This window comes from Pinus tabuliformis, chromosome X (assembly GCF_031772625.1).
Source record: "Pinus tabuliformis cultivar Carrire ecotype Pingquan chromosome X, CPIR1, whole genome shotgun sequence".
Classification (NCBI taxonomy): domain Eukaryota; kingdom Viridiplantae; phylum Streptophyta; class Pinopsida; order Pinales; family Pinaceae; genus Pinus; species Pinus tabuliformis.
Window position 1 is genome coordinate 1,276,954,617 of NC_142308.1, and position 72,089 is coordinate 1,277,026,705.

A 72,089-nucleotide genomic window follows, 5' to 3' on the forward strand; every position below is an offset into this window, starting at 1 on the left:
TTGATAGTGCATTCTCATACACAGTGGCAGTTGGGGGAGTTGTTCTCAGAGGAGAACGCCTTACAACGTAAAAATGAAAATAGTGCAAAGTCCCATAGATGACTTAAATGTTTGTGTCTCACATAAATCTTATGTAGTCGCACATAAATCTTAGATATTTGTGTCTCCTGCTACTACTACTATTACAATTGGAACTACTAAGTACGTGGTGAGGACGATCATGTGCCTAGATATTTTTCAGCCTTAGGCCTGACTTTTACTGGAATTCCTTGTTTGGGAACAGGGATGGGGCCATATTGAATTCTACTCTCAGTGCCCACAACGTCCCACCTGCATGAAGTAAAAAAAAAAAGTCTTGATAGATCACCATTAACGATAAACAAACAAGAAATCCACCACCATGGCTCCGCCTGACAATATTTTCTTATATACTTCTCCTTACAGTCAAGTATTTTCATGAGTATATATTCATCTGTTGATAACCTTGTACTTCTAGGAAAATTTCCATTATATTTGTGAAAGGCCTCCCAAATCTAGGCAAATATTTACAAAATATAATGCCTAAAATATTGTCAACATATTCCTTTCTACTTTAGCCACCTTTATATCCATGACGTAGCGAGGTATGTGTATAGTGCACTGATGGGGATGGGTGTAATTTTTTTTTGGAAGTTTTATGCATGTTTGTTAGTCGAAGCTCATTTCTATTCCGCATCTTGAAAGCTTCAGGATTGAAATGATCTAGAAATCTGATTTCGTAGCTTTTATGTTTTTCAATAGATTTAGGGAATCAAATACTAGTAGAAATGGTACCTATACTTGGTTGTGGGATTGTGGATCAGGATAAGCATGTCCAAGTTTGCGAGTTCATTCTTGGGGCATGGATGGACTCCACTCCCAAGGGGAAGAAATGTGTTCATTTTTGGAGCTATCTACAGTAACAAAGACGTAACCTTAATCCGTTTGAAGTAAATAATATATCTGTAAATCTTGAAAAGCAGATGGTTAAAATCACAAATTTTCATTAATGTCCACTGCAAACCCTTGACAGTTATAATAAAAAAAAATCATTAATGCCCACTGTAAACCCTAGAATGAATATATATTTATATATATAATGCTCCTTAAATTCCAAACATTCTAAAATCATCACATTCACTAACCTCAAATTTGGAAGGATTGAATGTATGAGGATTTGGAAAGAATTATGGAACTTGATGAATGTTTTTGAAAAGTAGCATGAACTCCCAGCCCTTGGGAATGAGGTAGTCTGCACAATATATGTTATATTGGTATAAAGGCATTTTAAACTTGCAAGTGCAATGTTTTTTTTGGATAAGGATCGTTTTTATCTCGTTGTAGATTTTAAAACATTTTGGAAATTTCACGGACATGAGTGAAGTCAAACCATTGACTTCGCTTATGTCTATAGAATTTTCTAAATATTCCAAAATTTGCAATCTAATTACACTTAGGCTTTAGGGAATAAAACTAATTATAAGAAGTTCAACAAGTAATGTGCCAATTTTTTTTGGAAAGGGCCATCCTTATCTCAATTTTAGATTTCAAAATATTTTGGAAATTCCACCGACATGAGTGAAGACAAACCATTGACTTCCCTAATTCTATAGACTTTCCTATATATTCCAAAATTTGCAATCTAATTACACACAAGTTTTAGGTAACAAAACCAACTCTAAGAAGCTCAACAACTTTCCTCACATACAATAACTCTATACTCAACAAAATTTGATCCTACGTATAATAGCTCTATACTAGGTTAGACTCCAGAGCATGAGCATAGACAAAAGGTCCCTGTTGCTCCTAAACAAAGGTATACTGCATACAATTTAAAGTTGTATGAAAAGTTCAAGTAACCATATTAAACATTGAAACTCAACTATCTGGCATGGTATCACATTCACACAATTAGAGGCTAATATAAAAATTATAAGAAAAAGTTATGCAACTCTGGAATACTAGCCCAAAAGCATAACAATCAGAAAGTTTGTATCATATATATAATAGAATGCGGGGTTTTATAAATAGCTTAATTTGCAATATAATATTTCATGGTAAAGGATAAACTAGATGGTAACGTGCTTTATGAATTTTGCATGTTTTATATCACACATTTGATTCAACATTGATTGCTCCATAACAAAACATACGAGTGGGAGTTTAATATCCCATATAGGAGCAAGGTATTTTGTTCTCATTCATAAACAACACCAAGTGGTATTAGGTACAATGGAATCTTCTTTCATATTCTACTTTGTATAATTGTTTTTAACATTGTACAACTAATTACCTTCAAAGCCAAAACTATATGCATGCCACAACTGAGATTTTTTTTTACTGTAGATGGTATTTGTCAACCAGACCAGACTGCAATGGGGCCTCGTTTCACTAGTGAGGTCGAAATCCACCATGGTTAAGGCAATAATTGGTAGGCATTAAGGTGAAAATACAACACGAACATCTGAGACAGACTAAATCTAAGGGCTTTATAACCAAAATGATTTTCTTAGAATGGTTCACAAATTGGAGCACTCGATTCCCTACTTCATCTTGTTATACATGAAGTCAATGTTTTATGTTGGGAGTATTAAAAGGTCAATAAATGATAGGAGAATTATAAGAAACATGTATAAAGAGAATATTAAAAATGTAACATTAAAAAGGCATATTTTGAATGTACAAGATGCTACAACATGAAATGCTCGATAAATTACATACAAACATAACTACGTGAGATTATTGATTAACGACCTTAAAGGTGAATTATGAATGTACAAAATGCTACAACATGAAATTCTTGGTAAATTATGTGCATATAGTTGTCATGCTTTGTTTTGGCCTAACAAATATCTTTAAGTTCCCTATCCTTTACTGAAACAAATCCTATAAATAGTTCTTAATAACACATGAACACAACGGAGGATTTAACAATACATATTGGGAGCAATATACCCATAGGATCCAACCACATTTGTTGAAGATTTGGTGTAATTGTTAGAGGAATTGACGAGCTTGGCAAGGCTGAAATATGCAAGGTCATGCTTGAAATGACAACCCAACGATATATTGTTAGCTTTGATGTCACGATGAATGATTGTTGGTATGAAGTGGTGATGTAGATACTCAATCCTTTATGCTGCTATTCTATTTGTGTTCCCAGTTCAGTGATACTCTCATCTCATGCAATAAACCACCCAAGCTTCCGTTGGGCATGTAATTGCACATGAGAATATTGGTTGTGTTGTTGGAATAAAAACCAAGAAGTCTCACCTATAGAGCCTAATGTCTTCACTTCTGATAGAGCCTAATGTCTTCACTTCTGCACCAAATGAGTCTTTGATATATTGTCCTTCCTTCTTTGAAGCCTGAAGCTTATTGACTGCAAAGAAATATTTGTTAGTAATTTCATCCTTATAAACTACACTTGAACAACGTTTTCCTATGATATTGTTGTCAAACCAGATAATCAACAACATATTCTAAAGAGAAATTGAGTTTCTGGAACAGTGTCATTTGCCATGGCCACCCATTTCTGAATCTTCAAACTCTTGTTGATGCATTTTATTAGCTTTTATCAACACACATATCTCCAGAAACAACATCATTCCTATAGCACTAAACAAAAGGCCTATGATTATCTTAACATTAAAAACTCTAGAATTCCCTTCAGGGGACTTAGCCCCTAGTTATTCAAAACAATTATCAGTCCACGAAGTACAAAGACCTGCATTTCCATATAAACTGCTTGCGAAATTCTCTGATAGCCAGAGAAATTATTGTATGAAACATTCAGAGACACTTGATTTTGGTAGTTGGCCAAGAATACTCAAATTCCTAACTAGCATATTGTGAGATATATCCAAGGCTGCCCGTTTTGTGAGTCTATAAAACTTTAATGGAATGGGCCCCAAGAGATAATTCCAATTGAGATTCATTGCAATGTCCAATCCTTCTATGCTTCCAATCTCAGAAAAGAATGCCACCAGTCAATTTGTTGTTGCTCAAGTCTAGGTACTATAATTTAGTGCACAACAAAATCTCTCTTGGTATCACTCCAGACAAATCATTTCCATTCATTGCCAGCTTGTCCAGTGAAATGAGATTTCCCAATGTAGAGGGTATGGAACCCACAAACATATTCACTGATAAATCCAATACATGAATATTTTTCAGAAAACCAAGTGTGCTTGGCAGATTACCTGTAAGTATGTTTCCATGAAGATCCAACATCTGAAGTGCAGTGCATCTTCCTATTTCTGGAAAAAGGGTTCCTGTAAACTGATTATCTGCCATTTCAAGGATGTTTTCTAGTTTCCCAACCTCTTTTGGGATTTCCCCACTAAGCTTATTGTCACCCAGCCGAAGCCTAATCAAAGCTTTGCAACTTTCAATATTTGGAGAAATAGATCCAATGAGATCATTTGACAGAACAATCAACTTTGTGACGTTTTTCAATTGGAATATGCTTGAAGGAATGATTCCAGTTAGTCTATTGTCAATAATATATAAAGCCTAAAGTGCTTTGCAGTTACCTATACTAGTAGGAATTATTCCTTTCAACCTATTCTTCCAAGTAAACAACAACATCATATTCTTTAGTTATCCTATTGTATCAGGTATTTCTCCAGATATTTGGTTGCTATCAAGTTGGAGCTGAGAAAGACTATTAACAAAGGAAGAAGGTATTGAACCAGAAACATTGTTAACACTCAGTTGAAGCTCAACCAGATTCCTCAAGTAGCCTATTGTGTTAGGACTGCTTCTAGGCAAAGTGTTCAATGATAGGTCTATCACCTCCATGCTTTTGCAGTTGCCAAGATCTGATGGTATACTTCTAACCAAATTATTTTTCCATAGAAAAAGATTTTCCAACTTTTGCAGCCTACCAAGCTCCTTGGGTAGAGAACCCGACATAATATTTCCATAGAGATATAGATATACAAGTTCATAAAAATTGCTCAGCCCAACTGGGATTGATCTTGATAGCAGAGTTGTGTAAAGTGCAAGTGATTGCAATTTTCTTAATGATCCAAATGAAGGAAGAATTGTTCCTGAAATATTTATTTATGTAAGCCACAAAATAGTAAGATTCTTACAGTTGCCAAGTTCAGGAGGTAGTTCACCTTCAATGTTTGGATTCCCACCTCCATGGAGACCTTTCAAGTTCGATAGCTTGCCAAGCTTTGGTGTTATCTTGCCACTCGGTTATCAAATATAAGTAAATCGAGCAGACTAGAGAAATTGCCAATATTTGGAGGGCGGGTTCCTTCATGTTATTTGGGGTTGAGAATAAGGGTCTAGAGATTCTCGAGCTTACCAATCTCAGAGGGTATACTTCTTGTTACCTTGTTTCCATAGAGATATAACAACACTAAGTTGTTGTAATCTCCAATCTCTTGGAAGTGTACCAGTGAGATTGGTTGCAAACATGACAAGTGATTGAAGATATTTAAGAGTTGAAAACTATGGAGTAACTTTAACTAAGAGTTATACGGAATACATAAAGATACCAATAGCCAAATCTTGTGAAGAACATGAGATGCCACTCCATTTGCAAGAATTTTGGTCTCTAGGATTAAGGATTCCATGTACTTAGTGATGATCCTCTATTTCCATTCAATTTCTGCATCCATGAAAAGATTACTTGGCCTTCTAGATTCAGCCCCATTGTTGTCCATTCTGAAAGGAGAATTGCACAACTAGCCCAAAAAACATCCACTGTGAATCTTGAAATTACCACATTTGTAGAAGCATAATAGACAGACCTGCAACTCCCATCCTAATTCTATCTAGGTCTTAAGATGGAAGATCTAGAGTAGTGATGAGAGTGATAACCCAATATTCATTTGCCAAAGTCCTACAAAATCACTGATGAATGTAATAACACATAGTATCTACTTCCCAATGTGTACATGTTTGAAATTCAAATGACCGATGAAGAGTTCATCTGTCAACGTCTTTTCAACCGTGTCTCCTCAATGTAAAGCCTGCATTTATGGCCCATACAGATGTGAGCGTATAGCCTACCCAGTTCATTCTCGTATTCTACAAATTATTCCAAGTTGTGGGCTTTCTTATTTTCAAGAATTTTACTAAGAGAGTCAGGGCATGTATGCAAACCTGTCATAAACAATCATGCTTTGTAAAATTTCTGGGATCCAGTGGATCCCATGGAACTCTCATTCCTCAGATGAAAAACACTTCACTAAATGTTATATTTATCCCATGGAGATGGGCTACTCGCTTCATACCCAATCCCAAACACAAATATCTTTGGTTTAACTTGGAGAAATTTCCTTGGTTGTATCATTCAAGCATTAATAAATAATGTATAATACATACATGCACAAGGTAAAGCTAGTGGAGTTGAAGCTACTATAGAGGAAGGGGATGAGCTCATATCCAAAGATAGGGAACGACTGTATGCATTAGCAATAGGAATGTTTTTTGTCACAGTCGAATCATGTTCCTCTATAAAAATAAGATATTAATAAAGAACACCCACTTATATCAAAATAATTTAGGGCCTGAATTTCTTAAAATTTCATTCTAAATTACTTCTTTGAAGGTAATGGAACCTCAAGTCTGAAAGAGAGGGTAATGAGGGTAATGAAGTATCAAGGCTCTTCCAAATATTGATAACATGCACATTTTTCCAGAGGAGGGTAAGGAGCGGCTATATGGAAATAACATATATTTGATAATTAATTTCCAAGGGAAAACTATGAGGTTATGTAAGTCAATAGGTCAAGATATGTTGGGGAAGCAATTATGGAAGAACATTTTTCAACCTGTATTTCCAGCCTGTAGCAACCTATGTTTGTTTCTAGCCATATGATAGAATTCACATTCACTAGATCTCATGAATGCGACAATTCAAATTTTGATCACCATTGTGATAAATATGAGGATGACCTAAATGACAAATTATTGTGCACTGCTGCAAGAAAAATGTGTGCCTTTAAATTTGCAAGTGGCGAAACCCTTAGTCTGTCATTGGAACAAGAGAATCATAAATATTATTTTGTGAATTTTGAATACCCTCCAGTGTATGACACTAAAGGATAGGATGAAGATGGTGATGATAGTGTTGTTGACATTTGTTTCGAAGAGAAAAATGAAAGGATTGAGGATTACAAAGCAACAGAAGAGCAATCTAGAAATGAAGCACTCATTTTTAAGCCCAAGAATGATCAAATTACAAGTAAATGTTCTGAAGACACATATTAGGAGCTATTGGTAGCCCTACAGAAGTGAAATATTCTTGGTCTACTTGAAGGTAACAAAGGAGAAATAATAATAGAGAATCCTAAAATTTCAAGCACAATTTTTGTAAAGGAGAATGACGAACCTGCAAGCTAAGGATTCAAGGATAATTAATTAACAGGAATAGAATGTCAAATACAATGTATGCATGTAGGAGGCCTTGATGAGAAGTACAACCAAAATTTGTGTCAGACTAACACTGAAGCTGATCATCATATGAATGAAAATAGTTTTGCTTTTAGTGAAGCTGATGAAATTTCGGAGGTTAATGTTACACACTATGATCATTGTACTGGGACTGACAATAAGTGACAATAAATTATTGATAGAGGTAGAACTATCTTGATGCAATCTGAGAGTATTCTTAACAAAGAAGGAATCCATATTCTACCAATTATTTATGGACAAAAATTGGGCATGATGGAATTGTAGGTGTTCACGAGTTCCACTATAAATATGATAAAATTTTTAAAGAAGGTAATGTTTCTTGCCACACAAATTATAACACTCATGCTTCAACTCAGGAAGAGAAACACGAGGTTTCCTAGATTTATACTTCAGGTTCTAATAATGAATTTATTTATTTGAAGGAAAAAATATGCCCAAAATTTGGATTGAGCCATGTTGTTCTCTCCATCGTAACAAATCTATCCTCCCCCTTCCTATTGGAAACAAGAGTTCCAATAACATATCTCCATACTGGATAATGGGAAATAGAGGTGATGTGGAGAGAGAGGAGCAACCAACAAAAAGATAGACAAATGATGATTTCCCCAAGGGCCTCAAAATACCATTGAGGGAAAATTTTGTGAATTAAGAATTGAAGAACAATTGAATTTCAAAGACATTGATGAAGACCCTTGTTATACTATGGATGATGAGAGTCATGGTGATCACTTGTCCTGGATGACACATAAGATGCACAGGGCGCTGATTGTTTCATAAGTAAATAGTCCATTAACCTAGTGGTTATAAATATTGGTGACTTGAAATATTTTTTTCAGAATCAGAAACATATAGAGATAGTTGTTTGTTATTTGAAATTTGAGCATAAAAATACTACTGCAATGAAAATAGATAATGGCCTTGGTAATTTCAACAACATATATCAATAAGATAAAGTGGTTATTATGGTAGGAGAACACCCATAATGCACAAGCAACAAGGATGAGGAACAAGCACGCAATTCCGAAGATCTTGGTGATTATTTCAGGACCAAAAAAGGAAATGGTTATGCGGAAATCAATGATAGGTTTGATAATAACATCTCTAGTTTCCTGGAATATGAATTTGGACCATTTTTAAACATCCAAATAGATGTGCCTTCTATGTTTCCCCTAAGATTCAAAATGATGTAAAGATCAAAATGGGACAACCCTTTCAAGCAGAAAGGAAATTAAAATGAGGCAACCCATGCCACAAGGGTGATGAAGATACACAACAAAGATGTGTCTCTGAATTCTTTGAGAGGATAAATGTTTCATTATTCAATTATGTGGTGACGCCCAACTCATAATTCTCTAGTAGAACCAGAATTGAAATGACAAGGGGAATAATCATCAAGACTAAAGCAAACCCCTTGGTTGTTAAAGACATTGCAAATTTGTTGCATACTGTTAGAATACCTTTTTTAATGTTCTTTGTTGTACTATGCATCACAACTGTTAGAACAAATAGTTATTGAAGGATTTTCTACCGTCCTAAGAAAACATGCCATCAATGACACTGAACTAAGTGTAAATAGGGTTCATATTTGCAAAGTCTCAAGAATAACTATCAAGGTTAGTGAGTCTACTCCAAAGAAAGGAGAAACATACTATACATCAATATGTGTTCATATAAATGAACCAAACATAATGAAAGATAGATACTACTGTACACATAATCCTTGTTTAGTTAGCAAAAGATGCACTATTTTGTGGGAATATGTAGGCCTTCTTTTCTTCAATTCATCAAAAGGAAGAAACCACAAGTATACCTATAATGAAAAATCATTATTATCATAAGGGTATGTAAGGTTTGTTAGAGAAAAGATATGTGGCAGCTCACGTAAATACAAACTTGAAATTAATTTTGTTGAAAAGGTGCTTCAATTAGCTTTTTAAGACAATATCAAACAATGTTATAGCCTACAAGCATGAAAATTTTAACATTTCCCTATTTTGTATAATAATATAACATAAGAAAATGATACTTTTTCCTTGAGAGCTTGAGGGGGCTACACTGGATCACAAATTTCACTTTATAAATATTGTGGTAAGGATGAAATTCTAAGATTCTCAAGCGCTTCCAGAAAGAACACTTGTCTCCAACTTGGAGGCAAACGTTACCCACAATCTTGAGTGGTAACTTTGAGTGGTCCTAAAACTACTTCTTGAAGACAATGATTTTGTTGCTATTTGTGGAGCCAGATTTTAATTTGAATCGCGTTGAAAGTGTGATACTGAACTAGGTGCATGACATAATAAAGTCATAAATGAGAAGTTACAAATAACAAAGGGAGCTTGTGTCTCCCATTATCTAGATGGAAAATGAATAAGAAGGTTGCCTGCCATAGGCCAAAGTACTAGGGTGATTAGGGTATGCTGGATGAAAAATGACCATAATTTTTCAAGATTGTTTTTAAGAAAAGGGATGGTGTCAGAAAGTTTACTCCAAGTTAATCACGTGTCTTTGGGTGAATTTGTGCATTCAACACAAATTGAATCAATTGTTTCAATTACAATGGTATAAGGCAATGTCGAACCATGCCATGATTGGATCTTAGAATAGTACACCTCTCCTCAATCCATGAAATATTCATATATGGTCAAAATTATGAGGCCTTCCATTATCAGTCAATAATGGGTAGATAATATCCTTTTTCAAGGACTCACATGATGGATTTTGGTGTATTTGCATAACAAATACTTGCAATTATGTGCAGTCAATGAATGCAAGAGTGCATAATTCATAAAGGATAACAATGATGAACCTCGAACTTGGTAATAATCAGATCCTTAAACATGGATACCATGATTACCCCTTTATAGTACCCAATGAAATGGTAGGTAATAGGGTCGAACCTAGACAAATTTGAACTTTTCCTTTAGGTTAAACAACTTTCAACTTTAATGTTCAATTTCAATGAACCTCGTGACTTTGGTCCAACATAAGTGGTCATACAGATATTTGGTTTCACATCAAGCTAGCTTTAGAATTTCATAATACTAAATAATATTCTTAATTGCTTCCATGACACCACAAATAAATTAACAAAGTGTGGGGACACAAAGATGGGATAAACAACTAAGCCCAAACCAATAAAATAAAGATCATGTAAACAAGTTTTTATTTTATTTTAGTGGGGGGCTCTAGAAAACCTAAAGTTTGTAGTTCCAAGTCGAGAGCATAGATTTAAGGCTATAGGCTTGTTGACAGTGATGGACCCGCCAACATGTCAGGGGATCTCCCCGGTAATAAGTCCCAATTAAACCTCAGATGTTTGGTGTGGGAGTCCCAGCAGTGGTTTGTATGGTAATGCCTTGATTATGATTTCACACAGATGCAAGTAAGATAACTCTGTGGTAGTAAGGGTGTGACAGTTGCAGTGAGCCAAGGAAGGAGCATGAGAGATTCTAACACATGGGGGTTGAGATGAGTGTGCCCCTTGGAAACCTATGATAGCATGGAGTTAAGAAGGGAACACACGAGCAAAGATGCATCACAACATGGCAAGCAAGTTAGCTAGCAATCCAAAGTGATGGTTAAACCAACAACACATTTCAGAAAGAGTCATACATACATACATACATAGAAAGCTATACATGCATGCGTAAGAAAACATATACATATATAATTTAGAGTAAACCAGATAGCATAGAATACAATACAACATATTCATGAAACATGTTGGATCTTGTTATATTAAGAAGTGTAAGTTCCAGTCATACAATACATCCATGTCCAACCACTAGTTCCGACAACGGAACGTTACATCCACAACAGCCTGCTCCTCAAAAGAGATGTACTAGCTCTGCGTAGTGGAGAAGCAAAGGCTCGTTACAATACCGTCCAGGATTTCTCTAAGATAGTCCTATCGGAAGCTTGGCTGACCAAAAGCCTGTACAATGAGTTATGAGGGACTATTTATAGAAAAGGGTGGGGTGATCCTTGACATTCCCCTTTGTGACAGTTCATCTACCCTCATGACTCTTCATCTACTCTATGACTGTTACATACAACTATTGACACTTGACTTACACTTGACAAGATGTTACATTACAATGCACATGTAACCATGTGAGACAAAATGGCTTGAGCAAGCCATGCTATACATCACTATGACTTAGACAACCATGGAAGTCCAACTCTTCAACATCCTCACGATGATCAACAATAGTGTACTGATGCCAAGATCGGTAGTCCGTGATGGTGTCCATGTGCTCCAAGGTGACATCTTTCTGGAACCTGACTCTTGCCTCCATAGCATCCGGGTACACTGTTCGGGCTCCTTTGTCCAACTCGTCTGAAAGCATGCACATCATTGTCTTCAATGCGACCAGACCAACAACATACTTGTGCATGATGTCTACACTGATGGGAAAGTCTGGTTTGTATTAGAAAATTATATATTATAGAGCAATGGAACACATAAAATATATTGTAGAAATATAAACACATAAAACACATAAAACAAGAGAGACAAAGATATACGTGGTTCACCCAATTTGGGCTACATCCACGGGAAATAGCTAGTCCTTCCTTTAATATTATCCAGCAAATTGAAGAGATACAACCTATAGCAGATTTGCTATAATTCCCTCTTCTCTCTCACACAATCTCCTCTCTCTTTCTCACTCAGAATACAGATCTACATAGATGCAATACAATTCCCTCATATATAGCGAGGGGTTGCCTTATAGTGTTAGAAAATTATATATTACAGAGCAATGGAACACATAGAATATTGCATAAATATAAACACATAAAACCAGAGAGACACAAATATACGTGGCTCACCCAGTTTGGGCTACGTCCACCCCGAATAGCCAGTCCTTCCTTTCTATTATCTAGCAAAATGAAGAGACACAACCTACAGCAGATCCGCTGTAATATCCTCTGTTTTCTCTCTCAGTCTCACCTCTGTATTTCTCGCTTTGAATACAGATCTACATAGATGCAATACAATTCCCTCACATATAGTGAGGGGTTGCCTTCTAGGGCAAAAAAAAACCATAAATTAAACATATCTTCTACCGTCAGATCTCCGCTTAATGAATGACCCAGATTGACTAGAAATTACTATACTTTTACAAGGCAATTTTACATCTATTCTTAGCTTCAGGGGCGCTACCCCCAAAACCCTCTACCAGGGGGGGGACTCCCCAAAGGTCGCAGCCGCCCCCCCCTGGACCCCCCTTGCAGCGAATATTTTACGTTCGAACTGGGTTCCAATGCAGCGATACCTTTGAATACAGAAGACAATCAGGCTCCACACCCAACATCTAGGGCAAAAAACCCTAGATTAAACATAACTTCTACTGTCAGTCTCCGCCTAATGAATGGCCCAGATTGACTACAAAATTACAACATTTTACAAGGAAATTTTACATCTATTTTTAGCTTCGGGGGCGCTACCCCCGTTCCCCCACCAAGGGGGGGCTCCTAAAGATTGCTGGTGACCCCCCTGGACCCCTCTTGCAGCACAAATATTACGGGCGACTACGAACTGGGGTCCAATGTGGTGATACCTCTGAATAAAGAAGATAATCAGGCTCCACACCCAACAGGTTGGTGGCAATGCGCATCAAATCGTCGAAGTATGAGTCAAGCTCTAGTCATACCTATGCCCTTGTCTTCCCCTGTGTGAGAGTCCCAATAGATGGGATCACATGTGCGTGCACCACAATATCTATACTCTTGAATACACGTGCATGGGAAGCCTTTATACTAGTGATGAGTTGCAGGAGCTCTTCACAGCTCTGGATTTGACTCCGAATACGTGCTTTCAGATCGACCACTCTGGCTTTGATCATCTTAGGCAAGTGAAGTGGGGCTCTCTTGTATCTCATCATCCATGTTTGCACGTAATCAACAACATCATGCAAGTTTGCCAAGATACGTGCTCTTCTAGCACATCGTTGCTGCCATCCGTTGAGATGGACGACTGCCTTATGAACGGTGCCAAACTTGGAATATAACGCTTGCATAACTATGTCAAGGGACAATACTTCATCCAGTATTGCCTTCTTCAGTTCAGCTCGAGTGGACGCTGTCACCAACTCTCCTCCTTGCTTGGTCGTCTGTAGTTCCTTATCCATTCACTCATTCTCAGCTATATGAAAACAAACACTTGAGCTAGTGGCTTCGGCATACACTTTGGTAGCATCGGCCAAGGCTGTTGGATGTTTGCACACGTCAGACACGATCACTCGTTCCTCAACTTGCACAAGAGATGTATGATCATCCAGATTCGACACTCTGCGAGATTGCACAACTCTATGTTGAGACTCATCGAATGAGATGTTGTGCATCTCTCCTTCCAGTTGATCTCCAAGGATCTCAGTGCCTCCTTGGTCACTTGAGACTTGCTCATCTTCTGGATGTGGTGAAGTGGGTAAGTCGACCTCTTGGTGACAAGGCATAAGGTCGATGTCCTGTTCCAATTCCTGTTGCTCCATATCCGTATCCAACTGTTGAAGTGCTTACTCTATCTCACGAGCGAAGTATTGCTCCTGTGATGGTTCACCCTTTCTGCCTGATGCTAGTTGTTCTGATGAGTCCACTACTTGTACGGGCATTGTTTCATCCGTTTGCACATGTTGTGCCACCTGTTGTACCTGTTTCTACTACGCTTCCCTCTCTTATTTGTGTAGCTCTTGTTCCTTTCAGTGTTTCTCCTTCAATTCATGCAACTCCTTCTCTGTTTCCTCCATTATTCTCTTCTCCCTTTGCCTTTGTGTGATTCGCTTGTTATGTTGTTTCCTTTATAGCCATAACTACTTTCTCCACAAGTGGATCTGCTCGGAACTTGCAGCTTTTCTCTTCCTCCATGCGATCGACAAACTTCCTCTTGCCCTTATCGCGCACTGTTATGCTTACCTCTACTATTGAAGCTTCACGTTGCTTCGCTAACCACTCCACAGCAAAACCGACATGTTCATTGGGTTTGGAGAAACTATATCAATATCTCCATGGGTCTTCCTCCACCCAATGAAATGCCCCGTGGATCTAGTTGAACTGTACTCTTGTGCAGCGATCTTTCACAAGACAATGTGGGTCATACGGATTGTAACTTTGGAGGTCGAATTCATACTTCTTCATTTGCTCTGCTTCGACATCCACATGCTTGAAACTCCGGATCTCATATAACCCAATCCGCAATGGAAGAGTGGGCCAAGGTACCTCCTTCTTTCGTTGCAGTCAAGCTATCAATCCTGCCGAGATGTGATATGCTACTTCATGCATGATGAGCACATCCAAGGCAAAATTTGGTAGAACATGCAAAGGATTCTTCGTGCTGTACATTCATATGAAGGTGTCGGACGGTGAGGCATACCAATCAGCAATGTCTATCAGTGCCTCCATTGTTGCCTTCGACATGCAGGGTGGATCCTGTTCAAATATCATCTTGTAAACCAGGGTGACAAAAATGATTGGATAGCCGTGTGATAATTCCTATGAAGCTACATTCGGACAACAACTTACACTAAGTATTTACAACAGTCTCCTCCAGCGACCATGCCCACTTCAAGCCCGGGAACTCCTGTCGGGCATAGATTGCATCTAAGATGTAGGCAGACATGTAGATCTCTCCATGCATTCCTTCGGGCAACTGTCGAGCTTTTGCTACCTGCTCCTTCAGCTGATGAGCCAACATGCTGGACCAGTTACATGGTTTTCCTTCTCTGGCTAGTTGGTCCAGCGCGATCACCCAACTCTCTAGGAAGGTTTTCATGCTTTATTGGCCATACAGTTGACAAGAAAATATGACCAAGTATTGATATGCCTTCCGTAGTATCTTCGTCTTGTAGATATGGTTGGGTGTCATATTGAATCTAGCCGTCCCCTTTACCTAGTTCTTCAAAATGTCTCTGGAGTTGGCACTGCTGCTGGGTAAGCTGAAGGGAGTCTCCATGATATTTACAATTTCTGACATCAGATATATCTCATCATAATCCTGTGCCCATAAGGTTGCAATCTTCGTCCTGCTAACACTGCTAAAAGTCATTGTCTTAGGATCTGTGTGCGAGACGATCTAGTGTATCATTTTCACACATGGGAACGCGGGGTATCTGCATGCAATCAAGTACAAGCCGGACTTGTGAATGTTCACGTACACCTGGTGGTATTCGAGGTCTTCCCCAAAATGTGCCTATGAATGCATCATTGACCTCTTTCCATTTTAGCTTGATGTCCTTGTCGACAAACAACTTGGTGTCTTCATAGATCGGTAGACTGGAGGACACTCACTCAACTGTTGCTCCAGTTGCACTTTCGTCAGTGTCTTTTGATTCTTCTCTCTTAGAGGCCATTGATCCTGTATTGCTAAGAGGCAGATGAACACCTGAAATATCTAGAGACAAAGCGACATGCATGGCAAGAAATCTGTCAGCGAAAACCAAAGCAAATTCGGGAATGACATAACACATACCTTGGGAATCATAGGCAGGGATTGCGCAATTTGTTTTGGGAGTCTGGGTGACTGGTTGCCAAAACTATGCAAAAGGTAGTATGGGCTGTCTGAGAGGCAAGACTGGCTATTGGATTTGTGCAATGCACAATCCAGGTTGATTGTTAACTGCTAGAATTGCGCAATTCCAGCTGGCAATGACTACAGGCTCAGTGACTACATTGCGCAATTTTCTGGGCCAACAGTCAGTGTCACCCAGAAATGTGCAAAGCAAGCCTGGAGGACAGTCACAGGGTAGAAATGTGCACTTATGGAGAGGAAGACAGAGCCTTCCTTCTCCATATTGTGCAATGCTGTCTTGGTGAGGTAGAGTTTGGGCCAAGGCTGGCCAGACTCGCCGATGGGCAACTGAAAGCAAATATGATAGTGAATTCATGGAGATACTAAGTGAAAGCATAAGTGATTGATCATGCATGCAAACATTGAATGAAAGATTCATAAAACAGAACATCTTGCATGTGGGTGTAGCAAGTCGCTGAATTGGAGACCGTTCGTGCAAAACAGTGTCATGCATGCGACAATAGTGAGATATCAACAAAAAATAAAACGGTGCTAGTACAAGATAGTATGCATGTAAACAACAACAAGCGTTTAAAGAAATCAAGAAAACAACACTCACACAAGTGAAAACACAAAAAGCGACAAAAATGCTGAAAAAGATAAGTTGAGACCAAATACCCGTGAATAGCTGAGCCGGATGTGTCGAAGAGTCCTAGATGTGTTGTGGGATGCCAGAGCTCCAAGATCGATGTGAAAGAATGAGCTATGATATGTCGAATAAATAAGTTTGGGCTCATGACGCGCATGCCACAAATCTAGGAAAAAGCGACACTTGGAGGAAAGATTCTAAAACGATCTTTGCATGCAACCTCCTACTGCTAAAAATAACTCCCTGAATCAAGGGATTCTTTTTGCATGTTGCCTTTTTCTATTTCAAGAAAAAGCAAGCCATGCATGCAAGTCAAGTTTCCTTGGTCCCGGGTGGAACTGGTCAACCCAACTGCACATGTAAGAGGCTACTCAACTGTTGGGAGAAAATGCGCATTTCTGGATGGGAGCTGGGTTGGCTGCCCAAGAGATTTGTGCAATTTCTGGGCAGAGCAGCTAACTGCTGCCGAGGATTACACAATTCCTAGGTAGAGCAGCTGACTGCTGCCTAGGATTGCACAATTCCTGGGCTGAGCAGTCCTGTTGGGAAAAATTGCACAATTTTTTGGATGAAGCCTGATTGGCAGAATTGCGCAATTCTAGAGCCCAGTAGGCTGCCAGACAAAATTGCGCAATTTTTGGAGGGAAGGCTAGTTGCCCTCTAGAATTGCACAATTTCTTGAGGGAGCTACTCAGCTTGCAGCTGGACCAAGTCCGGAGGAACAACCTATGAGGGGAACGCATCAAGCTTTCACAAACAGGCTATCTTTCTGCAAGAAAATCACTGAAGCTTGTGTACTTGACAAAGCAAGACATGCTGTTGTGAAAGGTTGGTAGGGAGGCTCTAAAGCGAAGCTAAGGAAAATTTTTGGAGGGTGGTTGTAGCCGCTACAACACTTAGCGACACATTGGTAGAACTCTAGCTCTCTGAATGGACCTTGTTCGTGAAAAGCAAGTCTAACACCTCCAGAAGTATTGTTAAGTTCTCAGCTTGTCACTGCTTCCACACTAGCTTGATTGTAAGATGTAGCATCTGCCAAGCTCTTGGTCAATTGACACACATTCCAAGCCAAGGAAACACAATTGTTTCGATTGGGGTTGAGGGGTATATTGATGTACATGCAGTATAGTCGTCATAGTCTTAGTTTCATCTCTGGTGTTGCTCTGCTGCCAACAGGCCTGGACAGTACCCCGACGGAGTCACATAGGAACACAAGCATGGCTCCGCTGCCAACACGCCTAGTCAGTATCTTGGCAGAGTTACTTGCATCACCTCTCTGCACAGGAAGACTTTCTCTTCTTTCCCCTGCCTTCATTTTTCATTTTTGAAAATTTTCACTTCCATTTTTTCATTTTTCATTTTTTCATAAGTGTGCATACCACTTATTCATTTCAGAGGTAGAAGAGGGATCCCAACTTATTGAGAGCAGAAGAGGTTGTTCCTGCAGAGAAGTAGTTTATTATATCTTTGACACGCTTGTTAAGGTTTCCCCCCTCACCTTACCCTACTTGACTGAGCTGACAAGGGTTAACCCAAAAACAACTAACTAGAGTAGGTGACACTAGTTTGTGCACAAGCGTTGTGTTTTCACCAAGGTTCACTTAAAATAGTACATATTTTCCATTGACGTATCATGGAATAAAAGTAACAAGTTCTTCATATAGAGGCAGGATGACAGATAACCAACTAGTGATATATGTACAAGGTCTCTTTTACTTTACCCAACTTGTTTGAAGAGTCATACATGGTTTCATGCGAAACTATCCTATGAACAAAACAAGCAAGCAAACAAACAATAAAGCAAAGCAGAAGCAAAAGCAAAAAGTGAAAGAAAAGCAGGCAAGCAAATAAGCAAGAAGACAAACAAATAAACAAAGTAAGTAAGCAAACAAGCATGCAAGAAAATAAATGAAAGAAAACACCACTCCTACTCCTAAACTAACGGTGCATGGCCTGATCATGTCAAGTGATATTTCCAATGCAGCCATCGACACATTGGTTGACCCATGTTGGTGAAGGGTTGGTTCGCGAGCAACACAATTGTGCGAACCAGCAAGCAAGAAAGATATAACAATGAATAAAAACACACTTCATGTTTAAAAGTGTCCACGAGATATAAGTGAGTGCAAGTGCATGACATGTGGTCCGTGGAATTATCATGGTACGGTGTGACACTGCGTGCAACTATGAAGAAAACGCACATTCTTGACTGCGACATGCAAGCAAACGAAAGAAACAAAGACAACTTGCGTCATGCATGTGTGCTTGCAATGTAAGATTCCTCCAATGCATGAGCAATGGGATCGTGTAGTTCGAGTGGAGGAAGTATTATTTGTGTGTGAGATTGATCTTCAATGCATATATGGGTGATGAGGAGCCTTGGGTGATTGATCAATTTCCCGATTGGAAGTGAAACCGACATCCGGACAGTGAGGGCCTGACATAACCACCAGCTCGTGCTGAAGTGTCTCGACAGCTCAACTTCATCGTCAGATAGATCATCATAGACCGGTGGCTTCAAAAAATCAACTGCGATAGAATCATCATCGTGATTGAATACGGGAGTAAATGGATCACAAAAGCCACGATCAGAAAAAATCAATTTTTTCATCGGCATCCTCATGATTTGATGAATCAAATAGATGGGTATATGAGAAGCGAACAAATTCATCCTCTGTGTTTCCAAAAAAGGAAGATGAAATATCAAGTGGATTTTCAAAGAATAACTTATCCTCTCCGTTATCAGATGATGGAATGACATCCAGTGTATCCTGCGAGTGATCAACAATGGGTGCATCCGTAGATGAATATACACATGCGAAATCATGGATGGCGGGTTCACCAAAGGTGTCAGGAAGGAATGGAGGGGGCTTAGACAGAAGGGAGTCATCCTTCGCCGAGAGTTGATGCTCAAGCTCCCACTCATACTCTTCATGAATGACAACGCATGTTGGTTGTGCAACACCAACTCCTTCAGTGGCTTTTTCCTCGTTCACAACAAGTGTAGAGTCTGGAATGGAAGAACACAAGGCAGTATCATCTAGAGGGATATCCGAGTATGAAGATGGAGGTTGTAGAATAAAATGCATGTGACAACTAGTTGGACTCACAACCAAATCTGCGCAAAAATTAAGCGAAGTGATGTTGGGAGGATGTGACAACTAAACAGGTGTGTGAGCATGATCTCCAACATCACTTTGTAGTGGCCGAGCTGTTTGATGAGGGGACGACGGAAAATCACTTGTGATAGTGACCGTCTCTGTAAGAGATTGCGCAACTCCATCACTGAAGAATGCTGAGTGAGGCATGATTTCAAACGTCTTCTTGGGACAAGCAGATTTCTTAACACAGTACTCAAATCGGTCCCAAAGATAGAAGAATTTCATCTAGCTCTTCGGAGCTTGAAATTGCAAATCACGGAAGCACTACTAAAAATCCATAGTCGATTCATGCGGAGCCTTCCATTGTTGTAACAATTTTTGGTCAAGATGGTCTGGATTAGAATAATAGAAAGTGTCTTCAATGAGATCACATAAGTGCTCAAGTGAGTGCATGCTGTCAGCTGGTAGGCTGCACAACCATCGATGTGGAGATTCGCGAAGTGTGTATGCAAGTAGCAAACTGGCCTGTTTGTCAGAACATCCATCTTCCTCATGAAGCATGGAAAGAAAGTCATGTAAGAACTCAGGCCAGGCCACTTTGCCTTCACCATCATACATGTAAGTGGACAAGTGATCGAAAAACTCCCTCGTGATGGTGACATCTTCGTGATTCGAAAAACATCATGGAGGGAGAAGAGTGCAAGAATCCATGATAGATATGCAAAGGTTCAAAACATGATGAGAGGACACAACTTGTCATCTGGCCCTCCTTCTAGCGCCAGAAATGTTGACGGTGCTGGACCCGCCAACATGTCAAGGGATATCCCCGATAAGAAGTCCTAATTAGACCTCAGACTGTTTGGTGTAGGAGTCCCAGCAGTGGGTCGTACAGTAATGCCTTGACCACGATTTCACACAGAGGAAAGTAAGATAACTCTGTTGGTAGCAAGGGTGTGACAGTTGCAGTGAGCCAAGGAAGGTGCATGAGAGGTTCTAACACATGGGGGTTGAGATGAGTGTGCCCTTTGGAAACCTGTGAAGCACGGAGTTAAGAAGGGAACATACAAGAAAAGATGCATCACAACATGGAAGGAAAGTTAGCTAGCAATCCAAAGTGATGGTTAATCCAACAACATATTTAAGAAAGATTCATGCATACACACATAGAAAGCTATACATGCATGCATAAGAAAACATTACATATATCATTTAGAGTAAACAAGATAGCATAGAATACAATACAACATATGCATGAAAAGTGCTGGCTCTTGTTATATTAAGAAGTGTAAGTTCCAGTCATACAATACATCCATGTCCAATCACTAGTTCTGACAGCGAAACGTTACAGCCACAACCGCCTGCTCCTCCAAAGAGATGTACTAGCTTTGCGTAGTGGAGAAGCCAAGGCTCGTTATAATACTATCCAAGCTTTCTCTAAGATAGTCCTATCGGAAGCTTGGCTGAAAAAAAGGCTGTACAATGAGTTATGAGGGACTATTTATAGCAAAGGGTGGGGTGACCATTGACATTACCCTTTATGACAGTTCATCTACCATCATGACTCTTCATCTACTCTATGACTATTACATCCAACTATCGACACTTGACTTACACTTGACAAGACGTTACATTACAATGCACATGTACCCATGTGAGACAAAATGGCTTGAGAAAGCCATGCTAGACATCACTATGACTTTGGAAGTCCAACTCTTCAACATCCTCGCGATGATCAATAGTAGTGTATTGATGCCAAGATCGGTAGTCCGCAATGGTGTCCGTGTGCTCCAAGGTGACATCTTTCTGGAACCTAACTCTTGCCTCCATAGCATCCGAGTATACTACTTGGGCTCCTCTATCCAACTCGTCTAAAATCATGTGCATCATTGTCTTCAATGCGACCAGACCAACAACATACTTGTGCATGATGTCTGCACTAATGGGCAAGCCTGGTCTGTTGGCAATGCGCGTCAACTCGTCGAAGTATGAGTCAAGCTCTAGTCAGACCTGTGCCTTTGTCTTTGCCTGGGTGAGAGTCCCAATATATGGGATCGCATGTGCGTGCACCACAACATCCATACTCTTGAATACACGTGCATGGGAAGCCTGTATACTAGTGATGAGATGCGAGAGCTCTTCATAGTTCTGGATCTGACTCCGGATACTTGCTTTCAGCTCGACCGATCTGGCTTTCATCAGCTTAGGCAAGTGAAACGGGGCTCCCTTGTATCTCATCGTCCATGTTTGCATGTCATCAATAGTAGCATGAAAGTTTTCTAAGCTACGTGCTCTTCTAGCACATCGCTGCTGCCATTCGTTGAGATGGACGACTGCCTTATGCACGGTGCCAAACTTGGAATACAACGCTCGCATAACTATTTCAAGGAAAAATACTTCATCCAGTATTGCCTTCTTCAGTTCAACTCGAGCAGACTATGTCACCAACTCTCCTCCTTGCTTGGCCGTCTATAGTTCCTTAGCCATTCGCTCATTCTCAGCTATCAGAAAGCGAACGCTTGAGCTAGTGGCTTCGGCATACACTCTGGTAGCATCAACCAAGGATGCTAGATGTTTGCACACGTTAGACACGATCACTCATTCCTCAACCTGTGTAGGAGATGTATGATCATCGAGAGTCGACACTCTACAAGACTGCACAACTCTATGTTGAGACTCATCGAATGAGATGTTGTGCATATCTCCTTCTAGTTGATCTCTAAGGATCTCAGTGCCTCCTTGGTCACTTGAGACTTGCTCATCTTCTAGATGCGGTGAAGTGGGTAAGTCGACCTCTTGGTGACAAGGCATAAGGTCGATGTCCTGTTCCAATTCCTGTTGCTCCATATTCGTATCCAACTGTTGAAGTGCTTGCTCTATCTCACGAGCGATGTCTTCTCCTGCGATGGTTCACTCTGTCTACCTGATGCCAGCTATTTTGATGAGTCAACTACCTGTATGGGCACTGTTTCATCCATTTGCACATGTTGTGCCCCCTGCTGTACCTGTTGTTGATGCACTCCCCTCTCTTATTTGCGCAACTCTTGTCCTTTCGGTGTTGATCCTTCAACTCATGCAACTCCTTCTCTCTTTCCTCCATTCTTCTATTCTCCCTTTGCCTTTGCGCGATTCACTTGTCGTGTTGTTGCCTCTTTGCCTCTATATCCATAACTGCTTTCTCCACAAGTGGATCTTCTCGAAACTTGCAGCTTTGGTCTTCCTCCATTCGATCGATAATCTTCCTTTTGCCTTTGTCGTGCACTGGTATGCTTACTTGTGCTATTGCTGCTTCTGGTGCTCTCCGGGATTTTACTTCACATTGCTTCGCTAACCACTCCACAGTGAAGCCGAATTTTTCATTGGGTCTGGAGAAACTATAGCAATATCTCCATGGGTCCTCCTCCGCCTAATGAAATGCCCCGTGGATCCAGTTGAACTATACTCTCGTGCAGTGATCTTTCATAAGACAATGTGAGTCATACAGATTGTAACTTCAGAGGTCGAATGGATACTTCTTCATCTGCTCTACTTCGACATCCACATGCTTGAAACTCCAAATCTCGTATAAACCAATCCGCAACAGAAGAGTAGGCCAAGGCGCTTTATTCTTCCAGTGCAGTCTAGCTGTCAATCTTGCCGAGATGTGATATGCTACTTCCTGCATGATGAGCATCTCCAAGGCAAACTTCAATAGAACATGCAGAGGCTTCTCCACACTGTAAATTCGTATGAAGGTGCCAGACGGTGAGGCGTACCAATCAACAATGTCTATCAGTACCTCCATTGTTGCCTTCGACATGCAGGGTGGATCCTGTTCGAATATCATCTTGTAAATCGGGGTGACAAAATGATTGGACAACTGTGTGATAACTCCTCTAAAGCTGCATTTGGACAACAAATTACAATAAGTGTTTACAACAGTCTCCACTAGTGACCATGCCCACTTCAGGCCTGGGAACTCCTGTCGGGCACAATTGCATCTAAGATGTAGGCGGACATGTAGATCTCTGTGTGCATACCTTCGGGCGACTGTCAAGCTTTTGTTACCTGTTCCTTCAACTGATGAGCCAACATGCTGGACCAATTACATGGTTTTCCTTCTCTGGCCAGTTGGTCCAACGTGATCACCCAACTCTGTGGGAAGGTTTCCGTGCTTTCTTGGCCATACAGTCGACAAAAAAATATGACCAAGTATTGATACGCCTTTCGTAGTATCTTCATATTTTAGATCTCGTTGGGTTTCATCCTGAATCTAGCCGAATGCTTTACTCAGTTCTTCAAAATGTCTCTGGAGTTGGCTCTACTGCTGGGTAAGCTAAAGGGAGTCTCCATGATATTTACGAGCTCTGACATCTGATATATCTCATCATAATCCTATGCCCAAAAGGTTGCAATCTTCATCCCGCTGACACTGCTCAAATTCATTGTCTTAGGATCTGTGTACAAGATGATCTAGTGTATCATGTCCGCACATGGGAATACAGGGTATCTGCATGCAATCCGGTACAAGTTGGACTTGTGAATGTTCATGTACACCTGGTGGTCTTCAAGGTCTTCCACAAATGTTCCTGTGAATGCATCATTAACCTCTCGCCATTTCAACTTGATGTCCTTGTCTAGAAACAACTTGGTTTCTTCATAGATCTGTAGACTGGAGGACACTCGCTCAACTATTGCTCCAGTTGCACTTCCATTAGTGTCTTTTGATCCTACTCTCTTAGAGGCCATTGATCCTGTACTGCTAAGAGGTGGATGAACACCTGAGATATCTGGAGACAAAGCGACATGCATGGGAAGAAATCTATCAGCGAAAACCAAAGCAAATTCGGGAATGACATAACACATACTTTGGAAATGATAGGCAGGGATTGCGCAATTTCTTTTGGGAGGCTGGGTGACTGGCTGCCAGAACTGCGCAAAAGGAAATCTGGGTTGTTTGGGAGGCAAGACTGGTTGCTGGATTTGCGTAATGTGCAATCCAGGCTGACTGTTGACTGTTGGAATTGCACAATGCACAATTCCAGCTGGCAATGACTGCAGACTCAGTGATTGCATTGCGCAATTTTTTGGGCAAGCAGTCATTGTCCCTTAGAAATTCACAAAGTTCCCATCAACCATTGGTAAGCATTAGCAAGCTTATATTTCTATAAGGGATTGGAACAATCCCACTTCTAATCCTTCCATCAAAATAATTTTATCCACATTGCTTGCTTGAATCGGCCTTTAAGTTCTTTCCAAGACACCTCTATCCTATTCTCTCTGTTGCAAGGAGTATATAAGTCCATGACTATCTTAATCCTCGTTTTGACTAGGTGAGTGGTGAGAACCAAAGGATGCATGCAAAAAATTTCAACATTTCCTCCAAGCATCAATGCCCACAAAAGTGTGTGCTCATTGAAATAGAACCATGTAATGAATTAATCACCCTCCGAGCTTAATTTTGGCTTGAAAAATCCTTAATATTTCTAAATGTTCTGCACTATAAATGATTCCATTGTGAACACTTCAATTGATGTTGATGCAAGCATCTCTTACAAAAAACTAAGGCCTCTCTAAAACCTTTTGCTATATGGTGTTGTTGCAATTACACAATTGTATAGGAGGATCTTCTCAGCCACTTTGGTCTTTGTATATATCATAATATATTTAGCACAAAGAGTTAAAATATTCCTCTTTACTCCGCCTATCTTCTCTCTATGAACTTTAGGATCGATAATTCCTAGAATGATCTCCCTTGAGGAGGAACACCTGTTCCAAACAACTCTATGAACACACTTCTCCCCATCGAGATTCACCCATAAGAACGATGGGAATATTTTTATAAGAATTTTATAAGTAATTTTTAGTGTGGGGGGGGGCATTAACAGCAATGTGTGTGTGATCACTAGCACTATGGTGCAAGCCTAGTCAGACTTCTAGTGGCATTTTCTTTCTCAATCACCTAAATTTGTTTTTTCTAGCTCTTTACAATATCTATTACCAAAGCACAATGATGCAAACTTGAAAGAGTAAAGATAACACCCAAAAAATTGAAAAGTTTCCTTGGTTTTATCAAAGCCTACCACAAGTTCTCCAACCACTCAATAGTTCACATGGGATTTTCCAATAGCAATAATTTTTAACCCGTCAAATGTTGGACCCAAAATCTCACAAAAGAGATCCAAACTTTCTAGCATATTTTGGAATAATTCCTCATTCTCAATAATTGTGAGAAACAAGTCCTCTACAACGTAGCCATTAATAAGTTCGCCAATATTTTGCTTAAGCAAAGTGATGCCTCTAATTTCACTTTGGTCAAATGCCCATGCTAAAGGGTAGCCAAAGGCTTTGGTCATGGAGAGTCGAGACATACAATGTCAAAGCAAGTAAGAAACCTTGTATAATTGATATTTTTTATGTAAGACAAGTAAACACATCTAGAAATGGTCTTAAAAGCACTGAGAGGATAAGAAGCCATATCCTATCACAAGGGGTTAGCTCAACTAATTGTTGGGCATTTGGCTAGTTTCATGACTAAAGTGCCTTATTTGAATCCCCTTGGGTGAGGCACACTAGTAGACTGACCAACGATTTTTCCAGGGATGGAATTCAAGAATGTGGATAAGTCTCACTTTGGTTTCTCCATGACATTTTCCTTCGATAAAAAAGGCCAAACCCAAACCCTATAACATGAAGCATTGGAAAGAAAAAACAACAAAATTTATTGCATAACGAATTAGGAGGATAAACGGCCAAAAACTATAGCATAAAACATTAAGTAGATCGAACAACAATGCAAAGGTGTTGTCAAGGATATCACACCAATGATGTTGTCAAGGTGTTAGTACTTGTCAAATTACAAAAAAAAACCTTTAAATTCTAGTTACTTCTTTCCATCAAACATCGAAGAGTGAAAACATTGCATTTGATCTTGTAGTTCTTTTCACTATGTGCATTCAATAAAAAAAATATAAAAACATGCCTAAATAAGCAGGAAGAAGAGGGTTACCAAGCCTCCTAGAGGTGCATTCAAGAAGAAGGGTCAAATTTCACATGGAGCTTGAAAATGAATGACGACAAGGTATCATCCTCATAACTCTTCTCCTCTAAATCATTGGAACAAAAATTTAGTGGAAGAGATAAAGAACTTTCATGCATAAAAAGTGGCGGAGGGGATGAACCTATTGCCAGAGACTACTCTTCCTGCATCATACTCATTCACGTCGTCAAAAAAGAGAGACAAAAAAATGATATTACTTCATATTGAAAGAATGATATTAAAATGACATCACCCAAAAAGTGACAGGGAAATTGCATTGTTGTAACCATTTTTAAAATATTAGAAGTATGAAATGCAGTTACATTAAATCAAATGTTTAATGTACAAAACCTTAAAGTTAATAACATAACTCAAAAACTGAGTATGCCAGATCCTAGTTTAACATCCGCAAGAAATAGTCATGGCCATCACCAATTGGCCACAAATTCCAAATCCTCATAAACCTGTAGAAGAAAAGTAGTGTATGAGAATTTCATATCTAGAAAAGAAAAGAAAATTAAATATTATGTTACAAAATTTTGAGCTAGGGTCTAGAAGTCAACCTGTAACAATAAAATATTCTAGTTAGACCCTTTACATAATATTTATACCTGATAAATAAAATTTGAAATGATAAAAAAATTGACAATAAAAACTTACCTTGTAAATTTGTTGGCAGTCGTGGCCTTGAAAGCCTATTAATAACATAGGAATATATGAAAAATCAGTGAATGTTGTCAAATTTGTAAAATTTTACAAAAAAAAAGAAGATATATATATATATATATATATATATATATATATATATATATATATATATATATATATATATATATATATATATATATATATAATTAAAAAGGAATTTGTGACTTGAAGAGAAATTCGTGCAAAAAATTATGAGAAAATACCCTGATAACTTTAATGTAAAAACCTCCCCTTGAAATACCTATATATATATATATGATTTAGGAAGAGACAAATTTTGTAACACTTCTAATGACAATTTTGCTTTTGAAAATAAATATACTTGTGTTCAAAACATATAATGCAGATGTGTCCGCCTACACCACCATCCAATATCTATTTGTACATAAATGTTGTTGCTGGTAGCTTAATTTTACCATGGATTTTGTAGTTAATATATATAATATAGAAATAGGACATATAATACATATAGTATACACGAGAGGCTTTCCTCCTCGATGTACTCCATCTGTTCGTTTCACTTATTTGATTTTCCTTTTCATATTTTCAAATTTATACACTAACCAGAGAAAAGTAACATATTCACTAAAAGTCATAAACTCGGTTTACAAAATGATAATGGAGAGGCCACTATGCACTGAGATTTAATTATAGTGACCAGAAGTAAAACTAGGACCAGAATAACATCATTTTGTAGACAACATAATGAAATGTTAAATGAAATTCACTGTACGGTCATTCTCAGGGAACTCTGAGAAAATATTAGTATTGTTATTCTATGCACTAATCTTATAGTGGAAATTACTTATCACTACCACATAAGTACTTATTATCTCCTCATGAAGTAATAGAAGAACATATTTGGCCCTAGTTTCTCTTATTATCTGCTAAGATATTTTAACCATATTTTTGAATTTATGAGAAAAGATTTAACTTGTAGGTTGCACTCAGAACATCATGTCATGACATGTAATAATGTATTTTTTTTTTGCATAAATATATCATGAATGAAACTCATTATGTCTTGTCCATTCCAACAATGCATTGTGCATAAACATAAATTGTAAGTGAAAGTAAAATTGTAATTAATACTTACAAAATTTACCCTTAACACATCTGATATATGATCTCTATTAAATCAACAATAAAAGAAAATGGTTTCAACAATCAACTTCTGAAATATTATCAGAAGTGTCTTTGATTTAAGATGGAACAGAGGATCTTTAATCTACCCCAGATTAACTTAGAAGACTATTTTGTCATAAGGGTAAGATTAATCAGTTGTTTCAATACTGACATCTCAGACCAAATTCCCAACCCAAAATGTAGGGAAATTATATAGAGTACTAACAGTTCCGACCCTAACATTTATGAATCACTCTTGAACTAGAAAATAAGGACAAACCTGCAAAATAAGTCAATACTATTACCTGGATCCAGACAGTGCTGCATTCATACACATGTTAATTTATTATTCATCTTGTTCTTGTATCGCAAGCATCGTTAGGTACTATTGGGCAATGGAAAATTTGTCGTAATGAACCCTAGGTGTGAACACTATTGACGTGCTCTTATTTTTCAACTCAAGTTCTCTTCATTTAAAAATGTAGATACACTCCTTCAGAAAAAGAAGGTAATAGGGGTATTGCAGTTAGTATGTAAGTTCCAGTGAATTGGTATATCTCATTCAATGCCCGTCCTTCAAAAATTGAACATAAGAGAGATATGACAACAAATAACTATGCTAAACAAGTGCATATTCATACAACAACTAATCATTATATGTGGGTGTCATCATTTAGCAACTGATTAAGACAAAGGCTTCCTTGAAAAGTGAGAAAAGTAGGCCCCCAACAACCAATTCTATTTGGCATTTTGAGCAGACTGGGAAGGAAAACACTCAAGATCAACTTGAATCAGAGGAAAACACTCCAGCTCAACTTGAATCAAATTTAACTTTGAAGGAGGGATCTAGGTCTCTAGGTTCCCTAAAACTAGGTTTTCCTTTCACTATCCATAGCTAGACTATTCTACTAATTTTGGACTAAGTTATATGCCCTAGCACATGCCAATTCTTTTACAAGTGATATATTGTATCATGGATACCCTGTATGTATCCTCTTATAGTACACTGATACAATAGTCCCTCTAATTTACAAAGTAGACACAATAGGTCGTTGTCATTAGATGCAGGTATGTCATGTTTTCTCCACACTTTATAGTTCATGCAAACTCAAAATTCAGTTGACACTAGAGACCATGAAGATAGTGCAGAAAACAATCTCTTAAGCTATGTTCCTATACAAAAGAAAACTTAGGATTATGTGCAGTCAATCATGGTGAGTGGAATGAAAAGAACTCCATCTGTTACAGGTGGATGCCTTTAGAGTCCTAGGTTGTATATGCAAGGTCCTAGGTTGTATAGTAAAATCATTAGGAACCCACTGTAAGTAGGAAGGTCTTTCAATTTGCATGCTCTTTTTTAAAGAAAACCCAAGTTACTACAATTACTAGAAATGAGATTGAGTTATATCCAATGCACACACATAAATCACTGATGTACAACCTTGGAACCAATTAAATATCTTCCATTATCAAAGTGTTGGTCACAACATGAACCTGACCTTAAGGTGTTTGTTTGGCATGGGTGTAAGGTCCCTATTTCTCCTCCCATCCTTTGACAATAGGTAGTTTCAACCCCTGAGCTTTGGACCAAAACAAGGGATTCTAGAGACTTAGCTAGTCTCCATCCTATACGACCCTTTAGGTCTTTCCTGGGGTTCCAAAGGAAGTCTCCTCCACCCAAATATCATTGAGGGATTCCATAGTCAATATTCCTCCGCCCCCAAGGGTTTTCAGGGATTCTCTCCACCCTTTAGGGACTCCAAAGAGTTAATTTATTACCTCCACCCTATATTGGAAATCCATAGGACACATTAGTGCTTATTCAAGACAAATTTAAAGAATCCAGAGAAAAAATCTCCACCCCTATTCAAAAAATCACATGTTCCATGGTTTCGTTAATGTTTTGTTTAATGTGTAAGGATCTACTCTTATTTTTGGCTCAGTGGAGTTAATTTCCTTTTTAGAGAATCTATTCATCATCCACGGCTACTATCCTTTTTCCCTAGGAAATTCAATACCAACCTAGCAAACAAATTAGGACTTACTTCCTTAAACATACTACACCATTTGTTGTATAGACAAAGAATTTAAGGGAGTTCCTCATTTAGTTAAGAAAAATGATGCAACAATATCAATTTGGTGGGTATAAGTCTAGATAGAGAAATCCATTGCTATCATTTTTACAACCAATAGATAAATTCGCTGCTATGCTGCACACAAATTTCATAGTGCAGACAATATCATTATCAAACAAGTGTTGAAAATATCCAATCAGCAAGTTCAATTAACATCTAACCTCTTCGCTACGTCCTACTGACTCATCCTGACCTGTGCACTCTCTTACCTTCTTTCATTCCTCCCTCCTCGAAATATACCTGGGACAACCCCTCCGTTCCTCATCATAATCTCCTACCCCCCACTCCCCCCAGCGTAGGTAATTCACATTATCCCCTGACATGAGAGGAGGCTCCTCAGTTTGTTTTTCCTTGTTGGCCCAAGATATTTTCCAATGCATCATATACTAGTAAGTTAATGTTCAATTTTAGATTATTTAAGGTTTTTGGTCTTGTCACCCCCGAGAGTCTCGCTAGCTAATGATCTTGTGCTATTTGACTATTTTCTCTTTGCATGTCACCTGTTAGCCTCTTTTGGTCCATGACAACCACAAGGCCTCTAGGCAATACTCCCTCTTTAGCATTGGAATATGTGTCCCATGACCCACTTCTTTCTCTTTTTTTTTGTCAAATACTTACACTATTTAAAATCCATGGAGGGAATAACTAGGGGGGCTGTCACATTTAAACCTTGGTCCAATGTCCAAGACAACAATCAAGCACAACCTAGAAGTCTAGGACCACATACCACGTTACTTAGAGGACATTTTCATGATGGTTTGAAGATGATGGAATGATACATATGATTTTTCTCCATTTTTCACTGAAAATGCATTGTGTATGAAGACAACACGAGAGGTTCAATAGAAAGGAAAAAGGGGGAAATGCATAGCCCAGGGCAACACCAAGGCAATTGTCTCTTGATAGAGGTTATATAACGAATCTTGAAAATATAATATTTGATAATTATTCAATGCCTCAAAACTTAAATTCATCCATATAATGGTTGGGTGGATTTATTGATCCATATAAAGGTTTTTGTTCCATGGTAGCTTTCTTATCCATGTTAAAAAACTTGGAATTCATATTGATTGAGATATGAGGCGGTGAAAAAAGAGAGAAAAAAAGGGACATTACAATTGAAAGAGTGTTACCTAACCTATGGAGATGTAGATTACCATTAATTCTAAGGGAATCTGATTGGAATTCAATGGAGTGCATTATTTATATCTCAATCAAATGGAAATATGAACCATATGAAGTAAACGAGAGATAAGAAGGTGGAAGTTGACATTCTTGAGAAAACAAGTAAATTTTCATCACTTTATTAAAGAAGTTTATCTATATCTAGCCAGCGCTAGACACTTTTGGAAAGTCACACTCAGTGATACTTTATGCATAGTTTTTGATGGATTGAATCCATCATGAAGAAGATAAGATTAAAATCAACATCCACTTAGACACTATAAGAAGTAAAATCAACAAACAAAACTTTTTCTAAATAATTATAGGACTGTTGACGGTGCTGGACCCGCCAACATGTCAAAGGGATCTCCCCGATAATAAGTCCCAATTAGACCTCAGACCGTTTGGTGTAGGAGTCCCAGTAGTGGGTTGTAAGGTAATGCCTTGACCGCGATGTCGCACAGAGGCAAGTAAGATAACTCTGCCAGTAGAAAGGGTGTGACTGATGCAGTGAGTTAAGGAATGTGTATGAGAGGTTCCAACACTTCGAAGCGAGGAGAAGGTGAAGGTGAGTTCCAGGTTGAAAGGGATCAATCCCAACTCGTTTAGGAACACACAACAAAGAGGACATGCACAACTTCTGGTGGAGCAGTCCACTCAGATGCAGTAGTCACATCATACAAGGTAAGATAACGTGAACAACACTCATGGATTAGTCCAAGATGAGTTTGATGGTTGTTATTGCGAGCTTCATGTGAAAGGTCTGTTTGATGTCCGACAGAGGAGTCTACACAGACGGTGACATCATTAACAACATATGCAACACATTAACAACAAGATTCATATAATTGTATACAAATTAGTTCATACACAAGTATGTAAGTTAAACAACATATATCATTAAGGCAACCGGAGCAGTCCAACTAAAATAACAACATATGCATGAAAATGTGCTGGCTCTTATTATATAAAGAAGTGTAAGTCACAATCATACAATATACCATGTAAACCTGCTAGCCCGATCAGTGGAACGTTACAATCACATCCGACTGCTCCTCCAAAGAGATGTACTAGCTCTGTGCAGTGGAGAAGCCAAGGCACGTTACAATACTGTCCAAAACTTCTTCAAGATAGTCTTAGTAGAAGCTTGGCTGACCAAAAGCCTCTACAATGAGTTATGAGGGACTATTTATAGCAAAGGGTGGGGTGACCCTTGACATTCCCCTTTGTGACAGTTCAACTACCCTCATTACTCTTCACCTACTCTATGCCTGTTACATCCAACCATTGACACTTGACTTACACTTGAAATGACTCAACATTACAATGCACATGTACTCATGTGAGACAACATGGCTTGATCAAGCCTTGCAAGACATCACTGACACTCAGTTTGCTGCGATGAGACCAACTCTTTGACATGCTTGTGATGGTGAAGGTGGTGAGCTGATGCCAAGCTTGGTCGTCCGTGATGGTGTGCATACACCTCATGGTGACATCTTGCTGAAGCGAACTCTTGCCTTCGTTGCAACCGGTGCAGGTTCAACCCCTTCATCCAACTCATCTGCTAACATGCGCATGGTCTTCTTCGGTACAGTTGAACCGGAAACACACTAATGCATGTTAGTGCTGATCTTCAAGTGTGTGCTGGTGGTCATATGCATCAACTTTCCGAAGTACATGTTCAACCCTAGTTGGAATTGCTTCTTGTCTTCGCCTTGGTGAGTGTGTTGAATGGGTTGGATTGCATGCGTGCGCTCAACGACATGCATGCTGCTGAATCCCTTGCATGCGATCAACAACACTACTCACCATGTCTGCTTTGTGTCAGCTGCTGGGATGGATCCTTAAATAGTACAGGTGCACTTTCATCCATAAGTGCATGCTGTGCCCACTGCTGTTCCTGTTCCTGTTGCAACTCATTCGTCTATTTGTGCAGCTTCATGTTCTTCTTGAGTTGCTACTTTAGCACATGCAACTCCTTCTTTGTTCCATCTTCTGACTTCACGCGATCTTCATGTCGCGACGTCACTTCATATCCAGAGTCTCCAAAGTTGCTTTCATCATCAATGGACTTGCTTGATCTTGCAACCTTGTTCCGCCTCCGTGTTGTCAACAACCCTCCTCTTGCATTCATTGCATTTGGTATGTTGTCTTCAGCTGCTTTTCATGATGTTGCTTGCTATGATGCTGCTGCTGTCATATCTTGATGTCCTTGTCTATGAACAACTTGATGTCTTCATGGGTAGGCAAGTCCATGGACACTTGATCGACTGCATCCCCAAGTGTGCTTTGAATGGTGTCTTCGTCTCTGATCTCCTGGAAATCATTGTACCTGTACTGCTGAGAGGCAAATGAACACCTGGGATACCTGGAGACATGGAAACACTCATGGCAAGAAATCTGTCAGTTGAAAACCAAAATGAACATGAGAACTGACTTGCAACATACCTGGGTGCATGATCATGAAGGTTGCGCAATTTCGGTTGGGAGGTCGGGAGACCGACTACCAAGACTGCACAAGGCATAGTCTGGGTTGTTGGGAGACTGGATGACTACTGGAACTGTGCAATGCATAGTCCAGTCTGGTTGTTGACTGCTGGGATTGCGCAATGCACAATTCTAGCTGGGAAGGACTGTTGGCCTAGGGACAGATTTGCGCAATTTCTTGGGCCAAGTAGCCACTGTCCTCCAGAAACACGCATAATAGTCCTGAAAGCCAGTGCTGGGCAAGAATGTGAAAATATGGAGAGGAAGGTGAGCCTTCCTTCCCTAGATTGCGCAATGCAGCCTTGGTGAAGGAAGAGTCCAGGCCAAGGTTGGCCCAACTTGCCGATCGGCAACTGAAAGCAACTAAGATAGTAAATGCATGGCGACACTAAGTGATAACAGAAGTGATTGATAGTGCATGCAAAACATGAATGAAAGATTCAACACAGATCAACAGGCATGTGGGTGAGGCAGTTCACCAGTTGGGCGAACGTCTGTGCAAAATAGTTTCATGCATGCGATAACAGTGAGATAGCAACGAAAATTGAAACAGAGTTAGGAAAAGCTAGTATATATGTAAATGACATAAATCGTTCAAAGAAATCAAGCAAATAATACTCCCACAAGCGAAAATGCAAAAAGCGACAGAAATGCAGCATAAGGCATGGGAAGCGGGCTTACCCCAAAACAACAGAGCTGAATGTGCCGACTGCTTCTAGATGTGATTTGGGATGTTAGAGTTGCAAGATGTGAGCAATGAGCTCTGCAGTGTTCGGTTGATGAGTTTTTATAACATCGAGGTTGTGACGTGCATGCCATGAATCTAGGGGAAGTGACATGTGGTGGGAGGTTTCAGAATTGCTCCTTGCATGTAACCTCCAACTGCTAAACATAGATCCTTGAAACAAGGGATGCCTTTGCATGTTGCCTTGGGAGAAGCAGCCCATGCATGCAATTCTGTTTTTCTTAGTCCCGGAGGGAACCGGTCAACTCAACTGCACATGCAAGACACCACTCGACTGCTGGAGAAAAATGCACATTTCTAGTTGGGAGCTGGGCTGGCTTCCCAGGAGATTTGTGCAATTTATGGGCAGAGTAGCTGACTGCTGCCCAAATTTGCGCAAATTCTGGGCTGAGCAGCCTTGCTAGGGAAATTTGTGCAAATCCTGCAGGGAGTGTTGGCAGGAAGGATTGCACAATCCTGGAGCCTAGCAGGCTGCCAGAGAGGATTGCACAATTTTTGGAGGGAGGGCTGGTTGCCCTTCAGAAATGCACAATTTTCAAGGGGAAGTTGCTCAGCGTAAAACTGGACCAAGTATGGGTGAACAACCTGTGAGGGGAATGGATCAAGCTGTGATTGACAGGCTACCTTTGTGCAAGAAATTCACTGAAGCTTGTGAACTTGACGAAGCAAGGAAAGCTTCTGTGAAGGTTGGAAGGGAGGCTCCAAAACAAGGCTAAGGAGAAATTTTGGAGGGTGGTTGTAGCTGCTACAACAAGGAGACAACATGGATACATCATATTGCAGATGTCGGTAACTTTAGAAAATAAAAGTATTATTTGAGATCACCGTTAATGTTTCTCAACCAATCCTAAGTGAGACCGAAAGTAAATGGTGGAATCAAAGTTCAGATAGAAGCTATTAAAATCCGTGTCTTGATATGTGTCTTGTGACTTCTTGAAATGGAAAGTATAATTTCTTTTTGGGTTAATTAAAAGAGGACATTACATAGGGTTTGATTATACCATACGTTACACCTCTTCAAATCTATTGGTTGAATAGTTTTTCTTTAATTGCAATAGTTTGTGTGGCCTAAGTGCCTTTATTTTGATATTATTCACTTAAGGTGCATCCATCTCTTCTTTCATCCTTCACAGTCAGGCTTCTCTATGAAGTGGAATATTGTCATACCATTTAACTTAAGCTTTATCGTTTCCTTGGTTGCTTGCATGCATATCAAGGAAAATAGTCCAAACAAAGGAGCAATTAGCGTTGACTATAGACTAATTACTCAATTGTTTCGTAGGTTTTCCTGGAGCAAATCAGGAAGATAACATGACCACAAAGCATTACCCTGTGTGGTATCATGGGAAATTTGGATACCAAAAATGTAATATTATTTTAGAATTTGTCCTCTTCCCTTTTGGAAGTTTTCCAAAAAATTAAATATGTTTATGAAGATACAAAACCACCTCCAAAATTGAAGAAATTTCCAGACCTTGAGCCTCAAAAATTGACAAATCCAAAAGCTAGGTTTTTATCTATGGAACAAAATGGGGTAAAATTGTCCCATGGTGCCAGTGGGATGTTACATATGCCTAATCAACGATACTTCTCAATATTAAATTTGGAAGACATATAAACAATTGGGTTGAATTTCATGCCCTCATAAATATACTAAATAGTAAAGATTACAAGAAAAATGACTCTCCAAACAACACATTTTTGGATATTTAAACCTGGTTGTTGACTGTGTAAAAGGCTCTTTAAGGCTTCAAAACATCACTTTAAAACCTCTACTAGACCAGGCATTAGTTGTTATTCTAGTTGAAGAAATTCAGTTTTATCATATAAAGAGAGTTTTCAATCAAGATGTAGATAGGTTGTCAAAACAAGCATTTATTGATCAAATCGTTTTGCTGAATTTCAACATAGGGTGGGGAAACCCCCCTATCCCCAACCCCACGAGTTCTAATACCATTATATTACATATATATTTTCATGGGTTTCACTGAAGTTTTGGTGTTTCTTCAAATGAAAATGATAGTTTCTTTTTGGGTTGACAGTTACCTAATATGAAGTGTTAGGTAAATTATGACGTTTAAGGTTCAAATCCTTCAATTAACTTGTATCTGCAACAGGGGCATACCGTAAACACCTGGAATTATAATATAATAACATAATATATATATTCATCTTCAAATAGTTTCTTGGCATAAGAATAATAGATTTCCTCCTTTCTGAAAAAATTATATAATGGAAACACATTTAGCACTACTTAGAAGTACATTATTATTGGTTGATATCCAATAATAAATCGAATGTGTTTTTTTCACAACATTACCAGAAAACAATCCAAAAACTAACCATGAAAATGTATCATAACGGTAATGGATGTTCACACAACGAATAAAATTTACATCACTTCTGGCTACACTACATTCTTTACAATATCTAGTATCAAAAATTTCAAATGAGAAAACTGAATATATTTTTACACAACATTATTGGAAAATAATTTAAAACCCAACTATGAACATGTATTCATAATAGTAATTGTTGTTCGTAATGCAAATAAATTTTACTCTACCAATGGCTACACTGCATCCATACACACACATACATAAGGGAATGGAAAGGTTCAAGCAACATCTACCCACCCATCCAAAAAAACGAACTACATAAAACCAATTCAATATGCCTGGTTGGTAAAGGGAGAGAAAAACCAAAGGATTCTTGTAGTGATTGATCTTAGTCACGCACGATAGGATGAAAATCAAGAGAACTGGAAGGGTTTCCGAGGTTCCAACCATTCTTGCTAAGGAAAAATCCATTTTGGAAAAAACATCCCAATGGTTTAAGCCAAGCGCTATAATACCATGTTAATTTTAAAACCATGGTAAGAAGATTAAACGCCTATCACAGGGATAACAAACAACTCCCTATGATTTTCAATTACGTAGGTAATATTAGGCAATTTCAAATTAGATTGGATAGTTTTCCCTGACGTGTTTAATAGTGTCAGCATATAAAGGGATCCAGGAAAGCAGGTCAACATCATATAGCTTCTTTTTGATATCAAGTATAAAAACCCTGACTCAATAGGTATAATTTTCGACACAGATTCACCAGTAGAGATGGAAAAAACAATATTTACCCTAACCTCTACAATGTTGGATAAATGATAATATATAAATAAAGTATACCCTTCAATAGTCTAAAACCTGACTATGAACATGTATGCATAACAGTAAAGGATGTTTGCACTGCATAAAAAATTTACTTGACCGTTGGTTATAGCATATTCTTTCCAATATCCAGTATAAAAACCTTGACCCATTAGGTATAAATTCCAACATAGAGTCACCAATAGACATGAAAGAAAGAACAATCATTACCCTACCCTCTGCAATATTGGATAAATGATAATATGCAAATAAATTGTACCCTTAAACTTTAACCCCAATTTCTTCCAAGTTACAAATGGAACCTATTAAACAACATAGGAACAGGCACACAAGGCATACATGTAACACGTATATAAAAATGAAATTTAGGTTGATACAATTACCTATTTAAAATCAAGGCACCATTTTATTACAAGTAATAGATTATGGATGTCAATATGAGAAAGATCATATCAATTGAGCCATCAAAGCAATTGATGAAACCACAACTTTGTTTCCAATGACTTGTTGAAGCAAAGCCACATAAATAATAGCGGTGGAGGATGAGGAAGAATAGCGCAAATCTAATGCTTGGACAAAGAAGAGCCACTGAAAAAAATGGAGGAAGAAGAAGAGGGCACATCCCTATCCTCCGCCTCTTTCCAGAAGTCATCCTTGAGCCAGTCCAAGATGGTGAAGGTCCCCATATGCCTGGTGTTGTTGCTAGCGCCCTACCAAAGTGGAGCCACATAATAGCGGTGGAGGAGGAATAAGAAGGAAAATATAGTGCTGGCCGAAGCATATACACATGACAATGGTGGAGGAGGATCAGGAAGAAGGGGGAAAATCCACATCCTTTGTCTGTTTCAAGGAATTAGCCTTGAGGCAATCCGCATCTTCCCAGTGTTATACAAAATTGTCACCATTTCCCTAGTTGGTGCCATGACCTCCACATATTCTTATCGCCCTCTGCAAAGTTGCTTAAGATATACGCTAGTGGGAGGAAGAGCCACGCGTGTGAAAATTTTAACACAACCGCAAGAGAGTTCATCCAAGTGAAACATGCGTCATTTAAAAAATATCAAAATTTAATATAAAAAATAAATGGTTAAGACAAAATAAAAATTAAATGACAAAAAATGTCTTAAGAACTTTAAAAAGCTTCTCTGTGTAGTAGTGCTTGAGACATTCATTTATATAGGCACTTATGCTCAATAGTCATTCATCTCCAAAGGATCTCCTTGAACTGATGCTACAACTCCTTAATGCTTTCTCTATCCCACTTCCATAATCCGCTCCGATGTTTCATCATGATTTATTGGTTTGTTGTTGTGGAAAAGATAATAGATCATTTTCAATAGCATGTTCAACATAAGTGTGGACCCAAGCTCAGCCATGAGTGAGAATGGTGAGTCATGAAGATAGGGTTAGTTTTGAGACTCTCCTTCGAAGGATCTAGCTCTGGCCATATGGAATTTATTGGGCTTCACTCATCAACTTTGTCACTGTATTCTCCAGCCATGGGTTTTAAGCACATAATCATTGAAGGTAGTCAGTAAAGTTTCTTTAGTGAACTGACACATCAATAGCCCAAAAAATAACTTTTTGGGGCTCTGCATAGTGAGTCTAGCTAGGAAAATAACTTTTTTAAGGCTTTTCATGGTGTGTCCAATCCAAAGGTTCCTCCGGTGTGGAGAAGGTAAGGCAATGGATCTTTGTCAAATCTCCAATAAATCAAGAGACTCTGAAAACTCCATCCTTGCGCAAATCTTGGTTGAACAAATGTGGTACTAATAATGCCTATTGCTATAAAACCTCCTTACCCAACAATAAGATGCCCAACAACAACCTAAACTATGGATTTTTTTTTAGCATTGTTGTGCATCGATTCCTATTTACTTTCATGGAAGGTCTTCGAAATTCATTGTGGAAATAGCTACAAATTACGATGGATCAACTACTTGAGAATTGATATCAAGTGAGGTAGTTTTAGTCCAAACGAATAAAAGCTTATCATTCATCTACATACCATTATTAAAAATAGGTTGGTTTAAGTTTCATCATTTTATTAGTTCTTGGTGGTGCATTAAAGGATTGACATTAATATATATTTTAATGGATTAAATATATGCAGGTGGGCATACATAACATTCCATCCACCTAGAAGAATAGATAACGATATTTAAAATTAATAGAACTCTTGGATAAAGAAAGAGCTTGTTAAGGGTGAGATAATCTCAAAGAATGTTTACCCTCACCCATCAGAGGTAAATCGTAGGAGAAGCCTCAATCTGGCTCATATTATGCCTATGATATTGCTAGTACTAGTGCCTTCAAAAGGAGAAAATTAATTAATTAATAATGGCGAATTAGGTTGTTTTCAATAAATCGTAGCCGAGCCAAGGGCCAACGGACAGATGATGGGCAAGTGTGAGATGCACCAATTGAGAAAAGGTATCTATGATACAACTACTAAGTTATGAACTGTTGTATCTAAAGTAAGACCCTTGATAATATCGTTGAATTTTTCCTGGAATTCCTACATATTGTGACTCATTCTTTCAATGGTGCGTGATTTCATGCAACAACGTTGATTTTATGCATGCAAACCCTACATTGAAATGTGTTGGATTGATATGCATTGGAATGCAATTTGTTAAAAATGAACACTATTATAAAAGAGTTGTGGCATATATATTACTTTGTTCATAACCCCTACTAATATTGAGCATTGTTTAGGTTCTAAATAGGCTTGATATTCATGTGTGTGGATGGTTGTTTAAATGTTGCAGTGAGTCCTTTTTAATGACTGTGAACCATGTTGTTTGGTGCTTTCAATGCTCTTTGTGTTGGAACTATGTTGTTGTGTGTTGAATGCATTGAATACTGTGAAGTGTTGGGTTGTGTTTGATATTGGATTGAATGTTGCCTGCCTAGTATCATTGCAACTGGTTTAAGGACTATACATTGCCTAATATTGAGATCCAACATGTAGGCATCAAGCTCGTGTGCCCTCGGCCCCTATAGATCCCATGGTGTGTTTGAACTATGTATACGTTGCGTTGAATTTTCTGGAGGATTGAACGTTGCACTGAGCTGGAGACTCTTCATCTGACATTGGTGAAAAAAGGTTTGTTGGAATGTTAGCCCTATAATATGTGTTGATTTCTAGCTAGTTCATTGGTTCGTCACCGTGCGTTGGTTCATCACTGTGTGTTTTTTGGTATCATAAGTTTATTGCAATGGTGCACTGCCCATGGCAGCAACATTGAATATGGTAAAACACCTGGTAAAGGGAAATTTAATGTGTAACACATGAGATGACCATATGAGGGTAGCATGCAAACATGTAAAGAGGCACCCATTAGAATGAGTTGAATCAGCTAGAGTGGACATGGTGGGATAACGCATGAGTCAGGTGAGCACAAAGGAGAACAAATGACTATTGAGATGGGTTGGGCCAAACTATCATTTGGGAAAAGTTTGCAATGCCAAACCTTAACCCATTCAAAATGGAAGGATGCAACCTTCTTCAATTTGGAATGATTGCTTGTAAATGTGACAAGAGAGTTGGTTAAGGCAACAATCATTTGACCAAGTACCATTTGGATTATAAGTGCTAACGTGAGATGAAGAGTTGGTGAAGGTGTTGGAGGGGAAATGCATAAGTTTATATGGGTTTGGATAGTGTGAAATCACCCAATGTCTAGCATGATTGGGTGGGTCATTGCACAAGTCATGACACAATTTTCTTACATGACAAAGTGTAGGGAGATAAGTTCTTATTAGTTAGAGGAAAATATAAGCATGCAAACACAAGACAAATAAATACAAAAGCTTCTGCTTGAATAAAAAAATTATATTCATTAATTATTGTCTCATATACATCCATCGAGCTACTTCACATTATAATTGCCCAACCACAAATATATAAACACCAAACTTTTTAAATATGGAATCATGCAAACTCTAACTTTCCTTTCCTCATGCAAACTAAGACTTCACGCTTTAACTAAACTTTTCTAACTTTCCTTTAACTTAACTCAACATTTTTCTTTTTCTTGACTCAACTTTTCTAGATAAAGAATTAACCTTCTAACTCTGGTTCACTTGACTTCTAATATTAGACTTGAATTTCTTTCCTTAACTTAACTCCACTCTTCATACATTGCATGCATACGAGAGTAATTACTATTTCTAATACTCCCCCTTTATTATGACCATATGACTCAACCTTCACTTAACCATGACTCAAATATGCATTCTACGCTTGCAATTAAAAATTGACTCAAAAAACTTTTTGCAATGCAATTTTTTCTTTTTTAATTCTATACCGTTGAAATTGCTTCATTTTCAGTTGCGCTTTCTTGAAGTAAGCTCCATATTTCTTCACTTGATGCTATTGCAATTTTTCTTTGACTTCTTTTATATTTGTTCTAAAAAAAGATTAGGCTTTCAGAGCCTATCTTCTATCGCTTCCTCTTGAAATATACATTCACTCATGGACTACTACCATAACTCTTCAGCTTCAAACTATGAACTTTTCCATGCTTCTTCCGCTTCATATTACTGATCTTCTATTTGCCATATTTCTTGATAGTATAATTTGATCTCTTCTTGACTCCATTGTTGAAAGGTTGTTTCAATGCTTTCTTCTTTGTCTTCATAAACTTCCATGCCCTTTCATACATCTTTTTCTTCATCTTCTCTTTCAGCTAAAATTGTAACTAAACTGTTGTCCCGTCTACTTGCACACTAAAAATAAATGTTAAAAACATAATCATTATGCTCTGCAGTGAGAGATTTCTTGGCTTCTTCTTTCTTCTTTGCCTCTTCAGCTGCATTGAGGCTATCTTCCACTGTTATAATGTTAGGGTATATTCTCATAAAAAATTCATGAATAAATTTATCCTCTTCTTAATCATCAATTGCTGCTAGATCATGCACTACTTCATGAGCAATTCTAACTATTGTTTCATAATTTGCTATTACAATGGTAACTTCAACCTTTAATTATTCATCAAGCATGGCACTTTCCATATTTACACAATCAGTCCTCGTTTAAAAAAATATACCACAAATTTCATCAATATAATTTTCATCCACTATTTGGTGAGATATCTAAGCATGCATGTGCTCATTAACAATTTCAACTTCACCAAATTCATCGTTTGTTGTTGGATTCATGAGAGATGCACTTTCATTTCTACAAGCCATTACTTCATATGAAAAAAATTATTTGTCATTCTCAAGCTTAAATTCCTCAAACTCTGATGCAAAGAGTTCATCATCAACTACAATCATACCAACTAGATCACACATGTTATTGACTTCATTATTGGAAGCTTCACCATCATCATCAAGGTCTATTCTTGGATTCACTAATTTAGAACTCACTTTGCAGTCACCATCCACATGTGTCTCAACACAATGGTATTCACCATAATCTTCACCATCCATGTTACAGTGGGGTTCTCGAGCATCTATATGCTCTTTCTCTACTTCACACGTAGAAGCTTCAACTTCTCACTATGCAATATTTTCTGTGTCTTATTCATCCATATGAATGTTTGCATTATGGGTTTCACTTTTATAATCCTTATGAACAGCATCCACATTCGAGTGGGATTCTCCAAGATTTTTTTCCTCCTAAAGTCTTGCTCATTTACTCTCAGACCTGCAGTTGACTTTCTATCGATTCTTCAACAAATTTTAATGTAATTTTCTGCTTTATGTCACTTTCCTTTATACCAAATTCCACTTCTAGGGTCTTCCATACTTCCTAGGAACATGGAGCTTTTGCTACCTTGCATAAGGACTTCTCATCCAATGCATGTTTTATAAGATCCAATACTAAGGAATCACATACTTCATCATATGGGTTATTAGACTGATACTCATTTAACTCTTTACATCGAAGAATTTTTTTCATTTTGACAGTTTCCAAAAATTAAATTTTTACCAGAAAATTTTGGAAGTGTTACTAGATTTGTCATATTCCATTCATCCTCGAATTGTTCTACTTCATCTACTTGTCTTTTAAATGCCCCGACTGTGGCGAGAACCTCTATGAGCTCTTTGAAATACTTTGGCTCTTCCCTTTGATTTCTTTTCATGGTTTTCTTTAGTCTTGCTTTGTGACCCATGAGCAATGTCTTTATTTTGTCTTTTGTCTTCTTTCCTTATTGTGTCAATCTTCTAGAAATGAACGTCACATACACTTGATTATCTTAAAAACTAAACATTGTAACCTTCACTTTAACAGTGGCTCCCAACAACTACTAGTAACTTTTCTAAGCTCTTCTATGAAGATTCTTATGGAGGCTCATGGCTACAACTTACGATGGAAACTCCTCATTTGGTCAGTGGCAGTGGCTCTATAGGCTACTCACCCTGATATTTTAGTAGTTTGGTTTACAAACTCTCAATGAGCTCTAGTTTCTACTTATGGACGAATGGATCCAAACATTTATTTGTAGGCTACTCACAATAGCCAAGGCTCTTAGTGTAAGTAGTTCATGACCTTCTTAACTTATTTGTTTCTTTGAAAACTTGCTAAAACTTGCTTTGATACCACTTGTTATTTAGAGGCAGAGATAAACATGCAAACACAAGACAAATAAGTACACAAGCTTCTGCTTGAACAAATAAGTTATATTCATTAATTATTCTCACATATACATCCACCGAGTTACTGCTATTCTCTCTTCTTACTTCACATTAAAATGACCCAACTATGAGTATATAAGCACTAAACTTTCTAAACATGGAATCATGCAAACTCTAACCTTTTTTTCCTCATGCAAACTATGAATTGACACTTTAAAGAAACTTTCTAACATCACTTTAACATAAATCAACATTTTTCTTTTCCTTAGCTTTTCTTGACAGGACATTAACTTTTTAACTCTGACTCACTTGACTTCTAATATTAGACTTTACTTTTTTTCCTTCACTTAACTTTACTCTTCATACATTGCATGCATTCGAGAGTGCTTATTATTTCTATCAAGTGAAACAATTTTGATGTATGACAAAGTTGCAATCGATGTTAGTAAATCAAATAAGAAATTTGGGGATAGGTTTGTATGAATTGTGTGCTCTTATAATTTTTAAATTGCTATACGAGACTAGAGTTCACTTGGTTGTAACACATTTGAATATTTGACAACTGTTAGGCCAGTTGGGTTGTTGATTCTATAAGATTACTTTCATTCATATCATTTTCATATTGGTTATGTTAAGGCATAATTGTATGGAATGATTATCTACATACTTCAATAAGTGTTAAACTTATGAATTTTAATAATCGTGAAATATAAAAAGTGAGGTGTAGTATGGAATCATGTAGTTTCAAATTGAGAAAATCGATGAGATGAAATGAGTCACGATGCACCACAAACCTATAGTGATGGGCCATCTGGGTGCGCTAAGTCAGCCTCTGATGTGGGTGACTATAGGGGCATGACAATGGCTTTTTAGGTTAAATTAAAGTTTATGCTAGAGGTACTCTTTCAACCTCCTTCATAATTTATTTATATATATCTCTATTAAATGAGGAAGATAAATCACATAGTTGTTATTCCCTAGTTTCAAATGATATAAATTACTAATATTACTTGGTTTCTTAATAATGAATTCATGATTTTCTAATTACTAGATGAAAATATTTACCAAAATCTTAATGCCTAACAGTTAATTAATATAAAAAAAAATACTAAATTGCATTTTTGTATATATATATATATATATATATATATATATATATATATATAGAGAGAGAGAGAGAGAGAGAGAGAGAGAGAGAGATACAAAATGCAATTTAGTATGTATATATATATATATATATATATATATATATATATATATATATATATATATATATATATATATATATATATATACATACTAAATTGCATTTTGTAGAGATACAAAATGCAATTTAGTATGTATATATATATATATATATATATATATATATATATATATATATATATATATATATATATATACATACTAAATTGCATTTTGTATCTCTCTCTCTCTCTCTCTCTCTCTATATATATATATATATATATATATGTTAGGTCCCTATACTACTAGTGGAATTTATTGTTATTAGTACAACCCCCTTATTATATTGTTGTGCCCATGTAGTCCCCACATTGTTATTATTGTGCCCCATAGAAGCCCACTATTGTTATTATTGTGCCCTTACATTATTATTGTTATGTCGGCTCTAATTATATTATGACCCCTTAGACTCCTCTATATAGAAAGGAGGCCTTGTCATTTGTATCATCCAAGAATTGTTCATTTGTGTCATGTAAAGGAAGTTGCCCCCTTAAAGAGGCTGAATTCTAAGGCGTTTATCTCTCTTTTCTATCTTTTTGTGAGCTGGTTTCATAACATTTGGTATCAGAGCTTTGGATTTTAGGGTTTCGCCACTTCAAACAGTTCATCGTGGAATTTTCGCTATAAATTTTTTTATGCGACATTTCAGAAGCTAAAAACAAAACCCATTCGAGAAAAAATCTCGATGAACCTCGGGTCCAAATTCCAGATATTGTTTCGCTATATTTTTGGAGATACAATCCAAAACATTTAGGGTTTCTGTAGGCTCCTGAATACATCCCAAACAGGTGACCTTGGGAAAATTGTCATAACTTTCTCTCTGAACATCAGATTGTAATTGCGTATGAATTTACAGAAAGAGGACGACCTTTACATTCCTGTGTATCAGTTTTAGGTTTGAAGGTTGAAACAGTGACACGTGGAACTTTGTACAAGTTCGCTCTTCTGAAAAGGTATATAATTAGGGCATCTTGGGATATTGTGCATAAATTTTTCTTGGAGAATCCAATTTTGATCAGACTAGTGGCATTGGAAAGAATATGCAGAGGACTATTGCAGGTAGTAACTTCAGAATTGGAAGATCTGAAATTACAGAGTTACAGTCGTTTCAAGATCGAGCTCCTAAAATCAAGAAAAGGGGATATGAGGAAGTTTGATGGCAAGGATCTAGTGAATTAGATACTACAGATGGAGAAATATTTTGATCTACATGTGGTGCAAGTATTACAAAAGGTACATATTTCATCTTTATATTTAGAACCGAATCAATTTTTATGGTATGAAGGGCTTTGTTCTCGTAAACCACTTGTCACTTGGTCAATTTTCACGGAGGAAATGATAGCACATTATGAGGATACAAAGAGAAACACCCTCTTTAGCCAATTGATAAATCTCAAACAAAAGGGTTCAATGGCAGAGCACATTGAGGACTTTCAAAAATTGAATATAAGGGTAAATGATATTCCAGAGAAGCAAAGAATTGATGTCTTCATAGGGACTTTAAAGGATAATATTCAACATGAGGTTCGTCTTTGGGAACCTGATTCATTGGAGAAGGCATTTAGGTTGGCAAGAAAAATTGAAAGTGAAATTATGGAAACAAGGAATCTCACCACTCACGACTATAATTATGGAAGTGTTTTTTGTCCTAGCCTTCCAAAACCTACAAGGTTTACACCACAACAATTAGAAGAAAAAAGAGAAAAAGGGATTTGTTACAATTGTGATAGCAAATACACTAAAGGTCATAAGTGTGCTAAGAAGAAATTATTTTACATAGATTATGAAGAGGAGGAAGAAAAGGATTAAGAAACATCAAAAGAAGAGGATATACACCAAGAAACAACCCTAGATAAATAAGAAATGAAACCAACCATATCTTGTAAATCATTGGAAAGAATTACCACTCCTCAAACTTTCAAGATAGAAGGACATATCAAGAGGAAAAAGGTTCAAGAAGTGAAAGATCACATCGAGAAAGAAGAAATGAACCCGACCATATCTTGTAATGCATTGGCCGGAATTACCACTCCTCAAGCTATCAAGATAGAAGGAAATATCATGAAAAAAATGTTCAAGAAGTGAAAGATCACATCGAGCATCAAGAAATGAATCCGACCATATCTTGTAATGCATTCGAAGAAATTACCACTCAAACTCTCAAGATAGAAGCACATATCAAGAAGAAAAAGATTCAAGCAGTAAAAGATCACATTGAGCATCAACAACAAGTTCTCCAACTTTTAAAGGATAACGCCACTTTGGTCCATAATCGAATGAAACAACAAGCAGATCAACATCGCAGTGAAATAAGTTTTGATGCAGACGATTGGGTATTTTTACGGCTACATCTCAAGCAAGCTATTTATGAGAAGGAGATGTTGGCAATACTACATGCACTTAAGAAATGGCGACCTTACCTAATGGGAAGACACCTCAAGGTAAAAATGGATCATGATAGTCTTAAATACCTTTTAGAACAAAGATTATCTTTCGAAGAACAGAAAAAATGGGTCACAAATATGTTGGGTTATGACTTTGAAATCATCTACAAAAAAGGGAAGCAAAATGTTGTTGCAGATGCACTCTCAAGGAAGGATGAGGATGTGGAAGCATTGTTTTGTGTTATTTCTATTATCCAACCAGACCGGATAAACGAAGCAAGGGATGAATGGAAGAAGGACGAAGAAGTGTGGCCACTCATTCAAAAGTTGTAGAAGATCCCAGTTCAAACAATATTGCTAGAACTTGACGAGGAAGGAAAAATCATATTGGAACCTAGCGCAGTCATAGAAACAAGAACCTGACAACTACGAAATCAATCAATTTCAGAGTATCTCATCAAGTGAAAGAACTTACCCGCTGAAGATTCCACATGGGAGGACAAGAATTTTAAACAGAACCATCAAGAAATACTCAAGTGTTGAGGACAACACTTTTTGAAGGAGAGGGGCATGTTAGGTCCCTATACTACTAGTGTAACCCCTTATTATTATTAGTACAACCCCCTTATTATATTTTTGTGCCCATGTAGTCCCCATATTGTTATTATTGTGCCCCATAGAAGCCCACTATTGTTATTATTGTGCCCTTACATTATTATTGTTATGTCAGCTTTGATTATATTATGACCCCTTAGACTCCTGTATATAGAAAGGAGGTCTTATCATTTGTATCATCCAAGAATTGTTCATTTGTGTCATGTAAAGGAGGTTTCCCCCTTAAAGAGGCTGAATCCTAAGGCGTTTATCTCTCTTTTCTATCTTTTTGTCAGCTGGTTTCATAACAATATATATATTTTTTCCACTAGAAAAATCGTAATCTTTCATTAACTTTGAAAAATTACATATTGTAGATGCGATTGCATATGTTGTACCTTTCTAGCCACTGAGGGCTCAGTCAAAATTTTAGAAATTCACCAAAATCTTTGTGCTACTCTGAGCTGTCTTCACCACGCAGGGTGTTCATTCATTTTCTAGATAAATAAAAGGAGTCTGATATATGACTGTACATATGCCACGCAGGGCATTTAAAAGCACATAAATATAGCCTGTAAGATATATATATAGAGTTTGTCATTTTAATATTTTCAAAAAATAACAAAAAACCAGTGTTCAAGGGCTCTCTGCCCTGTGGTAGTTCTGATCTATGTATGGCCGATGATAGTAGCAGTATTCATTTGTCCCACGCTGTTCCTAGATCATCCACTCTCCTCTAGGAAGTGCCGTGGCCTCCTTGGATAGCCCGTCAGCACAACTGTTATGTTCCCTGTAAATGTGATTGCATGTGATGTTGTTAAATTGTGCCTTGAAAATATTTACTTCATCCAAAATATTACTGAGTGTGTGTGTGTGACAAACAGTAATATTATTGAACCAATTCACAATGATCTTTGAGTCCCCAAAAATATTTAAACTCATGCAATTATGGCCCAATGAGAAATGCAGGAGGTGTCGTAGGGTAATGAGTTCTGCATAATTGTTAGTTCCAGCTCCTAGTCCCATCTTTACTTTGAAATAATGCTGATCACTTAAGTAAAGGATGAAACCACCACCACATCCTTGCTGTTGAGCTGCGCCATCGAAAAACGCCCAAGGTGTATTTTTATCAATAGGAGCAGGGGCATGAGGTTGCCGGGGTTGAGATTGATGAGGTTCAGGCATCTCATTATATGCTGATATAATACAGGCCGTGATGTGAGGCCAGCACACAGGTCTGTTGTCAAAAATAGAACGGTTCCGAGCCAGCCATATATGCCAGCTGATGATCAGAGGGAGACTTTGTAGTTTGGAACCCTGATGCTGATTGTACCAACTTTCCCATGCACTGCCGATATCTTCTCCTTCCCAATGCCCAGAAAAATGAATGGAGGTAGAAATATTTTGCCAAAGATTAATCAGTGATGTGCATTTCAAAAAAAGATGGAGGGTCGATTCAGATGAATTTTTGCACAAGTTACACCAATTTGGCCCATGAAAGGATCGGTGAGTGAGATTCTCTCCCGTGGGAACTTTGTCACGTAGTATGCACCAAAAGAATAGTCTGGTCCGAGGAGGTGATGTTAATTTCCATATACTCTTCCACCAGAAGGAAGTCTGCTCCGGTTGCTTGTGGGAGATCAAGGATAGATATCCAGTCTTAGGAGAGTATATACCATTCTCCGCAAGACACCAGATGAGTTCATCAGGGCCCTCTTTAATCCTGATATGAGATTCATATAAAGCAGACATGTATTCTTGCCATTCCTGGTGCCATCGTGGTGGTAATTCAAGCTGCAAAGTTGTTTTCCATCCTTGGGAGAAGATGCTGGTGTTCTGAGGGTCCATAATATTTGCAATCACCTTGATCTCATGTGAATGAAGATACTAAATGAGGTCTCTAGACAATTGATATCTACCTCCACCTCCAGACCATGGATCCAAGCCAATACGGGCCTTTGTTCCATCGTTGATTCTCCAGACAAGATTGTCCCTGATGTGAGGCAGGGAATGTAGAAGTGCCTTCCAGACTGATGAAATGCCAGATTTAGGCCAGCTCGGCAATCGAACCCAGTCCATGATTTGCTGAGGCCATATATACTTATGATATGTGATAGAGGTCCATAGATTCTGTCCTGTCAGCAGAGTCCAGCCCATTTTTGCTGCAAGGGCTTGTGCAAATAAAGGAAGGTCTTTTAGTCCCCAGCCTCCCCATTTCTTAGGCAGAGCAATCTTATTCCAGCTCACCCATGCAAAAATATTTTTGTCTTGATTCCCATTCCAAAGATATCTGTTACAGAGTTGTTGTAAACGAGCCAAAATTTTCCTGGGGATCCATGCAAGTGCCATCCAAAATACAGGTGTGGCCTCAAGAACAAATTTGATAAGAACAAGTCTGCCAGCTCTGGACAAATATCTGTGACTCCAGATTGAAAGCCTTTTTTCCAGTTTGGTGACAAGCCAAACCCAATCTGCAATTTTCTGGCTGATAGGCTTTATCCAGAATCCCAAGTATTTGAGACCCTTGTCCAGGGGATTGATACAATAAGGGAAATGCTGATGTGAAAGTTGAGACTCCTGGATGGAGGTTCGGGCAAAGGTAATGGTAGATTTTGAATGATTAGCTAACATCCCAGTGGCTGCTGAGAAAAGTAAGAGAATTTTGGAAAAAGTAAGAGAGTCCCGAATACTGCCATCTAGAAAAATGAGAACATCATCCACAAATAGGAGATGGGTAAGAAAACAAGCATCAGATATCTTGAGACCACAAAGACTACCATCACTCTTTGCCGAAGCAATCAAGCAACTGAGCCCATCCATGACAATCAGAAAGAGGAGGGGAGAGAGAGGGTAGCCTTGTCTAAGCCCCCTCTCAGAATGAAAGAAATGAGAGGCTGAACCATTAATGAGGACACTGAAGGTAGGGGAGGTAATGCAAGCCATAATCCAAGTGATGAAGTTATGGGGAAAGCCCAGATGAATAAGAAGCATCTTAATGTAAAGCCAGCTGACACAGTCAAAAGCTTTTTCCAGATCAATCTTTAGAATAATGCCCTTATGGTGTCTAGTCCAGATTGAATGAATAGCCTCTTGGGCCGAGCCAATGGCTTCATGTATCTGACGATGTTCAAGAAAGGCAAATTGTTGTGGGGCAATATGACGGGAAAGGATCGGGCGGAGTCAGTTTGCAATGATCTTGGAGATGATTTTGTACAGACAATTGCACAATGAAATGGGCCTGTAGTCATTGAAAGAGGAAGGGGTGTCAGATTTCGGTATGAGGGCAATAAAGTCGAATTGATAGCATTGTACAATGATCCGGACAATCTACAATCTTCCACAACTTTCAACAGATCCTGCCCCAGAAGGTCATAGAATGCAAGATAGAATTCTATGGTCCAACCATCCGGTCCAGGGCTCTTGTCCTTCTTGAACCATTTCAACGTTCCTTCGAGTTCTCTAGTAGTCACAGGTGAAAATAATTCCTCGGCCTCATCCTCATTTACAAATCTGGGGAAATGACCGGCCACATTGATGATATCAGCAAGATTTGAACCAGGTGGGTTTTTGTATAGATTTCTGAAATGAGAAGAGCCAAGATGGGAGAGTTTGTTGAAAGTATCAACAACTCCTCCCTCTGGTAGAGGTAAATTCCAGATGGTGTTTGATACCTTTCTACCTTTTGCATAATTCTGAAAGAACCTAGTATTGTCATCACTAGCTTTCAACCAAATGGCCCTACTCCTAAGTCTCAAGGATTCCTCTCTCTCCTTCAAGATCTGAGCCTTCTGGTTCTCGAGCTCAATCAGATGTGATTTGTCTTCTGCTGTTATAAACCCCAGGCTTCGCTCATCGAGCAGAGAAATCAGCTCGGATTCAATGTGTGATAGAATCGAATCCTCCCTCTGTTGTTTCTCTTTTTCCCAATTAATAGAAAGATGTTTGAGCTTGGACAAGTTATGACAGAAACCTTTAGCCAAGGAGTCAAACCTATCAATCAGGTTGGCAGCCCAGAATTCCGAAACCATGTTAATGTATGTAGGATCTTGTAACCACACATGGTTAAATTTAAATGGGGCTTTAGGTTTAGGATGAGGGCCCAAAACCTCCAGATAAATGGGAGAGTGATCCGAGATGCCCCCTGTGCCAACCCATTGTTTATAGTGATGCAAATGCTGCGTGAGGGGGCCCTTCATTAGAAATCTGTCTAATCTTCGTGTAAGTGCAGCTTCACCAACCCTTCTATTCCACCATGTAGGAAGAGGTTTATTCATGGGGACATCCACTAGATTGTGCTGCTCCAGGAGGTTTGACATATACCCCGTGATTGAATCCACTTGTGCCATAGACCCCCAAGATTTACCAAAACCCAAGGAGAAATTGAGGTCACCTCCTAGGATGATGTGATCAGGGGAGAAAATCGTAAGATTAAGCAAATGCTGCCAGAAAATCTCCCTCTTTTGACAGGGACCATAAATGTTTATAACCCTTAGGTTGATGCCAAGCTCTACCTAGAAAAAATCTAAACCCATGAATCCGTGGCCTCCCCATGATGCTAAAGCTCTGATGGAGCGGGGGTTGTATCCAATGGCAAGGCCTCTAGATCTCCCCACAGCATCCATTGCCATATAGATCCATCCAGGGGATATAGATTTAAGGGAGCTGGTGATGTGATTAGCCTCAACTAGGGTTTCTTGGAGCAAGATAATGTCAATAGGTTCAACCTCAAAGAGTCTGCGCAGGGCTAGTTTCTTGGAGGCACTAGCCATGCCTCTGCAGTTGAAAGATAGACACTTCATGGGGGAACCCTACCCGGGGTGTTCAATGCTCTAAGAACCCCGTCAAGAGTGGATTAACGACCAGAGATGACCTCAGCCCCTGCTCATTTGATGGCTTTGTGGAGGTCTGATTTCCTCCCCCGAGATGTCAGAGTGGCCGAACCGGGTAGGGTGAGTCCCAAACCAGCAAGATGAACAGGAGTATCGCCAGATAGGGTACGGGAACGAAGATTATAGTGATGAGATGAGGAAATCCTGTTGGAAGATGGAGAGGAGGAGGATGTGGATAATGAATGTAATGAGGGAGCGACAGTGGCAATAGAGGGAGGAGTCGCCATAGTGCAGTGTGCCACAGAAGTGATAATGGAAGGTGCAACAAAATATGTGCAAAAAGAGTGGCGGCGAGATCGATCTGTGCATATCTTCCACCATCTTTGGGAGGGGATTTCTAGCCGCAGGGGTAGGGCCCGAAACAGGAGAGTGCTGCATGGCCGGCGAGTCAATCCTGGAAGGAGCAGGTGACACTTTTGGAGAGTCCTCTGTTTTCTTGATGAGAGGGCAATATTTGAAGATATGACCCACCCTGTGACATCACCGACAACAGAAGGGAACCCCTTCATAGTCCAAGATCTGGACCCTGGTGAGTTTCCCCCATTGTAGTGTAATTTTCTCCTCCAATCCCTCGCGAGTATCCAAGTGAACCAGGATGCGGGCAAGGGTTCTATTCTTTGATTGCACAAATGCTCGAACATGGTCCAGATAGGTGCTGAGGGCATTCCCGATTCTGATGAAGACCTCCTCGCACCAGTACTATAGAGGGAGCCTAGGCAAGCGCACCCAGAGTGGCCCAGCCCTAATTTGTTCTCTTTCAGGGTTGAAGAGGGGGCTCCATCTCTTTAGGAGGACTAGAGCCATCTCAATGTGCCAGTACCTTGCTAGTACCAAATCCGTGTAATTTTCTTTCGCAAAATGAAGGGCAAACCATCCCCTGGGTAAGACCTGCACCTCGGGCAGTTCCTTTAGCATTCCACCCCATATCTCCCAGACCCATAGGGTGAGCCTGGCTGCTGAATAAGCTCTGCTGCGAACATGCCCAACTAGTACTGTGCTAGCCATATATGTCGCTTCCCCAATTGCAGAGGTCTCGCCGAACCGAATGGTGATATCCTTTGAAGTCGCCTTCACACACTTTGTCTTTCGCTTCCCAGAACGAGGTGCAGATGGGTGATCCGCCAATGGATCAGGTGAACCTTCCAAAGGGATGTTTTTCGCAGACTTTACCTTGACCGCAGGGGTCTCAAAACATCCCGACGGTGAGTGTGCAGAAGAGGGAGGGTTTGGAGCCTCAGATGCGTGGATGTCTTCAGGTGGCGCAGTGAAGAAAGTCGAAATGGATGGATGGGGATTGAAAGAGGGCGATGTAGGAGTGTTCGCGGTAAGTATGTGCAGAGTACCAGGTGATAAGGGAGGGCAATCCAACGCTGTAGATTCAATGGAGATAGACCCTATGAACAGAGGAGCAGTATTGTGCCCTAGAAAGGAAACCACTGGCGACGAAATAGGCAGAGCAGGGTTGGACGGGAGAACACTGCCAGATGCTGGCGTAGTGAAGTTAGGGTTTCCAAAAATGACACGGTCAGGGTAGGGGTCCTCGGAAAAATCGAGCTCCTCAACTTCCATCATATCTCCCATGATGCAAGTAGTAATCGACAATGTAAAGTGACGGGCGCAGCAGCAACGGAAACGATGAGCAAAATTTGTCGGTCGTCGGGTACCCAGCTCCAGATGCCTGCAAAGTGCTGCAGTAAAAACCTAGGGTTTTACCCTAAACCCTTACGGAAAATGCCTATAATCGCCATCCTTCCATATCCTACAAAGAAAGTATCACATATATATATATATATATATATATATATAAAGATATATATATATATATATTAGTAGATTTTTTTTTTTTTTTTTTTTTTTTATACTTATAAATGGAGCAACAACCCCTTTTTCAAAGCAAAGAGGGGTCTTCGACAAGGTTGTCCTCTATTGCCCCTTCTCGTTCTCCTTATTACTGAAGGTTTAAGCTGAATGTTGACAGAGGCCAAAAGAAGAGGGGATTTCAAAGGTTTAAGTGTTACTCCAACAATGTTTATCACTCATTTATTATTTGTTGATGACATTTTAATATTTTTCAATGGGGATTATAGAGACATTCAACATCTACATGAGATCTTGACACTCTTCAGCAATGCAACTGGAATGGTGGTAAATGATATGAAATCCACTTTCACGGTTCATAATCTGACAGTCCAAGAAATCACAAATTTGAGAAACATGTTCCCTTATGAGGTAAGGACTTTCAAAGTAGGGATAACATATTTTGGCTTCTAGTTAAAACAAAATAGCTATAGGATTAAAGACTGGTCTTGGCTTGTGGAAAAACTAGGGAAGAGACTTTCTAGTTGGAGTCATAGGTGGTTATCTCGAGATGGGAGGCTTGTTCTGGAAAAATCAGTGATTGACGCTATCCCAGTCTTCTAGATGGTGCTATCATGGATTTCAAGAGGTATTTTAAAAAAAGCTCAGAGACTATCTTTTAAATTTCTCTGGGAAGGGAATCATGATAAGTTTTTTTTGTCATGGGTCAAATGCTCGAGAATAACGAATCCCAAACTGCTTGGTGGGTGGGGACTCAAAAATATTTTTCTTTTCTCGAAAGCACTAATTGTGAAATCAAGATGGAGGTTGCTATCTTCGTCCAACTTATGGACTGAGGTAGTATATTAGAAGTACATCAGGCCCCTTTCTTTGAAAATTTGGATCCGAACGACTATCAAGCCAAGAGGAAATATCTCAGTGGTTTGGAGATCTGTCCTAAATTCATTTGATTTAATATTTGTTGGGTTGGCATGGATGATTGGGGACGTAAAGAGCATGAGATTGGGATGTGATCCATGGCTAGACAGTGGAGTTGATCATATTCTACCTCAAAATATGATAATCTTTCTGCGGGATGTTGGCATCATAAAATCAAATCAAATTGCAAACACTCAAATTACATCTATCTAGTTAGAAGGATGGGAGTCAACAGTTGACATAAATCTCCCCCATGATTCCTAGGATAGTTGGGGGAATTATCTTGAAGTGATGAAAAGGGCCCATATTAGGCTTACTAACTAGGATGGAAAGTTGGTATAGGCTTTCTCTCCATATGGTGTTTACACTCCAAAATCCGGATACATTCACCTGATGTCATAGACCCAAATGGAGGAGGTATGGTGGTGGAGGGCTATCTGGAAGGAAAAATTCCCACCAAAGGAAAAATTGATAACTTGGTGCATTATGGATAAAAGGTCCCAACATGGGATATTATGTAAAGAAGATATGTAGTAGGCCCAGGCTGATGTGATTTATGTAAGGGAGCAAGTGAAACAATAGATTACCTTTTTACATCTTTCCCCTTCACCAATGGACTTGAAAAGAATGCAAAGGGATGTTGAGTTTCCAAAGCAGGCGGGGGGAAGAAGTATATACTGAATCCTAATGTTCCTGGGTTCATTACAGAGAGAATAGAATTGTCCAAGCTCTCCCTCTAATAATCAATTGGGGGATCTGGATCACCTGGAACAAGGAAATATTTCGTGGTATGACATCTAACCTAAGGAAAATATCAATGGAAAGTGTGGCTATCCTTAGTCATTACCCACAATCCAAAGAAGCTCCTCCTCCTAGAATCATAAGAGAAGAGATCTTAGACACACAAAAAAATTGCAGGGCTACTTCGAAGGGGAAGCCAAGGAAAACAAAAACTTGGTAGGAGGAGGTTTCATTTTTTACATATTTGAGCATCATTATTATAAGGTCAAAATGGTATAGGCAACATATCAAACAATTGGGTAGAATTGTTAGCATGCAGATCTTTAGTGGCTTTCTCTATTGATAAAGGGTGTGAAAAAATTCAGATCTTTGGGGATTCCTTGCTGGTGATCAATTGGGTCAATGGGTCACAACGAAGCATATGTATTGTTCACAATGGGTCACAATGTTGTATTGTATTCCAACTATCTTGTTTACTCTAAATGGCATATGTATTTGCTTTCTTGAGCACGCATGTATGGATTGTTCTGTATGAGCATGTATGAATCTTTCTGAAATATGTTGATTGGATTAACCATCACTTTGGATTGCCAGCTGACTTGCTTTCTAGCTTGTGATGCATCTTCGCTTGTGTGTTCCTTTCCATCCGAGTACTATTACAGGTTTCCAAGGGGGGCGTCTCATATCAACCCACCAGTGTTAGAACCTCTCATGCACCTTCCTTGACTCACTGCAGCAGTCACACCCTTTCTACTAACAGAGTTGTCTTACTTACCTCTGTGCGAAATCGCGGTCAAGGTATTGCTATACAACCCACTACTCGGACTCCTTCACCAACCGTTCTGAGGTCTAATTGGGACTTCTTACTAGGGAGATCCCCTTACATGTTGGTGGGTCCAACACTGTAAACATTTTGGTGCTAGAAGGAGGGCCATATGACAAGCTGAGTCCTCACATCTATTTTGAATCTCTACACATGTACCATGACTAACTACCGAGTTGCTCTTCTGGAGTGCATGTCCTAGGGAAATGACTTCATTATCTCAGAAAATCTCTCAGATAACTTGTGTCATAAAACATTTGATGGTGGAGGCTACGTAGCCTTGGTTAGGCATGCAGTCAGCGTTGTAGGCTCATGCGAAAGACATGGATTGTTTGAAGAATACATGAGCTGTGCACTGTTCGTCTACACGCTTAGAGGGAACCCAATGCATTGGTGTGCCACGCTGCCTGAAAAATCTATTCATTCTCTTGCTCATCTGGTTGTAGAGATAGACCATGCTTTCAATCGATTTAAGTGGAAATAACTTGATCAAGAAATTCTGAAATTACAAAAAGCACCCGATGAATCCGTTGATCTATTTTACACACGCTTTTGTAATCTTGCATACCGATTCCTTGAAGATGAAATTGATTGGGAATTTCTTTATGGATGATTTGAGTATCTTCTTCACATATTCGAACCCCTCTCAACACACTTCGGTGATGGAACTGTGCAATCACAGGCAGACATAGTTGTTGTCACAAGTGACTGTTCGCCTTCACCTCATCAAATAGATCCACCACCACAGAGTGATGTGGGAGATCATGCACGCACCTCTGTCGAATTGTCACATCCTCCCACCCCACATGCTATTGAGATTTGCGCATATTTGGATTGCAAACCTATTGGTTGTCACGTGGACTCGTTCCCTTGACCTCTGTCCTCGCATTCTGTTGATCCTCTGGATTGTACTGTCTTGTGTTATCCCATTTTGGACTCCTAACCTGTTGTGAACGAGGATCAAGCTGTCGACGGAGTTGGTGTTATGAAGCCAATCTGTGCCATCATTCATGATGAGTGTGTCTGGGAATCTAAAGAGGAGCCCACGGTAAAGGATGACTCCCTTCTAGTCGCGCCTCATCCGCTTCATCCTGACATCCCTTGTGATTCTGCCAATGCTGATTTCTCCTGTGAAAACTCATTTCCAAATCATTCTACTTCCAATCATTCACATGACACCTTGGATGTCAGTCTGTCATTACAGTGCGGAGAGGACACATCTTCCTCAAAAAATCCATTCAATTTGTCATTTATCTTTATTGAAAACACAGAGGGTGAACATCTTTGCTTCTCATCTACCTCTCTGACCGATTCATCAAATCATGAGGATGCTGACGAACATCTCGAATTTTCTGATCTTGGTTGTCATGATCTATTCACTTCCTCATCTGATCACGATGTTGATTCAATCGTTGTTAATTTGTCCAAGACACTGGTCTACGATGATCTATCTATCAATGAAGTCGAAACCCCCCAGACTGTTGAGGCACTTCAGCCTGAGTTAACAGTTATGTCAGGCCCTCGCTTTCATGAGGTTGGTTTCACTTTCAGTCAGGAAATTGTTGAAACACTCAAGGCTCCTCATCACTCTCTGCTTTGCATTAAATATCAACCAAACACCCAGATTTTGCTTCCTCCACTCAAACTACACGATCCCATCGCTCATGCGTTGGAGGAATCTTATACAACAAGCACACATGCACAACACAAGTGGTCTACCTTTCTCACGTTTTCTTGCATGTCACAGTCAAGAGAATACATACACTCAACATCTGCACACAATGTAGCACAGTACCATGGAAACTCCACATAATGCATGTCATGCGCTCTCACTCATCTTTGTTTTGTGGTTGCTTGTAAGCTCGGAGTGTGTTTGTCTTCACTATTACATATTTCTTGTTTGTTGGTTCGCACAACTGTCTTGTTTGTGAACCATGCCTTCACCAACATGGGTCGACTAATGCACTACATTGGAAGTATCACTTCACGTGAGATGACCCATGCACCGTTAGCTTAGGAGTAGGAGTACTGTTTTCTTTTGAGTTTTTTTCTTTCATGCTTGTTTGCTTACTTGCTTTGTTTGTTTGTTTGTATGCCTTCTTGTTTTCTTACTTGCTTTGCTTTCGATTTTGCTTCTGCTCTTTCTTTTCTTTGTTGTTTGTTAGTTCGCTTGTTTCGTTTCGTAGGATAGTTTCACATGAAACCATGTATGATTCTCGAAGCGAGCTGGGTAAAGTAAAAGAGGCCTTGTGCAATTATCACTACTTGGTTATCTGTCATCCTGTCTCTGTATGAAGAACTTGTTACTTTTAGTCCATGATATGTCAAACGAAAATATGTACTGTTCGAAGTGAACCTTGGCGAAAACACAACGCTTGCATGCTAACTAGTGTCACCTACTCTAGTCGATTGATTTTGGGTTAATCCTTGTCAGCTCAGTCAAGTAGAGTAAGGTGAGGGGGAAAAACCTTAACGAGCACGTCAAATGAATAATAAACTACTTCTCTACAGGAAAAACCTCTTCTACTCTCAATAAGTTTGGATCCCTCTTCCTCCTCTGAAATGAATAAGTGCTATGCATAGTTATGAAGATGAAAAAGTGAAAAATGAATAAGGTGAAAGAAGAGAAAGGCTTCCTGCGAAGAGCGGTGATGCAAGTAACTCCGTCGGGGCACTCACCAGGCTCGCTGGCAAGCATAGCCATGCTTGTGTTCCTTTGTGACTTTGCTGGGGTACTATCCAGGCCTGCTAGCAGTGGAGCAACACCAGAGATGAAACTAAGACTCTAACGACTATAATTCTTGTGCACCAATATACCCCTCAACCCCAATCGAAACAATTGTGTTGCCTTGGCTTGGAATGTGTGTCAATCGACCAAGAGCTTGGAAAATGCTACATCTTACAATCAAGCTAGTGTGGAAACCAAGAGGAGCTGAGAATTGAACAATACTTCGGGAGGTGTTAGACTTGCTTTTCGTGAACAAGGTCCATTCAGAGAGCTGAAGTTCTACCAGTGTGTCACCAAGTGTTATAGCGGCTACAACCACCCTCCAAAATTTTGCCTTAGCTTCATTTTGGAGCCTCCCTTCTAACTTTTCATAGTAGCTTTCCTTGCTTCGTCAAGCTCACAAGATTCATTGTTTTGCTTGCACAAAGGCAGCCCGTCGATCACAACTCGATGCATTCCCCTCACAAGCTGATCACCCAGACTTGGTCCAGTTGCAGGCTGAGCATGTTATGAAACCAGCTCACAAAAAGATAGAAAAGATAGATCAACACCTTAGAATTCAGCCTCTTCGAGGGGGAAACGTCCTTTACATTACACAAATGAACAATTCTTGGATGATACAAATGATAAGACCTCCTTTCTATATATAGGAGTCTAAGGGGTCATAATATAATAAGAGCCGACATAACAATAATAATGTAAGGGCACAATAATAACAATAGTGGGCTTCTATGGGGCACAATAATAACAATATGGGGACTACATGGGCACAACAATATAATAAGGGAGTTGTACTAATAACAATAAGGGGTTACACTAGTAGTATAGGGGCCTAACATGCCCCTCTACTTCAAAAAGTGTTGTCCTCAATGCTTGAGTAGTTCTTGATGCTTCTGTATAAAATTCTTGTCCTCCCATGTGGAATCATCAGTGGATAAGTTCTTCCACTTGATGAGATACTCTGAAATTGATTGATTTTGTAGCTGTCGGGTTCTTGTTTTTGTGATTGCTCCAAGTCCAATATGAATTTTCCTTCCTCTTCAAGTTCTGGAAATATTGTTTGAATTGGGATATTCTGCAACTTTTGAATGAGTGGCCACACTTCTTTGTCCTTCTTCCATTCATCCCTTGCTTCGTTTATCTAATCTGGTTGGATAATAGAAATATCACAAAACAATGCTTCCACATCCTCATCCTTTCTTGAGAGTGCATCTGCAACAAAAATTTTCTTCCCTTTTTTGTAGATGATGTCAAAGTCATAACCCAACATATTTGTGACCCATTTTTTCTGTTCTTCTAAAGATAATATTTGTTCCAAAAAGTATTTAAGACTATCATGATCCATTTTTACCTTGAAGTGTCTTCCCATTGGGTAAGGTCGCCATTTCTTAAGTGCATATAATATTGCCAACATTTCCTTCTCATAATTAGCTTACTTGAGATGTAGCCGTAAAAATACCCAATCACCTACATCAAATTTTTTTTCACTGCGATGTTGATCTACCTGTTGTTTCATTTGATTATGCACCAAAGTGGTGTTATCCTTTAAAAGTTGGAGAACTTGTTGTTGATGCTCGATGTGATCTTTCACTGCTTGAACCTTTTTCTTCTTGATATGTCCTTCTATCTTGAGAATTTGAGGAGTGGTAATTTCTTCCAATGCCTTACAAGATATGGTCGGATTCATTTCTTGATGCTTGATGTGATCTTTCACTTCTTGAACATTTTTCTTCTTGATATGTCCTTTTATCTTGATAGTTTGAGGAGTGGTAATTTCGACCAATGCATTACAAGATATGGTCGGATTCATTTCTTCTTTCTTGATGTGATCTTTCACTTCTTGAACCTTTTTCTTCTTGATATGTCCTTCTATCTTAAGAGTTTGAGGAGTGGTAATTCCAACCAATGCATTACAAGATATGGTCCGATTCATTTCTTCTTTCTCTGGGGTTGGTTCCTAGTGAGTATCCTTTTCTTTTGTTGTTTCTTGATACTTTTCTTCCTGATATTTCACTGCTTGAACCTTCTTCTTCTTGATATGTCCTTCTATCTTGAGAGTTTGAGGAGTGGTAATTCCTGCCATTGCAATACAAGATATGGCCTGATTCATTTTTTCTTTCTCCAGGGTTGGTTCCTGGTGTATATCCTCTTATTTTGACGTTTATTGATCCTTTTCGTCATTAGGAGGCCTTTCTTGTAGCATCTTTGTCCCACCTTCCTTCAAACCTTCTATGTATTTCTTCAAATATTCCATGCCTTTCTTCCAATATGCTTTCATATCATTGATATCAGCTTCCATGGAATAGATAAAACTATTTATCTTTTGCTTCTCTAGAATATCATTTACCCTTATATTCAATTTTTTTAAAGTCCTCAATTTGCTCTGCCATTGAACCCTTTTGTTTGAGATTTATCAATTGACTAAAGAAGGTGTTTCTCTTTGTATCCTCATAATGTGCTATCATTTCCTCTGTGAAAATTGACCACGTAACAAGTGGTTTATGACAACAAAGCCCTTTATAGCATAAAAATTGATATTGTTCTAAATATGAAGATGCAATACATACCTTTTGTAATAGTCGTACACCATGTAGATCAAAATATTTCTCCATCTGTAGTATCCAATTTACCAGATCCTTGCCATCAAACTTCCTCATATCGCCTTTTCCTGATTTTAGGAGCTCGATCTTGAAACGACTATAACTCTGTAATTTTGGCTCTTCCAGTTCTGAAATTGCGACCTGAAGTAGCCCTCAATGTCCTCTTTCCAATTCCACCAGTTTGATCAAAATTGGATTCTCCAAGAAAGAGTTATACATAATCTCCCAAGATGACCTGATTATATACCTTTTTAGAAGAGCGAACCTGTATGAAGTGCCACGTGTCACTGTTTTGACCTTTGGATCTGAAAAATATACAAAAGAAACTACAGTTCATTCTATTTCTGTAACTTCTTACGAAATTTCAATCCGATGCTCAGAGAGATAATTATGATGATTTTCCCTAGGTCACCTGTTTGGAATGTAATTCGGGGGTTTGCAAAAACCCTAACTTCCTTATACGATATCTTCGAAACTATAGCGAGACAGGATCTGAAATTCAGAGCCGAGGTTCCTACCGATTTCTTCTCAAATGGTTTTTTGTTTTTTGTTTTTTTTTTTGTGTTTTTTTTTGTTTTTGTTTTTGTGTTTTTGTTTTTGTTTTTTGTTTTTTGTTTTGTTTTTATTTTTGTTTTTTTTTGTGTGTGTGTGTGTGTGTGTTTTTTTCTTTTCACTTCTGAAACATCACAAAAAAAAAGTTATAGCGAAAATCCCACGATGACCTATTTTAGATGAAATTCTGGAGTTTACAAAAACCCTAACTTCCTCAAATCATATATCCGAAAATATAGCGAGACAAGATCTAAAATTCGGACATGAGATTCAGCGCAATTTCTTCTCAAATGAGTTTTTGTTTTAGATTCTGAAACGTCAGAGAAAAGAATTTATAGCGAAAATTCCACGCTGACCTGTTTTGGAGTAGTGAAAACCTAGAATCCAAAGCTCTGATACCAAATGTTATGAAACCAACTCACAAAAAGATAGAAAAGATAGATCAACGCCTTATAATTCAGCCTCTTCAAGGCGGCAACCTCCTTTACATTACACAAATGAACAATTCTTGGATGATACAAATGACAAGACCTCCTTTCTATATATAGGAGTCCAAGGGGTCATAATATAATCAGAGCCGACATAACAATAATAATGTAAGGGCACATTAATAACAATAGTGGGCTTCTATGGGGCATAATAATAACAATATGGGGATTACATGGGCACAACAATATAATAAGGGGGTTGTACTAATAATAATAAGGGGGTAAACTAGTAGTATAGGGGCCTAACAGAGCAGCTCCCCCAAGAAATTGCGCAATTATGGAGGGTAACTAGCCTTCCCTCCAGAAATTGCGCAATCCTAACTGGCGGCCTGCTGGGCTCCAAAATTGTGAAATTCTGGCAGTTAACACTCACAGAGAAAATTGTGCAATTTTCCCTACCAGGGCTGCTTAGCCTAGAAATTGCGCAAATCTGGGCAGCAGTTAGCTGCTCTGCCAAAAAATTGCGCAAATCTCCTAGGTAGCCATCCCAACTCCCATCCAGAAATGCACATTTTTCTCCCAGCAGTCGAGTGGCCTCTTGCATGTGCAGTTGAGTTGACCGGTTCCCTTCGGGACCGAGCAAAACAGACTTGCATGCATGGGTTTCTTCTCCCGAGGCAGCATGCAAAGGCATCCCTTTTTTCACGGATCCATGTTTATCAATTGGAGGTTACATGCAAGGATCATTTCAGAAACCTACCACCAAGTGTCGCTTTCCTTAGGTTTGTGGCATGCATGTCACAACCTCGATGTTATCAAAACTCATCAACCAGATGCTGTAGAGCTCATTCCTCACATCAACCTTGCAGCTTTGACATCCCACATCACATCTAGGAGTAGTCAACACACTCATCTCAACTGTTTTGGGGTAAGCCCACTTTCCATGACTTGTGTTGCATTTCTAGCGCTTTTTGTGTTTCGCTTTGTATGAAAGCGGCCTGCTTGATTTTAGCGAGCGCTTACTGTCATTTACATGTATACTAGCTTGTCCTAGCACTATTTCAGTTTTTGTTGCTTTTCACTGCTGTCGCATGCATGAAACTGTTTTTCATGAATGATTGTCGATTCAGCAACTCGTTTCACCGACATGCATGTTGTTCTATTTTTTGAATCTATCATTCACCATTTGCATGCATGATCATTCACTTATGCTTACACTCAGTATCACCATGCATTTGCACACATTCGCATTCAGTTTCCCGTTGGCGAGTCTGGGCAGCCTTGGCCCGGTCTCTGCATCACCAAGAGCCTCACCAAGACAACATTGCACAATCCTGAGAGGGAAGGCTCTGTCTTCCTCTCAGGAAATGCACATTTCTGCTCAGTGACTATCGTTCATGATTGTTTTTCACATTTCTGAAGGACAATGACTGCTAGCCCAGAAAGTTGCACAATGTAGTCACTAAGCATGCAGCCATTGCCAACTAAGATTGCACATTGCGCAATTCCAACTGTCAGCAACCAGACTGGACTGTGCATCACGTAGGTCCAATAGTCAGTCAATCTCCCTGCATCCCAGACTATGCCTTGCGTAGTCTTGGTAGTATGTCTCTTGAACTCCTGGCCGAAATTGCGCAACCTTCATGATCAGTCACACAGGTATGTTGCAAGTCAGTTCTCAAGTTCATTTTCGTTTTCGACTGAAACATTGCTTTCCATGAATGTTTCCATGTCTCCAGGTATTGCAGGTGTTCATCTGCCTCTCATAAGTGTAGGTACAATGGTTTCTAAGAGAGCAGAGTCGAAGATACCATTCAGAGAATACTTGGAGATGCAGTCAATCAAATGTCCATGAGCTTGCCTTCTCACGAAGATATCAAGTTGTTCGTAGACAAGGACATTAAGATATGACAATAGCATCATCATAGCGAGCAACATCATGAACAACAGCTAAAGGCAACATACCGAATGAAATGAATGCAACGAATGCAACGAATGAAATGAATGCAACAAATGCAACGAACACAACGAATGCAAGAGGAAGGTTGTTGACAACACAGGGGCGGAACAAAGTTGCAAGATCAAGTATATCCACTGATGATGAAAGCAACTTTGGAGACTCATGCTATGAGGTGACAGCGCAACATGAAGATCGCGCGAAGACAGAGAATGGAAAAAAGAAAGAGTTGCATGTGCTGAAGCAACAACTCAAGTAAGAAAATGAAGCTACATATACAGATGAATGAGTTGCAACAGGAACATGAACAACAGTGGGTGCAACATGTACTTACGGATGAAACTGCACTCATACAAGTTATCGATCTATCCCAACAACTCGCACGAAGCAGACATGGTGAGTAGTATTTTTGATCGCATGCAAGGGATTCATGTGATTGTGCGCACGCATGCGATCCAACTTATTCAACACACTCACCAAGGCGAAGACAAGAAGCAAGTCCAACTGGAGCTGAACATGTACTTCGGCAAGTTGATGCGCATGACCACCAGCACACACTTGAAGATCAGCACGAACACTATGCATCAATGTGTTGCCGGTTCAGTCACACCCAAGAAGACCATGCACATGTTAGCAAATGAGTTGGATGAAGGAGCCGAACCAATGCATCGGTTGCGACGGAGGAAAGAGTTTTCTTTAGCAAGATGTCACCATGGGGTGCATGCACACCATCACGGACAACCAAGCTTGGCATCAACTCACCACCTTCACCATCACAAGCATGTTAAAGAGTTGGTCTCACCACAATGGACCGAGTGTCAGTGATGTCTTACATGGCTTGCTCAAGCCATTGAGCACATGTGCATTGTAATTTAACATCGTGTGAAGTGGAAGTTCAAGTGTCTATAGTTGGATGTAACAATCATAGAGTAGACAAAGAGTCATGAGGGTAGATGAACTGTCACAAAGGGGAATGTCAAGGGTCACCCCACCCTTTGCTATAAATAGAACCTCATAACTCATTGTATAGGCTTTTGGTCAGCCAAGCTTCTGATAAGACTATCTTGGAGAGAGCTTGGACAATATTTTAATGCGCCTTGGCTTCTCCACTGCATGGAGCTAGTTCATCTCTTTGGAGGAGCAGGCAGATGTGGCTGTAACATTCCACTTTTGGGGCTAGTGGGGTTACATGGATGTATTGTATGACTGGAACTTACACTTGTTTATATAATAAGAGCTAGCATGTTTCATGCATATGTTGTATTGTATTCCAGCTGTCTTGTTTACTTTAAATGGCATATGTATTTTCTTTCTTACGGACACATGTATGGACTGTTCTGTATGAGCATGTATGGATATTTCTGAAATGTGTTGATTGGTTTAACCATCACTTTGGATTGCCAGCTGGCTTTTTTACCAGCTTGTGTTGCATCTTCGCTCGTGTGTTCCCTTTCCATCCGAGTAATGTTACAAGTTTCCAAGGGGCGCACTCATATCAACCCACCGGTGTTAGAACCTCTCATGCACCTTCCTTGACTCACTGAAACGGTCACACCCTTGCTACTAACAGAGTTATCTTACTTGCCTCTATGTGAAATCGTGATCAAGGCATTGCTATACGACCCACTGCTAGGACTCCTAAACCAAACAGTTTGATGTCTAATTGGGACTTCTTACCGGAGAGATTCCCTTACATGTTGGCGGGTCAAGCACCATCAAGATTTTGGCACTAGAAGGAGGGATAGATGACAAGCTGAGTCCTGAGACTTGTTTTGAATCTCTACACATGTATCATGATTAACTATCAATGATCCGAATGGAAAATGACATCAACCCATGGTATTCATCCACCCATTTTATTCATCCACCCACGGAATTTACCCATGGGTGGATAAATACCATGAGTGGAGAGTTTTTTTATTAAAACAGATAATAACAGTAAGGACTACATTGTGGTGGAAAATTTGTCCTTTTACAAAATGGGACTTGTTACTTATAATATTTTTCAGTTACAATACCACGATTAAATTGTATGGGTGTATGTCACAATACCACAGGTCAATTCCATGGGTGAATGAATACCATAGGTGGATGTCACAAAACCACGGGTCAATTCCATGGGTGAATGAACACCATGGGTGGATGTCACAATACCATGGGAAAATACCATGGGTAAATGAATACCATGGGTGGATGTCACTTACAATACCATGGGTGGATAAATACCATGAGTGGATGCCACTTACAATACCATGGGTAAATTCCATGGGTGGATGAATACCATGTGTTGATGCCATTTTCCATTCGGATCAACCGAGTTGCTCTTTTGGAGTGCATGTCCTATGGAAATGACTTCATTATCTCGGAAAAGTTCTCAGATAACTTGTCTCATAAAACATTTGACGGTGGAGGCTACGTAGCCTTGGTTAGTGTTACAGATCCATTTGGGCACATCACTCCCATCATCTAGATCAGTGTTTTAGGGCTCATCAAACCCTAATTTCAGTTGCTACATGCCCTAAACAAGTCACCCTTTTGAATGCCTCCTTCCCAGATAGTTTCATGACATGAAGACATCCTGGAATGACCTCTAGAGGGACCAGCGCAGGTGGGCCCATGTAAGGGTGCGTTGCAGAGTAGTTAAGTCCATGCCAGGGTGCTCTCCAGAGCACTTAGGCTTCCTTTCGCCTGCGCTGGGAGAGTTTGAGGGAAATTCACATAGGGTTTGGGAAATATTCTTATCTTTTGGAGTCATCTAGAAGGTTCCCTCACTTATCAACTCCTATGAGCTCGAAAATGGATGAGGAATGAGTTAAGATGCATCCTATCCTCTCATCCCTTCCTCCATGGAACTAATTCTAAGCATGGAAGGCCATTCAATACCACCATTTATGACAAAAACTCCTTCATCTCCCTATAAATGGACCACTCATCTAAGTGATTAGGGGTTGGACTATGTTGAATTGTAAGGAGATAATGTTGCTATGAGAATTGGCTTTGAAGCAAGTATTGTAATGCTTTTGATGTGATGTGGATGGGATCCAAGTTGGAGGAATGACTTTGAATCAGACACAATGGTTGTAATTCCTTCTTCTATTCAATAAAGTATTTGAACCTTTCTCCCATATGTCTGTATTGTCATATGATGCTTATATGTGTGAAATGTATATGATTCCATTCACTTTTATTCAATAGATCTCTTTCTTTGATCGGTTCTTTGTCTTCTGTTGGTGTTTATAGGTACTTCTCAAGCGTGTTAAGTACAGGAAGGAGTGGCAGGATCGATACAAAGGAGACAAGAGGAAAGTGGAACTACAAGTAGGTCTTCTCATCTTCCCATCTTATATATTGCTTATAGGAAAAGACTAAAATACTTTAAATTGTTGTTCTAGATATGGCTACTTATCTAGGGAATTAGTATTTATCCGTAGATACCAAATTCTCCAAAACAAATTGGTGACTCCACTGGGGAAGATCATCCTTCCTAGTAGCTTATCCACCTCCTAGGACATTCTTGTAGACCCTACTTGTGTTCATTGATTGTATTTCAGCTCTTTTGCATTGAATTTTTGGTCAAAACTGTGTCAAATTGCCTTTTGAAATGGCTCACTGTCACCAGCGCAGGCTTGTGAGGGACACAGTGTGCTACAGAGCACCCTTGGCTTAGGGACAGTGCTCTAAAGTGCACTGTCTCCCATTCAGGGCTGCGCTGATCCTCCTAGGGTCAGTTTCACACCTTTGGAATGAGTTTTTGCCAACTTCTTTGTTTGTTTGTTTGCTGATTGATCAATGAATGTCATGTCTCAGAGAACAAGTTTATATCTCCTTTGCTAGCCCTAATTTGATTTGATTGATTAATGTTTCCTAAATGTTTTCTTTGTCATTATCGATCCATAGTCAAAGTTAGAATATAGTTGATTAATATTTGTTCGAAATAAAGTGTCGTAAAAGTCTTCTTTTCCTTCGAAACAGAACTATCGTAAAGTCTTCGTTCTTGTTAAAGATTGATTGATTGTATGTGCATTAGTTTCCTTTTTGTTCATCATAACATTAAGGGATTTGAAAAGAAAAACTTGCATCATTCATATTGTAGTTTGTGAATGCTTGAAAGAAATAGCTAGGGAAATTGTATTAGATGTGCTCTTTGCTCTTTGTCAAAGATCTGATTGCTCTATCCCTACTACCTAAGGTTTTCATTGTTCAATTGAATAAAAATAATGCTTATCATATTAGTTGCATTTTAGGAATTGCAAAAATACAGCACGTGGTGAACCTTGAAAGGAAAATTCTAAAGAAGATCAACTTAAAATTTATTTGAATTTACCTAATGGAGCATTGTCACCTAACGAAAAACATTTAGTGGTTCTAGGTTAGAGACGTGTTCCGACGTTGTAAAACAAAGCAGCTGTTGCTAACTTGTCTGTAATACATCCCGAGTGTGATACCTCATTCCACGTACGTGAGTATATCGTAGCTCATCCATGTACCTAGCTCGTCCACGTACCTTCACGTATATAGGGCAGTGTTACAGTACGTAAAGTATATGGGAATGCTCTTACTGTGCGGTTTTACATTAGACAACGCTTATATGGATTGGGCCTCCACGTACTTTTGGGTATATATGGGAGGACAACACTAGGTTGCTATCCATCCTTAGGTAACTAAGTCGGCCACCTTGTACACTTTGATACATCGAACAAAACATCTGGGGAGATTGCCTACCCGTACTTCTCAGTTCGCCGGGAGGTATTCTGCAGTTCACAGTTGCTTGGTAAACCTTTTGCCTAGATTATCCCTCTTTTGTTTTGTTATGTTACTTTGATTAAAATAAAATTGATTTACCGCGGATAACATCCTCCATGCTTACTCCTTAATTGATCTTAGGTTGAAACATATCGTGACAAATGCGGAATTCACCGATCAAGGAATTCCTTTTGATGGGAATACTAGTCATTTTCCTCCTTTCGGAAATATTGGTGCTCCTTATATGGCTACATTGTCCCTTCCGGGATTTACCATTGGCTTGCCAGTATGGTTGTTTTCAACCTCCTTGGTTCAAAATGTCGTGATTTCTCCGCAATCGAGTACTCCTCCAACTGGACAAAATCAACCTCCAGTTGATCCTAAAGTTGACCCTTTGCATTTTTCCTCGGTTGTTTCTTCCTCCCCTTCTTCCTCTTAGCCTAGTGAAAGTATTGGTACTAGTAACTAGGTGACTAAAAAGAAGAAGAAAGGGAAGAAGAATAAGAAGAAGCAAATTCAGCAGAGGGGCAACCAAGCAACTGTTGCTTTGAATGCAACATCTGATGAGAAACCGTCCGTCAAGCCTCACAAAGTTCGATATCCATGCAAACTTTGTGCGGGAGACCATCTTCTTCGAAATTGTTCTGGTATTCCTCACATCTTAGAAGAATGGTCTTCCCGTTCACATCATCTTATGTCATCAACTTCTAGAGATCATGCTGGTGACACATCATCAACTAGTAGTAATAAATTTCATGGAAAAAAGTTTCCTTGTAGGTTATGTGAAGGAAATCACCCCATTCACCTTTGTCCCTATCTAGATG

General features: G+C 39.0%; 1 pseudogene; it reads right to left on the minus strand.

Annotated features, from left to right (window-relative positions):
* Positions 1–218: 218 nt before the first annotated feature.
* LOC149144671 (uncharacterized) lies at positions 219–50,916 on the minus strand (annotated as a pseudogene).
* Between the last annotated feature and the right edge of the window lie 21,173 nt (positions 50,917–72,089).